This window comes from Ursus arctos, unplaced genomic scaffold (assembly GCF_023065955.2).
Source record: "Ursus arctos isolate Adak ecotype North America unplaced genomic scaffold, UrsArc2.0 scaffold_6, whole genome shotgun sequence".
In the NCBI taxonomy this organism is placed as follows: domain Eukaryota; kingdom Metazoa; phylum Chordata; class Mammalia; order Carnivora; family Ursidae; genus Ursus; species Ursus arctos.
This window is the reverse complement of record NW_026623078.1, coordinates 6,786,015-6,858,103: the sequence shown is the minus strand read 5'-3', so window position 1 is coordinate 6,858,103 and position 72,089 is coordinate 6,786,015. Positions and strand designations below refer to the sequence as shown.

The 72,089-nt window shown below is 36.7% G+C and overlaps 3 protein-coding genes and 1 pseudogene across 3 annotated transcripts; all 4 read left to right on the top strand.

The window, feature by feature from the left end:
• Nucleotides 1-9,919: 9,919 nt before the first annotated feature.
• LOC113249210 (olfactory receptor 4K15-like) lies at nt 9,920-10,844 on the top strand (annotated as a pseudogene).
• A 15,324-nt stretch (nt 10,845-26,168) lies between these two features.
• Nucleotides 26,169-27,128, top strand: LOC113249993 (olfactory receptor 4K5-like). The gene has a single exon (XM_026491418.3). It carries the CDS (start codon nt 26,169-26,171, stop codon nt 27,126-27,128), a length of 960 nt encoding a protein of 319 aa, XP_026347203.2.
• A 13,213-nt stretch (nt 27,129-40,341) lies between these two features.
• On the top strand, nt 40,342-41,277 carry LOC113249207 (olfactory receptor 4K1). The gene has a single exon (XM_026490723.3). It carries the CDS (start codon nt 40,342-40,344, stop codon nt 41,275-41,277), a length of 936 nt encoding a protein of 311 aa, XP_026346508.2.
• A 19,233-nt stretch (nt 41,278-60,510) lies between these two features.
• On the top strand, nt 60,511-61,540 carry LOC113249204 (olfactory receptor 4K15). The gene has a single exon (XM_026490721.3). It carries the CDS (start codon nt 60,566-60,568, stop codon nt 61,538-61,540), a length of 975 nt encoding a protein of 324 aa, XP_026346506.2. The 5' UTR covers nt 60,511-60,565.
• The last annotated feature ends 10,549 nt before the right edge of the window (nt 61,541-72,089 follow it).

The window sequence follows — 72,089 nt, the reverse complement described above, 5'->3', positions numbered from 1 at the left end:
GAAGCTGACTACTTCTTGCAACCTCTAACCTCTGCTGCTACCACCTGATCCAAGTCATGATCATTTGCTTGGATTATTACAAGCACTCATTCCTAGTAAGTTTCTATGCTTCCACACTTTTCAGTCTATTCTAATATGGCAGTTAAAGTAATCCTAATACAGTCTGTCATATCATGTCACTTCTCTGCTCAGGACCTTCCAAAGGCTTCATTTCACGCACACTGAAACTGAAGTTGTTACAATGACCTGTAAGCCCCAATATTTCTGGTCCTTCTTATCTCTCTGATCTTAAACATTTCTCATCTTTGTTCACCCTGCTTTAGTCAACATGGACTTGTTGATGTTTCTAGAAAATTCCAGGCACCTATATCAGGCTTCTTTGTATTTGATATCCCCCCCTCCTGGAAGACACTCTGTTCCTTTTGATATCTGTATGCCTTACTTCTTCACTTCCTTCAGGTCTTTATTCTTAAACTAATGTCCGTGAAGGCTTCTCTGACAACTACATCTATAGCCACAACACCTTCAATGATATTTATCACTCTTCCCTGCTTTATATTTTGCTCCATAGCACCTATTACTATCTAACATGTTATACTGTGGACTTATTTTGTTCACCGTCTGCTTCTCCCAACCACCTGATAAAAGTTTCACTGGGAGCAGGGGTTTTGTTTCATTCACTGTATCCATTAAGATTGGAAAATTTCCTGGTACATGGTAGGCATGCAATAAATACTGTTGAATAAATAGGTTTTACTCTGTTTAAGGCCCCAAAATACTCTCTGCATAAACATAGTGGAGGTAAAAGTCACTCACATTCCACATCTGCTATTTATTCTTTTATTTCTCAAATCCACCGAAATGTTCTAAGCAAAAATGCTCACCTATATAGTAATATATGAGCAGCTCCTAATGAGTGTCAACAAAGTCTACCAAATATACCTACTGTAATGGGCATGTTTTTTCCTGATACTGATGCTGGCTGAACAAATTTGTCCACTGTGCTTGAAAGGGTTGGACTTTCAGTTGCGAGACATAGTTTTTAGCATCGGTTTATTCCAAAGTTCAACCTGCTTGAATTCCATTTCCACATGTGCAGAAGGCACCTACTTAAATCAATTTAGATTAAGATTTGGAGCCTCCACTCCCCTTTAGGAATATGTGGGGGCAATTGCACAATACTGCCAGGGTTCCATGGATCAAAGTTTGAAATGCCCTGGACTAGAAATCCCTCTGGCTGTTCCAGGTTTTTTATACTCTCATTTCTCTCCCTCTTAGTAACTTGCATGTAGACAATGAAGTCTGAATATCCAATCCCGGAAATTTTTATTCCCTTTATCCTTCTTTGTTGATACCCATTCTTGACTTCAGTAGCCATACAAGAAACTCGTGCAGTAGCTTCCAACTGCAACTACTCCCCTCCAGTGTTTTCTACACTCTACTTAGTTCCCCAACCACTGCCAGATACATATTGCTAAAACATATTCCCCTGGCACTGAAATGGTGAGTAGCATTGCATTTTCCAACAAATTAATTACAGAATCCTAAGACCTGTATTTAAGGTCCTCTAATATATGGTCCAACAAAACTCTGACATATGCTATAGTCTAGCCTAGTTAGAGCACTTGTTCTTTGATTACTTCTAATTTTCTTTATTCATGCCTTTGTTTATGTTAGTCTGTACCGTGTAATCTTCCATCACTCTCTCTGCTTTTCACAACATTATTTCTCACTTAAGGTCCTTTACAAACACATATTTTTGTTTTCTTCTGTCTCATTTTTATTTTCCTCATACTTCTCTTCCACCCTCCTTCTTCCTTTTCACTTCTTCCTTTCCTGATCTTTCCAACAAAATATAATCTCTCCCAATGTTCCACACATCATAATTTTTATATATGCATTATATGGATAGATTGATAATACATATATGTATATACATATATTTATAATATATACGGTCTTCTATTTGAATTTCATGTTCATTGTTTATTTTCTTCAATTGCCCTTAAAATTGCAAACAATTTACTGATAAGCAGTTTGTCTTACGCATTTTTGAATTATTTGTGTTTCTGCACATAGTAGATACTCAATTTTTAAAAAGATTTGTTAATTCAAGAGAGAGAAACTGAGCAAGCATGCATGATTGCATGAGTTGGAAGAGGGGCAGAGAGAGAGGGAATCCTCAAGCAGACTCCCCACAGAGCAAGGAGCCCAAAGTGGGGCTGATCCCATGATCCATGACATCATAACCTGAGCCGAGGAGTCAGATGCCCAACTGACTGAGCCACCCAGGAGTCCCACAGATACTCATTTTCTTTCTTTCTTTTTTTTTCTTTTTTTCTTTTCTTTCTTTCTTCCTTTCTTTTCCTTCCTTCCTTCCTTCCTTCCTTTCTTTCTTCTTTCTTTCTTTCTTTCCTTCTTTCTTTCTTTCTTTCTTTCTTTCTTTCTTTCTTTTCAAATTCTGAATTAAATTTAATTGGAGAATACAGACAAAAACAAGACATATTTGTTTGGCCTAAATGATTTATAGTTCTGCAATATCACAGTCTTTTGCTATACCTATCTTTACAGTAATTAGAATGTGGCTTATGGATGCCTGGGTGGCTCAGACAGTTAAATGCCTGCCTTCAGCTCAGGTCATGATCCCGGGGTCCTGGGATCGAGCCCCACATTGGGCTCCCTGCTCAACAGGAAGCCTGCTTCTCCCTCTCCCACTCCCCCTGCTTGTGTTCCCTCTCTTGCTGTCTCTCTCTGTGTCAAATAAATAAATAAAATCTTAAAAAAAAGAACGTGGCTGAAAACAATAGGTGTTTCACAAAAATATTAATAGTAGTGATTGGAACAGAACTGAACTTGCAGAGAGAATTAGTTACTTTATAAAAATAGTCCAATTAAAACACTCAGAAATCCTGCCTGTGGATAAATTTTCATAGAAAATGAATTCTACACCAGTTATACTAAGGTCTTAAAGTAACTAATGTATAGATATATTGGGAACATGATTTTCAGTAATGTGAATCCCTAGACAGACATATTTACTAGTCTCTAATATGAAAAGGCTTGTTAGCAATGGCCCCAGTGGGACAAAATTACACATCAAGGAGAAATACATTTTCACCTTTACTTCCTTTTAAATAAAATGTATAAAGCACAAGGAGTATTGCAAGCCATATGAAAAGAACCTATTTCATCATGATACCTCAGGTTATTCTTGTGGAACTTCTGAAATAAAAACAGTGGACAAATTCCAACCTCTCTTAGTGAGTCTGTAAGGTGACTAAGGAATGAGACATGTAAGTTTTAATACTTCTGCCACTTCAACTAGGTCTCTGCAAATGAACTATTTAATATAATTTTCTAGTTATACTGAAATGAGACTGACTTTGTGTCTCCATGTTTGAACTCCCTCTGAATGTTCTGAGTGAGTTCACTTTTCTGTATGGATTTCAACTTCAGACCCTCTTTAGCAGACTCAGCCACTGTCATCTCTAAGCTCACTTCCAGTTATATGGCACAGAACGTAGTGACACAGTTAATGGTCAATATGTTTGCTTAAATTCTATTGCTTCTTTATACACATAGGCACATATATAGTTTTTAGTTGTTGCACTGATTTCCATGCATATAGTTATGCCAACATACTATTATTAGAGTGCTTAGCATACAATTTTTACGGTGAAAATGTTGGCTTTGTCACTTGCTTGCTGCATTATTTGACTTGAGCTTTGGTAATGTAGGGATAGAGCTATACTTGAAGGGTTACTGTGTGCATTCTAGATTTTATATATACATAAAACATACATACTTTTTTGCTGAAGATTGTGTCCATGTATATAATCTGGTAGAATATATACTTAACATTTCTGTATCTATCTATCTATCTATATTTTTATCTACTTTCTTATAGACTTCTTAGCACATCATGAGTACACAAGAAATAGAAGCTAATTATCTCATCCAAAAATTACAGGAGTACATGTAACAATCCAATTATGCTCTGTATTTAATAGCTTCTAGATTTTTACGGACTTAGTGTTTGGGAAATGACTGAATCAAGCATATACATACATGCACACACATATGTGTAAACACACACAGAGAGAAAACATTTTAAGTAACTGGATGAAATCAAAAAAGTTTTCCAAGTAGAAAAATAGTGAAATTTTAAAAATGATTATATTTTGTTATTTCAGTTATTTTAATGGCATCTTTGGTTATTCTAATTAAAAATTTTTGATGAACAACTTATAAACACTGTGTGTGCACTGTGCAATTCTTAGTTTAGAGTCAACTAACTACAGAGATTATTCTGGGCTCTATTCTTTCAGAGATCCTATGGAACTTATAAAAAGGCTTCAGTGACTAGGCTGGTGGAGTAAAGTATCCATGATTTAGTGCTCAAAAAGAATCACCTACACACATAGAAATCTCAATCCAACTCATTTGCATTAAGAAAAGTTTGAAAGCCCATCTTCTCTATTGCATTTGCCTTTTAGCTTGCCTCTTACGAAACTTTTTTCCCTTCAAGGATTTTTAATAGTTTCTTTTACCTTTAATTTACCTAATAAACTTTGGGGCAGAAGGGTACACACATAATGTTTTTCCATAAGATTCCTATTAAGTTTATAGGGTACAGAGTTTACAGAATTCCTCAAAATTAAATAGTCAAGGCAGATATTTGAAATTAAGATTTGGTCTGGTTGGGGCGCCTGGGTGGCTCAGTCATTAAGCGTCTGCCTTTGGCTCAGGGTGTGATCCCAGAGTCCTAGGATCGAGCCCCACATAGGACTCCCTGCTCCACTGGGAGCCTGCTTCTTCCTCTCCCACTCCCCCTGCTTGTGCTCCTTCTCTCGCTGGCTGTCTCTCTCTCTCTGTCAAATAAATAAATAAAATATTAAAAAAAAAGATTTGGTCTGGTTGTTAGTTCTACAGCCTAAGCACTGTGGGTCTTTCTTACAAATTATAGGACTGAGGGATCCAGGAAGTCTATTTATATGAAAATGTTCTTGTGTTCCTTATCATTTATGAAACTCACCAAAATTAATAACTTACGATAATTTTTTGGTGTTGAAAGCTCTCCATTTAAAATGGATTCTTAAGTAAACAGTTCTAGCCCCAGCTCCAGAGATTTTCAATATCTCTATTTTTGCACTTATTTTCATACTATTTAACTACAAAATAGGAAGAATATGCTCGTGATATTAAGACAATGAATCAAATGGAGAGTTTTATCTTAGATCTTGGAGGCCCCATCAATGGTCAGCAAATTAGCAGAAATTGAGAATGAAAGAGAAGCAGTCTGAAAATGTTCTCCGTCCTTTTGTTTCCTTTTCCACTTTCCCTTCTTCCTTTTCTCTCTCATTCTGCCTCTTCTTTCATCCAAGTCATGGTTTCAAGATGACAGAAAGTAGGTTAGACTTTTAAAAGGATTTTTCATGTCTTGATGTCCACAATATCCAATCAATTGCTTATACTCAAATACTGCTGTGGCTTAGTTTGTCTATAACCAAGGACAGAATGTTAATGTAACAATTTATATTTAATCAGCCATTATTCTTCCAGCTAAAACTGTAATGTGTTCATTCACTCATGCATATAATTATTCACATAATCGTTTTTTAATGTTTACTAATTTGGGAACAATTTTTGTTGCCTTTTATAAACAGGCCCGTTGTGAAACACAGACAGGTTTAACTGTGATGAGGAAAAAAGGCTTGATTCATTTTCTTGTGGCGTTTACAATCAAATTCAATCACTTGAGAGGTTGAAATTCCAGCTTCCTTATCTTAAAATAAATACCAGCTAAATGAGGAGTAAAACAACTTTTTATTAAGATAATTTTTATTTTCAGTTGGTTGGTATTTGGTCCTCCCTGCGTAATAAATAAAGATGTCTGAGAGTGTCCTGTGATCAGCAGACTCTCAGGGATTTTAATTATTCTGTGGAAAGTCTTGTAGTAAGGCTTGGCTTATTTTAAGAGATTAAAGTTAGGGGTAATGTATTTCCAATTACAAGGAACTTGCAAAAGAGGTTAGCTTATTGAAAGGCTCCTTAGCCTGGTACGAAGGCCAGCTAGATGAGACAGAAATTTCAAGGAATTCAGAGGCATGCTGAGAACCCCACCCTTACTTTCCTTTAACCCTTCAGTGATAGTTGTAACTTCTATGATAAAATTTAATCTTCTTTAGTATAAGGCTCTGATTTCCACAGAAATGCCATCCTTCACAGCCACCCTACCCAACACTGGCACTCCCCTCTGTCCAATAATAGGCGGCATCTGAAGATGAGACCTTTCAAATTTTAACTCCTAATTACTCACTTAATATACTTCTGCCATAGCCATTAATGTTTAAATTTTTTGTTTAAATACTGAATTAAATAATTAATATGCCTTTTGATAAATTTTAAAAAACAATATAATTCATTATATGAAAACTTTTTAAGCAAGACACAAGGGCAAAACCATTTGGGAAAAAATTATAGATCTTAGTATGTTCATAAATTTAACTAATTTTATTGAAAATATAACAAATAAAAATAAAAAGAGTGAACTAAAATATTTGTGGAATATTTGTAAAAAATGGCAATACCTTAACACATAAAGTATATTTATATGTACATATTAAGAAGATGAAGAGTTCAATAGTAAAATGGGCAAAACCTTGGGTAGGGAATTGAGGAGTAAAAAAGTAGAAATGACCAACTCATGAATAAGTGTCAATTTCACTAATAATCATTAAATGCATTGAAATATAAGTAAGATACATTTTCCTGTGGCAAATAAATAAAAATAAAAGGTGTAATACACCATCTTGTCAATAAAGGGTGAAGTGAAGAACAGGCATTCTCATAGCACATTTTAGTGATATTAAGTTTTGGTATAGTAAGTCAAAATTTCTGAGTTCCAAAATTATAATGATGTCCTGAACAGTTATGCATAATCACAAAGTTTTAGCTAAATAAAAAGCAAGGTTATTATATGTTAATAACAGGGAAAACTGAAAACTTCCTCAAAATAAAAATACAAGTACATTAAAAAACTGGTATAAAAGTACTGTATTGACATGGGAAGTATTTATTATTAGTGGTAGGTTATAAAATGATATGCACTGTATATATAGGGATTTATATTTATATTAACAGTATCTCTGTGTGTTCCCATTAAAGATATCTTATTTCATCTTGTTACTTATTTTTCTAAATTTAAAAATAGAAATTTGTCAATTAAAAAGAACTTTGCTGTTTTTACAGATTAAAAAGATTATACGTTTACTGCAGAAAAGAAAAACTCAGCAAATACATAAATGGATAAGGAATAAAATTACTATATTCTCTCATCCAGAGATAACCAATACTTTACAGTAGGTCTTTAAAAGCTTCTCTAGGTATATGACAGTAATAAGAGATCTCCATACAGTTGGTTTTGCAAATGTGTTTCAGACCTGATAGTATTCTTCCTTAATTCCAGATAAAGAAAGAGAAGTTTGGACACTTAAGAATATTATTTTGTCTACTACAGGTTTCACTAGGTGTCTGCACAAAGGAACATGACGACCTTGTATTCTTAAGATGGAGTTAAAAAAAAAAAAAGGAGTAGTCAAAAGGAGAGAGACCACTGAGTTGGTAAACAAAAGTGTAGAGACAGAGGAACTACAGACAGATTTCACCATCTTGAACATTTTGCCCAAGGTGAGAAAGCCTCTTCCTGCCCTGCAAAGGCCTCTCAGCTTCTCTTCCAGAGATGGGAGTGCCACATGTAATAAGTTAACTGTGTACCTTTCACAAGACAGGCTTTTAAGAAATTTCACTCCAATCATGGAACATGGCATCAAAAACTGGGGATGTACTGTATGGTGACTAATATAACAAAATAAAAATTATTAAAAAAAAAAAAAAAGAACCGGGAATGACTCTACCTAGATTTGCTGAAGGTCAAATGAATTTGCATTAAAATGGAAAAAAAAAGAAATTTTATTCCAGAGAAACAGTCACCTACTTTTCTTAATTACTAGAATCTAAAGTAGGGTGTATGTACCCAAGTAAGTAAGCTGCTTGAGTTTGAGAAAAAATATTTAGAGTTCTCTACATTTATGAAATATCATTCTTTCTTAAATTTGTTATATTTTATAATGTACATAATATATTAGTGTAGTGATGTGTGCATATAATTTACAGGTAAATAAATACACGTGGTCATAACTATTGCTTTTAGAGGAGTAGAGTGAAAAACACAGGGACATCAACCTTTCTAAGGTAAGAGTTCTTATGTTGTGGTATTCAGATATTCTTTATTATGCATCCTACTTAATTTCTTCAGAATTTTCTTTAATAAATTAATTTTCATCATTTCAACTGCATAAACTACCATGGTAGAGCTATTTCTCAAAGAAAAGAATCAGAGACTTTTTTTAAAGACTTTTTTGGGAGAGAAAGAGAGAGGGAGAGGGAGAGGGTGAGAGTGGGTGCATGTGACTATGAGTGGAGATAGAGGCAGAGGGCAACAGAGATCTCAAGCAGACTCACCTGAGCTCCTGCTGAGGGCAGAACCTGACTCAGGGCTTGATCCCCACAAATCCTGAGATTGATCTGAGCTGAAATCAAAAGCCAGTTGCTTAACCGACTGAGCCACCCAGGTGCCCCAAGAATCAGAGCCTCTTAAAAAGAACTTTTTTTGAGTTTCCTACAACTACACAGGCATAATTAGTTTATAGAAGAAAATAAAAGCAGTTCTACTCTAGCTGATGTGAAACCAAAATTTTTGTATTTTGTATATTTGGATCAACAAGTATTATTGAACACCATCTATGAGTAATGTACTCTAGAAAAAAAGTCAAAGAGTGAATAAAATATAGTTTCCTTCAAAATCATAAAATGTGTTTATATAAACTGATAAAGAAGATATAGATTGATAGTATCAGCAAATATGGTATCCTTTTTCGAATTTGATGCTGACTGAGGATCACATTTTAAATTCACAGAAATTCAGAGTCAGTGGGTAGAAAAGAGCCATTATGCATTTACAAAGAATCTAAATTAGGAACTCTCTAATTAAAAAGATAAAAACATGATATTAATTATTAACTCACATAGTAACACACTTACATGTAAATAGACACCATTAACATGCTTGAAGTAACTGTTCTCTTAAGTAGGATGATTACATACTTTAATAATTTATGCAGTATATTAGTTTATACCTGCAAATATTTTCATCATTGAGGGAACAAAGACATAGTACCTAACATCTATTGAACATCTCTTATGGGCCAGGAACTATCCTAAGTAGTTCATCTATTTTAACTCTCTTCATTCTTACAATAATTTTTTGAGGCATATACTACTATTTCTCCTAATTCACAGAGGCAAAAACTGAAGCACAGAGAGTTTAATTAACTTCCCCAAGGTCACATCACTAGGAATCATAAGAAATAGCATTTGAAACCTGTCAGTACGACTAGACCTTAAGTTTCGTATTTACCGGGTATTTTACTTATTGATTTATTTATTTAGTATGTACATATTTGTTTTTTCAAAAACACAAACAAGAGGAAGAAACCAGAAGTAAGTGAAATTGATTACCTATAGGGAGTGATTTAAAATGAGATGGAAGCTATGGAAGGGAGATGACGCTATTATTGGCATGCCCTTAGTCATGGAAGTGATGTGTAAACTCGTGTTTTAAAACGTGACTATCATGCTGGGATTCAGAGATGAAAGCCAAGGGTATAGAGTCATTACAAAACAAATGATTGCGTAGAACATTTATCTGTTTGCTTACGAGGATCTAAATACATAAGTATGCTGAATGGAATTTGATACCCCAGGCTTAGCTCTGCTCATTCATGGTCACAAGAGGATAATGTTTTCTCCATTTCACTTGACAGGAACATTTCTGATCCCTTCTCACAAGTTTGAAATCATGGACCAAGGAAATAAATCAGAAGTGACTGAATTTATACTGCATGGTCTTTCAGGTTCTCGAGAGCTACAACTTTTCTATTTTGCATTTTTTACACTTTTCTATTTATCCGTTGTGCTGGGGAACCTCCTCATTGTGCTCACTGTTATCTCTGAACCTGCACTACACACACCCATGTACTTCCTACTCAGTAACCTCTCCTTCATTGATGTGTCTATCCACCTCTGCCACCCCCAAAATGATTCTTGATTTCCTTATGGAGCACAAGACCACCTCTTTTGATGGCTGTATGACCCAGATATTCTTTCTGCATGTCTTTGCTGGTGGTGAAATGATGCTTCTTGTGGCTATGGCTTACGACAGATATGTCGCCATATGTCGACCCCTGTACTATGCATCCATCATGAGTCTGTGCAAGTGCACAAGCCTTGTGGTGGGCTCCTGGCTCATCAGGGTTTTGCACTCACTAAGTCAGTTGGTCTTCACAGTAAACCTTCCATTCTGTGGTCCCAATAAAGTGGACAGTTACTACTGCGACCTTCCCCTGGTTATCAAACTTGCCTGCACCAATACCTTTACTCTTGAGGTACTGATGCTTTCAGACAGCAGTCTAATGGCCACGAGCTCCTTTGTGCTCTTGCTGGTCTCCTACACGCTCATCCTGGTTACCGGGTGACGGCGTTCTTCCGCAGGCATGGCCAAGGCAAGGGCCACCCTGAGTGCCCATATCACTGTGGTGACCCTCTTCTTTGGGTCCTGCATCTTCATTTATGCCTGGCCTTTTAGCAGTCTCCCAGTGGATATGGTTCTCTCCATATTTTATACTGTTTTCACCCCTCTTTTAAACCCCATGATCTACGCCTTAAGAAATAAGGAGGTAATATCAGCAATGCAAAAGCTAAGGAGTCGACAAGTGCGTTTCTGAAAGTCTCCCAGCTATTCCTTGTGATAAGTAACACCTATAATAAAAGCCAGGTTAGTGTACCTTACTCTGTCAACTACTGGTCTGTCTGAAATATCATAGCACCCATTTTCTTCCTCTTTCTAGCATTCTCTAACAGTAAGCAAACTATCTTAGATAACAGAATTGGACTTCCTATTTTTTGCTTATGAAACAATTCTTATTTTAGACTAAAATTATTTATATTAAGCTTTCTCTTTTACTATAAAATGTGTCTATCAAATCCATGCTTCTTTCAATCAACTTAATATGAAAATGTACAAAATACTAAAGTAATGTAAAATATTTAAATCATATTTTAATGTTTCAGGATAGTGATTGATTTGCAGTTATTCTCTGGTCACCATCTTATCTGGTATCACAAATTAGAGGTAGGGATTATCATAAATTTTACCATTTCTGGTTATATACCTTATTCTGTCTCTGTCTCTCTCTCTCTGTAAATGTATACAAACACCCACACTTATATTCTTTGCTATTCAAACTATTTCTATTTGAACTAAGAAACTAAATAGATTGGGATTTTTTTTTTTGCATATAGGGATAGTATTTTTTGCAATCTGAGCTCTCACAACAAATTATCCAAACATAGGCACCAAAGAGCAAACAGACTATATTGCGGAACTCATTATCCAAACTCAGAAACCAAGTACCATTCGTACATTTACATTAACCATGCTACAAATACTAAAACTTGAGCTGACAGTGTTTCTTTATATCAGTGTATTAAAGCTTAGAATTGACATTCAAAGTTCAATGACTACAATGCAAAAATGGATATTGCTCCCCGTATAAGTAGACCGTTTTCATCAATAGTGCTAAATATATGGTTTTGTTCTCTATATTCTCACCTATCTCTATGTAATTCATGCTCTCTAATCCATACCAACAAACAAAACATAATTCAGAATACATTTTTTCGAAGCTCTCTAAAAATGAGAATTCTTTTGACTTTTTAAAGGAAGACTACATTTTCACACTTACTTAATATTTAATTTTTACAGTCTAACCCCTCTGTCACCAATTAGAAGACCGAAAGTCATGCATCGTACAAGTTAAGTGAGTCGAGCACAATCATAATCAGCAAATCAGTCGAGCATAATCAAATCAGCATGTATCAGGAAATGATACAAAAACCCTTCAATTTCTAACTTCTAATACTTGAATGAAAAGCCATTCCCCAAAGGCAAAATATGGCTTTATGTGTAGAAGAAACGGTAGTGTGGAATAGGATTTAGTACCAAGTATGTTTTAAACAAGTTTTGACTCATTTTTCCCTTCATGACTTTACCACTCCACAAGTCTCTGTTGATTCCATTGAGAAACACAGAATTAAAAAAATAAACTAATATAGGACAGTGTCATATGATGGTGATGATGATGATAATGAGAAAGCCAAACATACTTAATGATCATAATGTAACATATAAATTGTACCATTATACCATCTCATTTGATTCTCACAAAATATCTGTACAGTAGAAAAATAAGATCATACCTCTAATACTGGCAATATTGAAATTTAGATAATTCTGAAACTCCTACAAAAATACTTATGAATTCTACTTTTTTAAATATTTTTATTATATTATGTTAGTCACCATACAGTACATCCCTGGTTTTTGACATAAAGATCGATGATTCATTAGCTGCATATAACACCCAGTGGACCATGCAATATGTGCCCTCCTTACTACCTACCCATCGCCAGCCTATCCCATTCCCCCACCTCTCTCCCCTCCAAAGCCCTCGTTTGTTTCTCAGAGTCCATAATCTCTCATGCTTCACTCCCCCTTCTGATTACCCCCTCTTTCTTTATCCCTTTCTTCTCCTACCTATCTTCCTACTTCTTATGTTCCATAGATGACAGAAACCATATGATAATTGTGTTTCACTGCTTGACTTATTTCACTTAGCATTATCTCCTCCAGTGCCATCCATGTTGCAGCAAATGTTGAGAAATCGTTTTTTGATGGCTGAATAATATTCCATTGTATATATGGACCAGTCATCTGTTGAAGGGCATCTCAGCTCCTTCCATGATTTAGCTATTGTGGACAGAGCTGCCATGAACATTGGGGGTGTATATGGCCCTTCTCTTCACTACGTATGTATCTAAATACCCAGTAGTGCAATGGCTGGGTCATAGGGTAGCTCAATTTTTAACTTTTTAAGGGACATCCACACTGTTTTCCAGAGTGGCTGTACCAACTTGCATTCCCACCAACAATGTAGGAGGGACCCCCTTTCTCCACATCCTCTCCAACAATTGTTGTTTCTTGCCTTCTCAATTTTTGCCATTCTACCTGGTGTAAGGTGGCATCTTAGTGTGGTTTTGATTTGAATTTCCCTGATGGCTGATGATTTTGAACATTTTTTCATGTGTCTGTTAGCCATTTGTATGTCTTCATTGGAAAAGTATCTGTTCATATCTTCTGCCCATTTTTTGATTTATTTGTTTCTCATATATTGAGTTTGAGAAGTTCTTTGTAGATCTTGGATACCAGTCTTTTATCTGTGGTATCATTTGCAAATATCTTCTCCCACTCCGTGGGCTGCCTCTTAGTTTTTCTGACTGTTTCCTTGGCTGTGCAGAAGCTTTTTATCTTGATGAAGTCCCACACATTCATTTTATCTTTTGCTTCTCTTGCCTTTGGAGATGTGTCATGGAAAATGTTGCTGTGGCTGAGGTCATAGAGGTTGCTGCCTATGCTCTCCTCTAGGCTTTTAATGGATTCCTGTCTCACATCAAGCTCTTTCATCCATTTAGAGTTTATCTTTGTGTATGGTGTGAGAGAGTGGTCAAGTTTCATTCTTTTGCATATAGCTGTCCAATTTTCCCAGCACCATTTATTGAAGAGACTGTCTTTTTTCCCACCGGATGTTTTTTCCTGCTTTGTCAAAAATTAGTAGCCCAAAGAGCCGAGGGTCCATTTCTGTGTTCTCTATTATGTTCCATTGGTCTATGTGTCTGTTTTTGTTCCAGTACCATGCTGTCTTTGTGATCACAGCTTTGTAGTACAGCTTGAAATCTGGCATTGTGATGCCCCCAGCTTTGTTTTTCCTTTTTAACAATTCCTTGGCGATTCAGGGCCTTTTCTGGTTCCACACAAATTTAAGGGCTATTTGTTCCAGTTCTTTGAAAAATGTTGGTATTTTGATTGGGATGGCATTGAAAGTGTAGATTGCTCTGGGTAGCATGGACATTTTAACTATGTTAATTCTTCCGATCCATGAGCATGGAATATTTTGCCATCTTTTTGTGTCTTCTTCAATGTCTTTCAAGAGTGATTTGTAGTTTCTAGAATATAGATCCTTTACATCTCTGGTTAAGTTAATTCCGAGATAACGCATGATTTTTGGTGCTATTGTAAATGGGATGGATTCCCTAATATCTCTTTCTTCTGTCTCATTATTCGTAGAAATGCAACTGATTTCTGAGCGTTGATTTTGTATCCCGCCACATTACTGAATTATGAACTGAACTCTATAACTTGGGAGTGGATTCTTTTGGGTTTTCCATATAGAGTATCATGTCATCTGTGCAGAGAGACAGTTTGACTTCTTCTTTGCCGATTTGGAAACCTTTTATCCCTTTTTGTTTTCTGATTGTTATTGCAAGGACTTCTAGTACTATGTTGAATAATGGAGAGAGTGGGCATCCTTGTCGTGTTCCTGATCTTAAGGGAAAGGCTTCCAGCTTTTCCCCATTGAGAATGATCTTTGCTGTAGGCTTTTCATAGATGGTTTTTATGAGATTGAGGAATGTGCCCTCTATCCCTACACTCTGAAGGGTTTTAATCAGGAAAGGATGCTGTATTTTGTCAAATGCTTTTTCTGCATCTATTGAGAGGATCATATGATTCTTGGCTTTTTTCTTGTTGATATGATCTATCACACTGATAGATTTGTGAATGTTGAACCACCTTTGCATCCCAGGGATGAATCCCACTTTGTCATGGTGGATAATCCTTTTAATGTACTGTTGGATTCTGTTAGCCAGGATCTTGCTTATGAATTCTAGACATATTCTTTAAAATAAATGAATGAACTCATGGCATCTAAAACAGATGCTCTGAGAGAGGGAAACTGATGGAAACTGACTGCAGTTCATGAAAATAATGGGCAGTACGCTTGGCCATTAGGGGAAACTTCTGTCTTGCAAGAGCATTAGGCAGAATTGAATTTTTTTTTGATCTGGACTCTCAAAATGTATACAGAAGAGGGTACTATGAAGTACAAGGAAAAGACCAAACTACCCTTGCTGGTCTAGCCTATGGATAGAAAAATTGCTTCCTCTTGGAAATTATAACCATGGGATTGCTCACATATGAGTTTGGAGTCTGTATTTATACTCTCTGCACAATCAGAAGAGTTTTAACCTGAAAAATCAACATTAGCTATTGGGAACCCAGAGGGTCATTGAAATTCGGGGGTCATTTGGAGAACCAAATTTCAGGTGACCTTGACTGAATTGAGTCAAATTCACCAACACAAGAGGACCTATGTACATTGAACAGCAGTCAGTTGAGCAAACAGCAGACTAACTTCCCACTCTCCTCTCAAATCAGTAATAAATCTATTGGATACACATTATAAAGCAAATATATTCAACATGACTAATGATACAAAACAAATATAAAAGGAGAAAATATTGCTATCATAAAAGAAAAGCCAGTGACTTCTGTTCCTCGGAAAAGGAGTAGAAACAATTTTCCATATTCCTCCTGCTAATATAATATCAATCACTGATTGGTATAAATTGATTTATATATAAAATATATATTGTGACACTCTGAAAGTTGGGGAGAAGAAGGTAGAATGCATAGGGACCCAAGAAATTATGTGACAGAAGATGCCAACAACTCAGGAACGCTAATGAGAATAGACCAAAAAAGTCCCCAACAAAATCCTGTTCATTCTACCCAAACAACCAGGAGAGGGGCTGCCTAGCAAGATAAAATATTTAAACAACAACTTCTCTACTTCAGCCAAACACCACAAAAGAATCTTTGGTCCCATCTCACCTATACCAGCAAAGGCCAAATGGGGAGCCTGGGCTCCTACTGCTGGCCAAGATGTAGCAAGCTACCCCAGCACCCCCACACACCTGAGGAGGTGTCAGAGAGGGCCAAGTATGGAACTTGAACTTTCATCTTTGTCAGACTGGAAACAGCAGCTCCTCCCATGGTGTAAGTGAGCAGCAGTGACAACACAAGAGGCAATCCTCTCCTTCCTAGAAATCAGTGGAGGCCTAGTAAGGGTCCAGAGCTCTCCTTCCCTCCCAGTGGTAACAAGAAGTGTCCTCACCTCCCTTTGTGTGCTGACAGAAGCAGAGTTGGGAAACAAGACTTCTACACCCACGTGGCAGGAACAAAGGGGTATTCCTCTGTCTTCACCTGTCAGAAAAATGTAAAAACAAGCCAACTAAGACAGAAAGTTGAAATAAGGTTCAGAGTCTTAAAATATAATACACATAATGTTGAGATTCCAATTAAAAATCATTAATCAGGGGGGTCTGGGTGGCGCAGTCGTTAAGCGTCTGCCTCAGCTCAGGGCGTGATCCCAGTGTTCTGGGATCGAGCCCCACATCAGGCTCTTCTGCTGGGAGCCTGCTTCTTCCTCTCCCACTCCCCCTGCTTGTGTTCCCTCTCTCACTGGCTGTCTCTTTCAAATAAATAAATAAAATCTTTTAAAAAATCATTAATCATACAAAGTAGAAAAATCTCAACTTCAAAGAAAACTGAAAATGAATAGATGCCAACAACAAGGGGATAGTCATGTTAGAATTATCCAGATTTTAAAGAAGCTATCCTAAAAATGCTTCAATGAGCAATTATGAATGCATTTTTAAAAATGATAAAAAATTCAACATCTCAGCAAATAACAGATTACAAAGTCTTACCAAATAAATAGAAGTACAAAAAGAACCAAATGTAAAACAAAAAATATAAATATAAATCAAATGTAATTGATTATTAATGATTACCAAAAGTAAATTTTTAAAAAACCACCCAAATTCAATGGATGGGCTCACCAGCAGAATGCAAGAGACAAAGGAATCAGTGAACTGAAATGCAGAATAGAAATTTCCCATTTTGAACAATAGAGAGAGTAGATTAAACAGATCACTCTACTCTGAAAGAGATAGAAAATACTTCTTCCTACCTTAATGAAAGGGGAAAGATATTAATATTGACTTCTTAGGCATGTTAAAATTGTGAGGGCAGCCACTGAAGGAAAAATAAAATATATGATTTTCAAACTAGTAAAGGAAACAAAAGTGAGACAAAACTTGACTCACTTAATAGAAGGCAAGAATGAAATAGAAAAGAAACACAGTAAAACAAAGCATAGTAGTGAAAATAAATGCAAGTAGGAGAGAGAATTGAGACTTAATTTACCTTAGAAATGTAACCTAGGTCACTTCCTATTGATGGGCATACTTCTGACTGAACCAAGTTCTTCTGGGTTCTGTAAATGAGAAAGACCACTATTGATACTTTTCACCACTGTTGAAAATAGGCATTTCACAGAAGAAAACTACATGTATAATTAATTTGTGAAGCAAATTTGAACTCATTAATAACCACAGAAAAGCCAATAATAACCACAATAATATATCTGTGAACATCTGCCTAATTGGAAAAAAAATCAATACATTTTATGTTATGGCCAAAGAAGGACAATCTCAAAAGGGCTCAAACTCAAGGAGAAAGCTTGGCTTCTCTCACAGCTTAGTAAAGAAGTTCAGTCACTGGTTGGGCCAGGTGAGACCTGATCTTGAACTGCTGCGCAACGTTAGGCCACCCATTGTGCAGGTGGGGAAACAGGTAATCAGCAACTGGTAAGGTGTGTGTGCACAAGGCCTCTGGGTTCTAACATGGGCAAAAGCCTTTCAGAGTGGGGAGCTCTGGTTTCTGTGTGGAGAGTGCTGTGGAAAGGTTATCACCAGAATGGAGTCTGCAAGGTCAGAGAGGGACTGCATTTTGGGTCAGTGTCTGGGATGTCCATTGGATGTCCTCACACACACCACTGACCTCAGCACATGCCTGAACTGGTAGGAGAGTCTCTTCATCTTGCAATGTGCCACTAGGTCCCTCCTCTGAGAAAGGTTGATATCATGGTCACTTTAAAGGAGATATACTTAAAGGAATTCTCATCACAGGACATATAATAACGGGTGAATTCAGAGCTGAGAAGCGATATACAGATAAATAAAACTAAGTGCAAATGTGTGAAACCATTTTGTAGCATAATTTCAAAACATCTAGTAATGCTGAAGATTTGTATCCTTTATGACTTAGCAATTATTCTGCTAGGAATACATTCTGGAGAACCTCCAGCACATACTTGTTCACACAAATGTTCATTTTAACATTGTTTATAATACCAAGAACTGGAAACAAGCTGCGTGTCTATTCACAAAAAATGACAGATAAGCAATGTAGTCATACAATAAGAAAACTATAGCATTAAAATGAACTAAAACTATATGCATGACTGTTGATAACTGTCCCAAATAAATTATTTAGTGGAAAACAGCAAGTTGCAAAAGACTTAAATAGACGTGCAAATCCAAGCTATGTATTATTTCTTGGTGGATACATCCCTATGAATAAAACTATAAAAAAAAAGTCATGGGAAGGTTAAATATCAAACTCAGGTTAACTCTGAAAAACTGTTTGTGGGGCTATATAAGATACTCCAACTAACAACTGTAGGAGAGTTAAAAAAATCATTTTCCTTCTACCCATCCTAGGTTTATTGGCTAGGACCCTGTACATTAAACTAGCAAAAGACAGATAAATAAGAGAAAAACATGCGAGAGTTATTAACATGTGCATTGCACATACACAGGGAGTAACTCAAAGGGGTGGTTAGAATTTGGTCTTAAATGACATTTTAAAAGATCTATACATTTTATTTTATTTTTTGTCAAATTTTTATTTAAATTCTCGTGCAATGTTGTTTTCAGGAATAGAATTCAGTGATTTGTCACTAACATACAACACCCATGCTCAACACGACAAATGCCCTCCTTAATGCCCATCGCCCAATTGGTCCATCTCCTGCCCACCTCTCTTTATCAACCCTCAGTTTAGAACTATAAATTTTAAAGAAGTGACAAGACAAAGGAAAGGTCTCTGAGTTTCCAGAGCAGTAAATTGTGGAAAGGCAAATATATGGAGGAACTAATAAAAGATAAAGTCACTAGCCTTTTAGTAAGTTTTGTTAGATTCCTTTGGTTCCCTCTCTGCACTGAAAAGGATCTTGTCTGTGGTGATTAACTTCTGTCCTTCCTGGTGGAGAGGGGACAGGGGACACCATTACAAATATATGTCCTACTCTTAGGCAAATAGGTAGAAGGCAGAGAGCTTCTCTTGTAACTGCTTCTTCTCAGTTGCCTTCAGCCCCAAATGATTCAGATGCCAAAGTGGCATATTTTGGGGTAGGATATTCTAATATCTTTCACAATGTTTCATTCCTAATAAAAATAAAGGAAGTATGGCAAATCATTAAAATTTCACAAAGCTGTTATATTAGTCACCATACAGTATATAACAAAATAACAATTATAAAAAAATAAAAGTAAATAATTGAGTGATACTATAGTGGCAGATACATGTCATTATACATTTGTCAAAATTCATAAATTAATGTACAATACCCAAGAGTGAACCCTAATGTAATACATGGACTTTGGGTCATTAGGATGTGTCAGTGAAGGTTCATTAGTGGTAGCAAATGTACCTCTCTGGTAGGGACACTGATAATGGCTGTGTGTGTTGTCGGGGGAGAGCAAGGGGTATAGGGGAACTCTTGTACCTTCTGCTCAATTTTGCTGTGAAACTAAAACTGCTCTAAGTAATAACATTATACATAAAAAAATTCACAAAGCTGAATACCGTAAACAAAGGCATTAAGTTAATAGTTCTCTTTATTTTCTATATACTTGAAATATTTACAATCATTTTAGACAAGAGTAAACTGAGACTCAGAGAGTTAAGTCTTTGTCCAATAACTTATTCTTAGTTTTTGACAGAACTGAGAACATGAATCCATGTCCTCTAAGTGCTAATTAGTTACCCTTTCCTCCATGTCCACCACACATTCACACCATGTCCTTCCATTAAAGCCAAAGCATTTCTCATTTAGGCAAGAAGAATTCTCCCTAGAGTAGCTAGTTCAGTTGTATAGAAGTCACAGAACATATTTTACTCTACACACTGTCCAAGGGTTAAATGACCCTGCCTTTTTCTCCTATGGTCCTTTTTGTAATTGTCAACAATGTGGGATGTTACTGACTTTGTTCCATTGGGAATATGTAGTGGAAGGTATTAATAATAATCCCCATTGGAAGATGAAACTAGGACATCTATTACTAGCTCTCCAAAGGTTCAATTGATCAATTAGATAAAACCACGGTACGACTCCAACTTGACAAAAAAAAAAAGCATCTATAAATATCACCACTTGAAAGAGATTAACCTCACAACAGAAAAACTGAAGAATTCAATTTACATCTCTGACATGCATTATATCAGGTAGGCTATATCCGAAAAACATACACATCAGAAATAAACTGTGTCCAGTTACATATTCAATTATTACACTGTGCCTTAGACAAGACCTATAAATGAGACAAAAACACATTAGAAGTCAAAGGAAGTGAATCAAGGTGAGGATGTCCATGCGTCTTAGCATGATTTAGAGAATTTGTGAGAAATCACATCCAGAGGTGGAGTTAGAGAATTTGTGAGAAATGATGTACAGAGGGGGAGTTATTACTCTTTGGAGATTATGACAAACTCTGTACTTAAAAAAATGCATTTGACACTGTAATCTATCACCTAAAGAAACTAAATAAAAATGCAAATCAAGGCTATATATCCCGTTGTAGATATATGCATATGCAGTAAAGCTATTTAAAAAAAAATCATGGGAATGATAAATACCAAACTCAGGTCATAGGCTTGTAGCTGTGTATCTTTGTATTAATGATTTATTTTACTTACTCTGCATTTCAAGTAGATCAGACAAAATTTACTTAATTTTATAGAATTAGAGGGAAAATTTCTTCTCTTTTAATTACTTTATTTCTATTATTTTTTAAAAAGTTGGTAAACAAAATATGGTTTACTTTTAATACAACAAATAACCCATTTTCTCTATGTTACGATTCAAAAGGATTATTTTACTCTCTTTGCTTTTGCTGGTTTTATGACTGGCATTGATTTTCATGACTTAAATACGAGCTTATATTAATAATGAGATAAAAATTCTTGTTCTATGTAGAAATGAAATTTATGTAAGTGGCTTATGATTTGCAGAGTTCAAGGTCTATTACAGAGTTCGAAGGTCTCTGTGCACAGTTAGATTATAAGGTGAAAAGATTGAATAAATGACAGATACAAAGTGAAATATATTTCAGTTAACACCAAAACACATTTGTGAAATATATTCCGTGCTCATCTGTATACCAATCCTGTGAAAGATCCGTAACAGGCATGAGAATACAAGGAGCACTGACTCTGGCAGGGGAAGAAGATCTACACAAAAACTCTTACTTTGGGAGAACTCATCATCTACATACAAGCAAAGTGATACAGCAACATTAGGAAAAGGAGAAATTTCAACATAAGCCTCTAGGAAGGCTTTTCGAGGAAATAGCATTTGCACTGGAATATATTATCTGTGAAGGGCATCAGAAAATGAATAGAAAATATCTACCAGCTTAATAAATGTTGAAGAATCTGGTTTTGTCTAGAGAGTAGCAAGGGGTATAAGTAAAACCAGACCATACTATATGCTTGGCTGTCATGTTAAGGACTTTAAATTTTACTAGTTTACTTCAAGGACTGATGCGATGTTACAAGTGGGAGAATGAGATCCAGGAAAAAGTAAGTTTACAACCTGGAAGAATAGGGACAGTTACATAGTGAAGAAAAGTTTAAAGGGAAAAAGAGCTGACCTGAGGAGAGAAATTGTGAGCTGTGGTCTGTTTGGATTACTGGAGTGTAGTGAGAAGTGGTGCTGCAAAATTCAATGTCATCACACAGTGGTGAATGAAATGCCTAAGGAAGACAGGGAACAAAGAGAAGAAGGGAGACTAAGGAGAACATAAAGTAAGAGAGAAAGACTACAAGGTGTGCAGAAGGGGATGGGACAAATCTGGAAACCTAGACTACGTCCTCAGTGGAAATCTATTCATAAGGGTCAGTACATGGATGAAGGAAAAATAATATAAATAATTAAATAATAAATTAATAATGTTAATTAAATAGATAATATAAAAATTTCAAGAGGAAGACCAGGAGTTGTTTCACTTAAAACAAAATTAGCTATCATAACCAGGTCTTTGAAAACCTTTGGTAAAAATAGTTTTTCTTATCGGGGTAGCAAAAGGCATAATTGAGTATGGTAAGGTCTGAGCAGGTGGAAAACCAACTAAGGAAGGTAGAATTAGGAATTTTTTTTCTTTTGGCTTATTTCTGGAATGAGTCAGACTGAATCCTTTGTCAGTAGATGCAAATTAAACGACAGTGGGAGAGACTAAAAATGCAAGCTAAAGATGGCTTAACTCAGTGATTCTAAACTCAAGGTGACCCCTGCCCTCCCGGATACTTTGCAGTGTCTTAGATATATTTTGATTGTCACAACGGAGGTAAGTACTATTGGCATCTAGTGGGGAAGACCAGGGATGCTCCTAAACATTTTATAGTGCACAAGACTTCTTCCTAAGAGAATTATCCAACCCCAAACTTCCATAGTGCCCACGTTGAGAAACCTGGCTTAAATGAGGAACCAATACTTTATAATTGGTGGAAAGATGAGAACCAAGAGCATATACTGAGGAACTATTCCATTGTAAATGAATAGTGTAGATGGTATGGGTTCCACATCATTCAGATCTAAAACTACAGAATGTAGCCTCAGGGAGAGCTAGCCCTGAAGTCAAAGGTCTGGGTTCAAGTTCTAGTTCATTGACTTTCAGGTATGTAACTCTAGAGAAGTTACTTATGTTCTCTGTTACTCTGATTTCTTACTGCAAATGGGATTTTGTTTACCATGTAATATTACGGGGAAATTCAATTAATTTACATAAATTGCTTGGAGATTACTAAATTTATCTGATCCTTGGTTTTCTCCTCTGTAGCTCTGGAATAATGTCTTCCCCTCAGGTCTGTTGTACAGATTACGTGATATAACAGAAACACAAACATCTAACTCAACTGATGCTGCCTAGCAGGGTTTCAACAAATCCAAGCTTTCTTTTCCATTCTTTCTCATGGTTTAAAATTATTATCACTCACTAAAAAATCTACCTCATTTGTTAATTTATATATATCTGTACAATAAACATTTTCATTAGGTAGAGTTCATTTTACATAACAAATCCATAAACCTGAGGGAGAACAACTTTATTTTAGAAATGGGGAAACAAAAAGAATCACACACAGGATAAGGAAATAATATAAGCTACAGCATATTTCAGAAGCTTCTCCATTACTGCTCTCTTCTACACCATTATAGTAAGTACTGATTCATCATTGCTAATGAATTCACTTGATGAATCATCTTCATTTTTTACTCTGACTCCAGAGTCCACAAAAGGCGTATCTAAAATGTGGACTAAATGTGTTTTTCTGAACAGTCCAGTGAGAACATGAAATGGTTCTGTACTTGACGGCTTCCCTGTATGGAATGTAATTACATTGTTGGGGTGGACACTTTTTAGTTTTCCCTTCATCCCTTCTAGGTTCTTTAGAATATCTCATAATTAAATTGACATAGGACAGTTAACAGGAGAAAAGGGAATTTAATTTTGTTTGCACAGGAAATCCATAAGAAAATATGGCACTCAAAGAAGTGACCAAAGCGGAAGTTTTTATACCTTTTAGACAAAGACACAATAAGTTTGTGAAAAACTGACAAGATAAAGATGTTTGGGCTTGAGGTATTAAATTAGTGAAGAAATAATAATAGTTGTTTATATAGCCTTCTCAGCCCTAAACTTCCTACATCTGGTGATAAGAATGCCTTCTACCCTCTTGGTACAGGGAGGGTACCTTTCACCTGGCAGATTTATCTCCCGCTTTCAGGGGAACAAAGGAGACTCAGAGTGTTCTTCTTGCACTGCTGTTTCTCGAGTGGCTTTAATTGAAAATAATCAGTATGCCAAGGTGGTATATTTTGGGATGGTGCATTCTGCTCCCCTTCAACATCCACCTAAATGAATGGCTGTTGATCAAAGGATACAAAGTTTAGGATGCAAGATGAATAAGGTCTGCAGATCTAGTGTATAGCATGGTGACTTCAGCTAATAATACCATATTATACTCTTGAAATTTGCTAAGAGAGTGGATCTTAGTTGTTCTCACCAGAGGAAGGAAGGAAGGAAGGAAGGAAGGAAGGAAGGAAGGAAGGAAGGAAGGAAGGAAGGAAGGAAGGAAGGAAGGAAAGAAAGAAAGAAAGGAGGAAAGGAGGGAGGGAGGGAGGGGAAGAAGGAAGGAAACCATGTGAGGTAATGGATATGTTATTTAGCTTGATTGTTGTAAGCATTGCACAACGTATATGTATATCAAAACATCACATCAAAAACTAAGGATGTACTGTATGGTGACTAACATAATAAAAAATTATTAAAAACACAAAAAATCACATTGTTTTATTTGTCAATTATAACTCAATAAAGCTGGTGGGAAAAAATGAAAGACTAGGGGGTGTATCCTAGGGACTTAGGAAGACTGGCTTCATGTACAAAATAAACAGGCAATGAAAGATATTTGTGCCCTTACATGGGGTTAAGATTACATCACATCCAGATTCCTTACTAAAACTGTGGTCAAATTAATTGTCAGAACTAGTATGGTTTCCTAAAATAGAACTTCTTGAAAGCTTGTCTAGTTGGGCTGCATCCTTATAGGAAAATATAATGAGATGCAGGATTATTTTTTAGGATTATTAGGATTATTCTGATTCCCCCCAAAATGTATTTTTAGGAGCATGAGACATTTATAATTCAATCATTTTTATCTCTTTATCCCAAATCCCTACAACACCTATTCTTTCATCAGTTATAAAGATGTATTAATAAGGCCATTGATAATGATAAAGCAGGGAAGCATAAGTTGGCCTAAATCTAATTTTTCCAGTTTTATTGAGAAATAACTGACATACATCACTGTATATGTTTAAGGTATACAGCACGATGGTTTGATTTGCATATATTTTGAAATAATTATCACCATAGGTTTAGTTAATACCAACACCTGATAATACAATAAAAAGAAAAAGAAAAAAAAATTCTCCTTGTGAGAACTTTAGGGATCTATTCTCTTAACAATTTTCTGGCCTAAAACTAAATTTGATCTGCAAAGAAAACACATAAAGAAAATTTAGGTACTGTTCCTAAATAAACAAGCAGAAATGAGTTTTAGATAATTAAGGTAAAGTTATAATACGTATTTCAAGAAATTATACACATGAATCACTGACCGACTGGGTTGTTTAGCTACAGACCCGGTTAATATCTAACAGTTTCTCTTTAGTAGGAATTGTCTAAATTGTGTATGATTCCTGCAATAGCAGTAAGGTAAAGTTTTGTTAATATGGGGGTATTTAACATATTAAGAACATCTATTGTGTTAGAATTACTCTGATAGAAGAATGTCATAAACTAACATTTTAAAACTTCAAAGCCTTCTGCAAAGTAGGCATTTTTACCACCTCTCATCTTTTTTGAAATGTGTAATTAAAGCTCAGAAAAAGTAGTCTAAAGTCAAACAATCAGTGTGACTTTACATCACACAATAAATGTTAAGCCATGCATATCTCTTGGAGAGTTAAAGAAATGTTATACTTCAAGATTTAGGACAATTAATGATGGAAAATGACTACAAGAACAACAGATGTAAATTATTTTTGCCAATCTACAAAGCCTATGGAGCTGGTTTTAAGTTACTCCTCTTGCCTTGTGATCATGAGTAAGCTCATGGATGAGCTTGTTTCCTACTGTGTAACAGATTACTAAAACTATCCAAAACTCAAGGGGTTCTAAGGAGAAGACAAAATTATTTAGTGTTATTTAGACGTTGTCCTAAGCTCCTTCCTACTCTCCAGATATATTATCATGATCTCTTCAACATTTCTTATTCAGCAAATACACATTATATCTGGGATCTCAGAACCCTTTGCATTAAAAGTCTGTGGTTCAGAAATCTGATCCCTTCTTATGTTCCCCTCCCTTAGGATTGTTACAGAGACCGACTGCAACCTGGATCCATGGATAAGGTCAATTCTTCAGTGGTGTCTGAATTTGTATTGCTGGGACTCTCTAGTTCCCAGGAACTCCAGCTTTTCTTTTTTGTTTTCTTCTCTGTGTTATATGTGGTCATTGTGCTGGGAAACCTTCTTATTATTGTCACAGTAACTTCTGACAACAGCCTACACTCCCCCATGTACTTCCTCCTGGGAAATCTCTCCTTTGTGGACATCTGTCAGTCTTCTTTTGCTACCCCTAAGATGATTGCAGATTTTCTGACTGAACATAAGACCATCTCCTTCAGTGGCTGCATTGCCCAGATATTCTTCATTCACCTTTTTACTGGAGGAGAGATGGTACTATTCGTCTCCATGGCCTACGACAGATACGTAGCCATATGTAAACCCCTACACTATGTAGTCATCATGAGTCGAAGGACGTGCACTGTCCTTGTAATGGTCTCTTGGGCTGTGGGCTTGGTGCACACATTAAGCCAGTTATCATTTATCATGAACCTGCCTTTTTGTGGACCCAATGTAGTATACAGCTTTTTTTGTGACCTTCCTCGAGTGACCAAACTTGCCTGCCTGGACTCTTACATCATTAAAATACTAATTGTAGCCAATAGTGGAATCCTTTCCCTAAGTACGTTCTCTCTCTTGGTTGGCTCTTACATCATTATTCTTGTCACTGTCTGGCTTAAGTCTTCTGCTGCAATGGCCAAGGCATTTTCTACATTGGCTGCCCATATCACCGTAGTAATATTGTTCTTTGGACCTTACATCTTTATCTATGTGCGGTCCTTTACCACTTACCCTGTGGATAAACTTCTTGCCGTATTTTACACTGTTTTCACCCCCATTCTAAACCCCATTATTTATGCACTAAGGAACAAGAGATATGAAGGCTGCCATGAGGAAGATTATCTGAGGCCCAAGAAAATTTCTGAAATTCCACTAGTGAGGAATTCCCTTTATTAAGGCACAATTCCTTCAAATTCTTCAAATTGATACTCTGTCTATAAATATTTCAATGTGTTCTTGTGCCATACCTCAACTATGGTGGAAGTGATGAAGATGATGATATAGAGAATATCTAATGGATATTAACTAGTCCCTTCCCAGGTATCACCTAAGCAAAAGCTAAATATCAAAAATATGGAAAAATATATGATTACTGGTTCTGGAAATAAAATAACAGAATGACTATATGTGGACAGTATCAATACTTTCACTGCTTTAGTTGCAGGTAAATATGAAAATGATAGGGAAAAAAAAGGAGCACCTGATTCTTTGGTGAGCATACATTTAGACATTTTTTCCTGATCTTGGGAGTTTCCTAATCTATATTACTGAAAAAGCTATATAGATGAATAATATTTAAGAATGTGAAACTGAATTTTCCCAACCAGAAGATAGCCATTCCACCAATTTAAGTGTGTAGACTTAAGTGGAGATTCTTAAATTATGAAATCCCTTCCCTAACATCAATTATGCCTATCCTATGTTGTTTTCCAATAACTAATAATGTTTTACAATGAATTATACATCATTGGAGCTTGCATTTCAAATATTTCACTTAATGGTCTTTCTATGATCAGTTAAGATCATTTCAGTTTCCTCTGCAAACACTAAGTTTTTAGTCTATGCTATAAGTAGCTACGCAATAGTCTGCATTTGGACCAAACATGGAGTTCTTTGGATATATGATAATGTTCTATAAATCAATGATAAACATACAATCCAACAGCAACCTGGGCCCAGAAGGACCTCTGGATCTCTACCCTGAACTCTAGGGACTGTTAGGGGATTTATTAATGTTGATGAAGATTTTTAAGTGGGGTTTTTTTTTTCTGGATGCTTCTCAAATTTTATTTTATGTATATATTTTTTAATTTAAGTTCAATTAGCCAACATATAGTACATCATTAGTTTTTGGTGTAGTGTTCAATGATTCATTAGTAGTTTTTATTTCCCAAACTCCTCAATTCATAAAAGGTGATTAGACAAACATAAATATTACCCTCTCCTTTATGCTGAGGATAAAAACATTAATTTTGCTTTTTGTTGTTTGCCTTCTTATCTTCCCAATTACATCTCATCTTTTCTGAATCCAACCGTAATAAAGCATCATTAAGTAAAATATTGAAAAAACCTTGGGAATTTCCTCTTCTCCCCCCACCCTCCCACTCAATTTTTACCCTCTCCCTAGCTTTCTAGTTCTTCTGACAGCTGATATTCTTTGCTCTTTTCTACTCTCAAAGCTTACCTTTCAGTAAGTGTAGCATAACAGTAATTTATACTTCAGTGTAAATTTAAATCCATCAGTTAATTTTTCCAGGAATACATACACGTTCATTTCTTTCTATTTTTAGGATATAACTCTATCAGTAGTGAGAGGGGAGAGTTAGCAGCTTAGATCTGAAACAGGGTCAGAAAGAAGAGATCTTACCAATGTTTCCTGACTCTATACCATGCAGGCTGCCTTGTATTCTGTTCAGGGAATGAGGTCCAGCCTTATGATTCCCCTTCTTCTTGAATAAAGGACTGTATGATTTTCTCTTAATCAGCCTATAGTACCAAAGTATTAGGGAGGCAGAATTCATTAAAAAGCTTATTAATTTCATTCTTTTCTCAATGCTAGGTGATTTGATTACCCTAATATGAAACTAAGCCTTCTTGTTAGGTCTTTTATTAAAATGTTATGTTAAATATAGTAAACAATGTGAATGAATGTGTTAAGAAATTCAAAAAGTATGTAATCTGGTTAACTGGACCAGTTATTAGCTACTCAAGACTCATAACATTCTTTGGCTATGAAATTCTTTTGAAAATATGATAAACATCATAGCTCTCCTTCCCAAACAACAGCATAAACAATTAAACATAAGATTGAATATGCATTAATATTTTACTTCAGAAACTGATCTGGTTTTCAGTTTAAAAAAAATGACAGTAGAGTGAACTTTAGCAAGGAAAAGTATATGCTGTCTATGATATTGAATTAATCTTAAACTTTTATCTTACTGGAATCCTTGAAATATAATGAGTATTAAGAAATGGAGTCTGGGGGCACCTGGGTGGCTCAGTCGGTTAAGCATCACACTCTTGCTTTTGGCTCAGGTCATGATCTCAGAGTCCTGGGAGCCAGCTCAGCCTGGAGTCTGCTTCTCTCCCTCTCCTGCTGCCCTTTCCCCACTCACATGTGCTCTCTCTCTCCCTCTCTCTCTCTAATAAATAAGTCTTAAAAAAAAAAAAAGAAATGGAGTCTGAACTTCCATAGCTAATATTTACAGAAGAGGAAATGTTTGAATCAGAGAACTCTAAATTTTCCCAAATTCTTCGGATTTTTTCACATGGCATCACTTATGTTCCTTACAAACAAACAAATTATTTTGCAAGATCTCCTTCAAGAACAGATGAAGTGCTATTTATATTTCAGTGAAGTTCTTCCAAAGAATGCCTGGAAAGCCAGCAAGTTTTCTTGTAATAGAAAACAACACATTTTATTCTTAATTCTTGGTATAATATCTTGACAAGCTGGATATTCAAAGTCCTACATTTTACATGTTGACAAAATTGACTACTTTCCTGGATACAATTTCAGAGCTATTAGAAGAATTTCGAGCTAATGCACACCAGGAAAAAGAGCAATGATCACAATAATGTGTGGAGTTTCCTCTCATCAAAAGGGTAACAAGAACAGGTAGGTAGGTTGCTGAAAATAAAGTACTCCACTTAATAAAGAAGAATCATATTTTTTCCTTTGTATATTTCTTGACAAAGAAGCTCTATAGATTATCAATCTGTTGTTTCTTGACATCAAGTCCACCTTTCATTGGAGTGCTTTGTGATACCAGACCTGGACTCAAACCTTTCACCTTTGTCATGAGAGGATGCTGGAAGAACACTACAGAAAAAAGAGGCTTTTCTTTCCACTTCCAGTGTCCTTAATCTCTTTCTCCTACAGTGCAGCTGCCATGGGACACCAGTGGCACTCACCCTCCAGCAAGCTGTGGTGCCAGTCTCAGCCTTAAATTTCCTGCTCCTCATTCCCTCCATCTTGGACCAGCTTCGTTCTTATCCAGAGGCCTATTCATAAGCTCTCCAGAGAGTTCTGAAACGCACCCTCGAGAATGGGATCCCCCTTCCAAGTTCATTCCTTCCTGGGGTTCTCTCCTTCAGCCCGACTGCATTATTTGGAGTTCTCTTTCATCCTTTTTTTGTACTCTCTACTACCAGTTGCTAAGTCTTCATAATCAACACTTCTTGTTCAAAATACCAGTATAGTTTCTGTCTCCTGACTGCACTCTGACAGATACAGAAACATTTAAGTATTTAGAAGATATTGAAAAATCAGAAGCATCTAAAAGTGGTTGATAAAATATGACACATAATGAGGAAACTCAGGAGCTGTGTGAACCAAAAAATGTTAGCTGTTTCATCTGTTTATATACTGAAGCGAAATTTATCCACAGCATATTTCAAAATATGCAAAATCCTAGCATCTATGAAGTGTATGATATCATTTGCAAACTAGATTTTTTCTCTTGTAATACAACAAATGAGTATTTACTAACTTAAAAAAATAAAAATAAAATAAAATTCCATTCTCTGCTCCAAGCCAGTGTGACTATTTCCATAGCAAAGGCTTGTTTTTGTTTTTGCTCATTGGCTTTTCCCCAATCATTCATGGACTTTTTTTTTCCTTTTTAATGTGATAGGAAACCTTGTAGAGTACTCTAGAAATAGGAAAAATGGAGAATTCAAGTGTATGTAACACTGAATCCTTAAAGTTTGTACTAAAGTTTTAATCATCAGTCTGCTTTTCATGAAAAGATCCTGCTGATCAGACAACAAAAAAGAATAAAAGGTATTCAAATTGGCAAAGAAGAAGTCAAACTCTCTCTCTTCACAGATGACATAATACTTTATATGGAAAACCCAAAAGACTCCACCCCCTACATTACTAGAACTCAGACAACAAAATCAATGCTCAGAAATCAGCTGCATTTTGGGGCACCTGGGTGGCACAGCGGTTAAGCGTCTGCCTTTGGCTCAGGGCGTGATCCTGGCGTTATGGGATCGAGCCCCACATCAGGCTCCTCCGCTATGAGCCTGCTTCTTCCTCTCCCACTCCCCCTGCCTGTGTTCCCTCTCTCACTGGCTGTCTCTATCTCTGTCAAATAAATAAATAAAATATTTTAAAAAATAAATAAATAAATCAGCTGCATTTCTACACATGAACAATGAGACTGAAGAAAGAGAAATTAGGGAATTGATTCCATTTACAATAGCACCAAAAACCATACGATATCTTGGAATAAACTTAACCGGAAAGGTAAAGGATCTATACTCTAGAAACTACAGAATACTAATGAAAGACATTGAAGAAGACACAAAAAGATGGAAAAACATTCCATGCTCATGGATCAGAAGAATAAACATAGTTAAAATGTCTATGCTACCCAGAGCAATCAATACTTTCAACGCCATCCCGATCAAAATACCAATGACATTTTTCAAAGAACTGGGACAAACAATCGTAAAATTTACGTGGAACCAGAAAAGACCCCGAATCGCTATGGAAATGTTGAAAAAGAAAAACAAAGCTGGGGGCATCACGTTGCCTGATTTCAAGCTATACTACAAAGCTGTGATCACCAAGACAGTATGGTACTGGCACAAAAACAGACACAGATAAATGGAACAGAATAGAGAGCCCAGATATGGACCCTCTACTTTATGGTCAACTAATCTTTGACAAAGCAGGAAAAAACATCCAGTGGAAAAAAGACAGTCTCTTCAAACTGAGGTTTCAGAGGGGAGGGGGGTGGGAGATTGGGCTAGCCCGGTGATGGGTATTAAGGAGGGGACGTATTGCATATAACACTGGGTGTTATATGCAAACAATGAATCATGGAACACTACATCAAAAACTAATGATGTACTGTATGGTGAATAACATAACATAATAAAAATTTAAAAAAAGAAAAATAAAAGATCCTGCTGAAGAACTTCCCATTTGAAAAGAGAAATCTGCTTGTTATCTTTACCCTGCAGGTCTTAAGACCACTGATAAGGCAGAAGCAGCACCACTCTGTGTTTTCGCACTGGTGTGTCATACAGTCAATGATAAAAACAAACAAAATATAAAGGCAAGAGTTCATAGACTTTACAAACTTTTTTTCATAAAATATTTCAAATTACTCTAGTTCCAATAAAACAGAGAAAAACCAATGCATTTTTAATGTACTTTCTATCAACTATTCAAGGTAACTAGCAATATATTTCAGCTGGAATTGAGACATTAAGCACAGTAGAATCCCACGTTATATTTTGTTTAAAACAAATCTTAATATAATTTGGTAATAATTTTTTTCATACAGGCATTTCAAAATGATAATTTGAAATTTTTCTTTTCCAAAGTTTCAAAAAAAATCTTTTTTTTTCCTGTCTTGTCACAGATCTCTGTGGACTTTTCCTATTCCACTGAGAAACTGACAGAGACATAAATTTAACTGCGTAAAAATGGGGAAATAAGAAAAGTACATTTTAGAAATGTGAAAATAACTTTTGCTCTGCTCGTCAAAAGACTTGTCAAATCCAAGTGCAGACTACATTATTATTAGGTGCTCCTGAGGAGATTACTTGCTTTTGATCAGGTCCCCTCCTTAAAATCGTTCAATTCCTATCCATTAACACTTAGGACAAAAGGAAAAAGAATCTTCATTTACCCAATTAATAAGGCTCTTGGCTCTCTACTCATATCACCACGCTAACCCACATCCTCATTTAATTAATATAGTTCCCCTGACGGAAGTAAACGCCACACTATGTCTATGGCAAATGAACATATTCCTAAAGTGTTTTTTCACAATGTGATTATTTTAAAAAGTAGAAGATGTGGTACCAAAAGCCAGAGCAGACTTGTCTGTTCCCTCAGCTCTCAGAATGTAAATTACTTCTGCTGTGTGTATAAGCTACGTGGATGAGTAACACTTCAGACAAGGAAAGGAAACCAAATGCATAGCTCAGAGAGTAAAGGAGCTGAAGCGATGGAACAGACTCGAGAGAGAGAAGACAATATGGCCAGTGGAAAGTGTACCTGAAGATGCTAGCTTAGGATAAAAAGCGAAGAAGCTTTAGTTCTATTAAAATCAAAATAACTGGAAATAATTTGATTCAAATTCGCCAAAGGGTAAAAGCAAAGCATTAGCAGTATAATTTCCAAAAATAAATAACAGAAGCCCCTGGGAGAAACACATTAAGTGACTACAAGGCACATTATGATGGTCTTCAGAAGACTGAAAAGGGAGAGAAGAATCCGACAGCAGAGTCAAGATCCAGTAGTTCACCATAGGTATTTTTACTTTTTTTTTTGACAAAACTATATTTCATCATAAATACTTTCCTTTGGAGAAGAACCTTGCCATATAATATGCTGTAACGGTATCTTGAAATTCCAAACTATATCGAGACCAAATACATGAAGGATGTCACAAAGCAACGGAAATGCCAACGAAGAAAACCTCTCAACTATTATCTTGTGATAGAGTTTTCAAAATTAAGGAAAATAAAAACCACATCAGTCACTCCCTCACCCTCAAAACATCTGCAGTTGACTCACTTCTATCCTGGCTCTCCTACTCTGTCACAGTGTAGTCCTCAGGAAACTTAATGGTCCTGGTAATCTATATACATCATCATACTAGTCCACTACATTGAAAGCACATAGTGATTGGACCTTTGAGCAGCAATGACATAAAAGAGGATAAGAGATAATCCCTAACATTTCAGGGATCTGCCAAATCATTCAGGTTTTAAGGGTCTGAATACTCTGGGGCATGATACCTAATCCCCTCATAACATACAAGACATGTAATTCTGTTTTGTACTCCTTACCATTAAGAAAGAGACACAGTGCTTACAGGCTCACTGAATTCCCATACATGTCTTTGATGCAATTTTAGGTTGAGTCACACAGGATGTCCTTGCTACTCAGGCTATACAAACCAGGAAAACCAGTGACATAGAGGTAGGGATGATAAATAAGAACACTGTGTAGATTCTTTGGCCAAATCACAGAAGAAGGACAATGCTAACTCCTAGGATCCTAGAAAAGAAGCCCTGCATCCTGCAGCAGAGAACAACACACTGGTTGAAAAGTGAATCCTAGGAAGCTGCAGGGCCCTACCAGAGACTGACTTTTCTAGTGACTATGTGCCTAGCACCACTCATCATGAACCAAGTACCAACAAGTCACAATTTCTAACTGTCACAGCACTAAGCCCTCACGTACTGCAACTGGTGCCTCTGGGGTCAGGCTGAAGCTCGTATAAAAGCACAAGTAATCAGCACCCTTAAGTAGTCCAGAACTCTGTACTTCCTACTTCTGTTGCATTAATACCTTTACTTCAGATCAATTTTATGGGCTCAAAGAAGGGTTTCTGTAAATGATTTGATTCTGTCTTGACACAAGCCAAAAAATGGACAGCTGCTGCATTCTTGCCCACTCAGATGACTCTAACGGAAACTGCTGAGGGAAAATTCTGTTACTGGGAAGAGCTGTAAATATTTCACTCAATTACCAAATTGGGGATGTAAAATTGGTCCTATGTAAAAATAAATATGAATTCCTGGACCGTGGAAAATAGTTTTGCTGGTTTGGTAGGGGCCTTGAAAGATCAAAATTAGAATATGTGGCAGAGAAAAATGAGGATAGATTTATGAGAGTGGGCACAAAGTGTGTACATTTTTATATCTCACATCAGTGTCCAACTGAGACCAAAGCCATGGAATTCCTTTTATTAAGGTTAGTCTAAGCGCTGCTACTGCTCCTGAACAGGTGATCAGCAGAAGGGACTAAACCAGAAAACCTGATATGACGACATTCCCCAGTGAGACCACATCCATTCAATGGCAAGTGAATTGTATCACGCCCCTTCTTCCATGTGCGGGTAGTGATTTGTCCTTATTGGGATCAACTCCTACTCCAGATATGGGTTTTCCTTCTCTACCTGCAGTCTCTCTCCATTATCCTAGGACAGTATTTTTGTCAGCTTCTTATCTTAAAAATAAGTATTTTCTATTTTCTCTTTTTTTAAAGATTTTATTTATTTATTGGTCAGAGAGACAGAGAGGGAGAAAGAGCACAAGCATGGGGAGTGGCAGGCAGAGAGAGAAGCAGGCTCCCTGCTGAGCAAGGAGCCCAATGCGAGACTTGATCCCAGCACCCTGAGATCATGACCTGAGCTCAAGGCAGACACGTAACTGACTGAGCCACCCAGGTCCAAAAATAAATATTTTCTGAAAGAATTTACATTATATTTAAATTATATTTAGATTTAGAGACATTAAATTTTTGGCAAAACTGAGTCTTTCTAATCAATAAAAGAAACGTACCTCCCTATATTTATTATTCCTTTCATATTTCACTGTTTTAAAATTTATGATTAACTTTTTCCAGATACTTTATATTTTATCTTTTGCTTCTATTGTGAATGGAAACCATCCTTCATTGTATTTTCTTTGTAATTTTATAAAGTGTTGCTCATTAGGGGCATCTGGTTTGCTCGGTCAGTACAGCATCTAACTCTTGATCTCGAGGTCATGAGTTCAAGCCCCATTTTGGGCATGGAGCCCACTAATAAATAAATAAAAATAAATAAAGTTTTGCTCATTAAATGTATTTTTCCAACTTTATTGAAGATCACACTTTTGCTAATTATTCAAGATGTAAAAACACAGGAAGTAAAATTTTAAAATAATATTTCCTAAACTTACTATTATGTCTACAGTATATTTGGCCGTAGCTTAAACCTTTAAAAATATTTACAGATTCATTTTAAGTCCCTTTTATACAGATCTTCACCCTGTTCCTTTTGTGTTCATTTCAGTTTAGAATTTGTATTACTCACCAGGATATTCTAAAACTTTTTTTCATAAGTTTGTCCATATTTTTTTGTTTCTAAAAATATGCACATAATAATTTTATCAATCTCCAATTACTTTCTCCTGACATGTTTTATAATTTGACACATAAATTCATATACAAAAATAATTTTAATCATTGAATATATTCCATGTTAAAAAATTATATTGCTTCACTCTCAAATTCATAGATATGTAGGTGTTTTTCCAGTATTAGCTATCTCTTTCAATCAATGCTGCAATATCACTGTTCATGCATCGCTAAGTATGTGAACATTTTACTAGAGTATACACACACACTCACACACATACACACACACACACAGAGCATATATAGGGAAACTTATTTTCAATTTCCTTCTTTAAAGATGACCATTTGAAACTCACATCTACATCACCGCCTTTGGAAATATAGAAACTTCCTATGTAAAACGCAGTTGGAAGGACTGTTGACATACATTTCAAGAGAAAAGATTTTTCATGGAAAAGAAATGAGAGCACCTTCAAGTATTTGAAAACCCATCAAGCTGAAGCGAGAATACACTTGTTCTACTAAACTACTGATGGTAGAATCAGTTGTGCAATTTAACAATAGATGGAACTATCTTGGGAGGTACTGAGCTCCTTGTGATTGGAGGAAACCACCCTGAAGCTAGGTGATCATTTGTAAAATGGATTATTTTAAAACAAAGTTAGTGGTTGAAAAGTATTTGCTGAGTGGAAGTCAGTGAAAATCTAATAATATTTTGCTTTCCTATGTACCAGCTAGTTGGGGTAAAAAAAAATTTTTTCTTTTCCATTCCTGGAAGGAAAATTTTGTAAAACATAATTACTCCCACTGCAGGGTGACATCAGATCTCCAATGAGTGATTTCTCACTTCCCCAATGAAATCTGTTTCCTAGAATAAGGATGAAGGCTTTATATTGCCTTACCTTAGGATACTGTACTTGTGTAGTCAGGAGCAGAAGAGGAACCTCACTACCTGAGGGGCTTGCTTCTGCACAGCTTAGTGCAGACCTAGTTAAAATGCATCAAGTCAAGAACATATCACAAATATTTTTATGTATGAAGACTCATAGCAAAAGTGGGGAGCTTAGAAACTAAATGTGGGACACCATATTTGGAGAAAATAAGGAAGAATGGAAGGACTGGAATAAATGATTAAACATGTAAATATTATACATGCATTGACCATCGTGTTTGGACTAGATAATTTGCAAACTGTTTTGTAGACGTAAAATCAGCAACTAGAAGATCGAAAAGGAAAAGTTACTGTTGTTGTCTCAGTCCAACTGGAAACTCCACCTAAAAGAGGCAATTCCTGCTCTCCACCTCTGTTGATTTCCCATTACACTGGCTTCCGGCAGCTCTGATATAATAGGATCACCACCTGATAAAGGGAAGTATGCTATAACCATTATCTGTCCCTTCTTTACTTCTTTCATGCTTTCTATTCAGAGAATATTTAGCCATCTGTTAAGCAAGTATCTGTTGACCATCAAAATTTCCCTGGAATGAAGAAGGAGTAGCTACACAAAGTAGGACAACAAGGGTATCCTTGATTGTTTTATATTGCTAGACTTACAGGTAATCAACTATTACAAGACAAAATAATGGAAAGAAAAAATATGCATGTTTATGGTTTTGGAGTTCTATTGTGATATTTTAGATGGATACTGATATAACATTAACTTCTATATATCAGACCTGGTCTTACATTGGGAAGAGGAAATTATCTTACAGTACATTTTCTGATCTGAAAACATTTGTATCTCTGAAGTATTCTAGTGATGAAAACATGAATGACTCACTAATGGAGAAGCTTCTGGGTGTTCTGTGCATAATCCAAGGAATTCTGAGTGACTTGTATAAACTTCACGTTTCCATAATATAACTGCCCCTGCATTTAGAATTTTAGAGGTGAAAACAGCCTTGGAAATTATCTTCTAAGGTCAGTCACATAACTACTAAGCGGCATATATTATTTATCTCTTCTAATGGGTACCTGTCTTAATTATTAAAAAGAAAATGAGATCTAACACTGAACCTGGTTTACTCTACTTGGATTAAGAAAATCGTAGGAAATTCAGTGTGGAAAGGATTTTCTAGTTATTTCATATATTTTGAAAAATGAAAGCTGACAAACCTTAACATTCATTAGGTATTAAACAGAATTTGTAGAAAATTTTATTTTCAGAGTATCTTTTTTTCAAAGATAAAATAATCTTTAAAAATTGAATTAATACCACTAACTTTAGGGGCGCCTGGGTGGCACAGTGGTTAAGCGTCTGCCTTCGGCTCAGGGCGTGATCCCAGCGTTACGGATCGAGCCCCACATCAGGCTCCTCCGCTATGAGCCTGCTTCTTCCTCTCCCACTCCCCCTGCTTGTGTTCCCTCTCTCCCTGACTGTCTCTATCTCTGTAGAATGAATAAATAAAATCTTTAAAAAAAAGAAAAGAAAAAAAATACCACTAACTTTATCTAACATGTTTTAACCATTATGCTTTCCCCTTCTCTTCCTCCTCTTCCTTTATCCTCTCACTCTTTAATGTTATCTCACTAAGTTACCATATTTGGCAGGCTTTACACAATAAATTGAACACTGTAAGAAATCCCTCATGGCAGCTTCTTAATTTTGAAATTTTAATCTCATCATTTTAAAACTTAATAACTGTAGTCCTTTAGGATTTTACATCTTAGAAATAGGAATCTTTTTCCTATTTGCCTCCTTCTCTCCCCCTTTGCATTGTAAATATGTGATCAGACGTGCCAGCATTGGCTCAACTCTTCCACTTGGAGACAAGCATCCCACAAAAGAAATTCATATGGAGGTCAGTTCATGCCTTATCCATCTGTTTATATTCTTCAGTCACTTAAGTCTAGGCATTCTTCTTAAAATTAGATATTATAATTCAAATGCAAAGATAGAAACCCTTGAAAGAGTAGGACTTAGGTTACTTCAACAGCCATTATGAAAGCTTATAACAGTTTAAACATTTTTAATTGATTTATATTTACCTGTACAATTTTGCTTTTAAAGTTTTAAATATTGATCATATTAGCTATATATATCATGGCCAAATACAGAGTACAAAATCAATCAGTATAACGACAAATAAATACCTACTGTGTATTGTTGGGTACACAGGACTAAAGGTAAAAATGATTCCTGAACAACCAGAGGTTACGTAGGATTTTCTTCTGAGATCAAATGGCCATATGGTGTGAAATGGCAAAAAACACTCAGGAGGGAATTCAAACACTAAACTTTACTCTTCTGAAAATCTGTTACGCATTCAAAATGCACCATGTATAGTTAATGGAATATTTCCAAAAGGATGATTTCTGAAAGGTGTCACAGATTTTGATAAATCCTGGTGTGTCAGATGTGTTTAGGAAGAGACAAAAGATAGAGTCAGAATACACTGAAAACACATTGGTGGTTCATTCAAAATTGATCATTATGTGACAGAAGGTGGACTCATAAATTACTGTTAAATGGATGAAGAAACATTCTTGATGTTTAAAGAAACCTCAGAGTATCAACATTGCCTCTTCTTTTCATAATATGGCAAATTGCTTCCATTAAGCTTCTTAACACATTGTCAAGCACTTTATTGTTTTCAGTTTAAAGAATATTGATCTAGTCTACTTAGCCTTCCTTTCAAGGCATTAATAACTTCATCCACACTTTGCTCTTGACCTGCTAGTCCCATCTTCATTTTTATTGTTCCTTAGCATACCCTCCTCCAGCCAGGCCTTTCAATTCATGGCTTTATGAAAATGTCTTTCATACTTCTACCTTTATATCTTTCTTCCTGTTATTCCCTGTGCTTGAAACAGACTTTTCCTTCAGTTTTGGCTGGCAAATTCCAAACTTAAGATGTTTTATCTTAAATAATACCTATCCCATGACACCTTACCTCACCATTTTGGCGTTAATTTCTTTCATCTTACCAATATTTGTGGTATTAATGTATCACTTATATTTGCTTCTTTGGGATTTAATATTTTTTTATTTTTTAATGCATGTGTCTACCAAATTATGAAAGCATCCATATCATATCCTATTTTTCCATACTTCTATTTTTCACAGCAGTCACAGATGTTAGTCAATTGATTACTTACACAATTTCATTAAACTAAATTAACTTCTGATTGAAATCTTATCATATTTCTTTTGCATATATACTAGATACATTACCACCATTGTGATCTTTCCTGATTTTCTTTTACTTAGGTAACAAGAGAGTGGCTCCATGGCTCATACAAATGAATCAGTGGTGTCTGAGTTTGTGCTTCTGGGACTTTCTAAGTCTTGGGAACTTCAGCTGTTCTTTTTTGCCATCTTCTCTTTAGTGTATGTGACATCAGTGCTGGGCAACATCATGATTATTGTTACAATTTCCTCTGACTCCCATTTGAACTCTCCTATGTACTTCCTTCTCAGTAACCTTTCCTTCATTGATATCTGCCAATCTAATTTTGCCACCCCCAAGATGCTTGTGGACTTCTTTGTTGAACACAAGACTATCTCCTTTGAGGGCTGCATGGCCCAAATATTCTTTCTTCATAGCTTTGTTGGGAGTGAGATGATGTTGCTTGTAGCTATGGCGTATGACAGATTTATAGCCATCTGCAAGCCCCTACACTATAGCACAATTATGAATCGGAGACTATGTATAATTTTTGTGTTTATTTCCTGGTCTGTGGGTATTCTTCATTCTGTGAGTCACTTGGCTTTTACAGTGGATCTGCCATTCTGTGGCCCCAATGAGGTAGACAGCTTCTTTTGTGACCTTCCCCTGGTGATAGAGCTGGCTTGTATGGATACTTATGAAATGGAAATTATGACTCTAACTAACAGTGGCCTGATATCATTGGGCTGTTTTCTGGCTTTAATTATTTCATACACCATCATTCTGATCACTGTTCATCACCGGTCGTCCAGCAGGTCATCCAAGGCACTTTCTACGTTAACTGCTCATGTCACAGTAGTGATTCTTTTCTTTGGGCCTTGCATTTACTTCTATATATGGCCTTTTAGCAGACTTTCTGTGGATAAGTTCCTTTCTGTGTTCTACACTGTTTGTACGCCCCTGTTGAATCCCATCATCTACTCTCTAAGAAATGAAGATGTTAAGTCAGCCATGCGAAAGCTGAGAAACCGTCATGTGAACTCCTGGAAAAACTAGGGATCACCATGAGGGAACATAATCCTGAAGGGGAAGGAAGAGCCTCCACTGGATCACAACACCATGCCAATTACTTTTGCTAATGATATGGGTTATTGAGTTATGGAACTGGATTTCTGTCTGAAGTGCAAGGGAATTGCGTAAAATCAGTTCATGATTTAGGTATAATTTTAACCCATTTGTCATTGGTTATAATTCTAAAATATAAATTCTCTTGAAAATATTTAATAATCCTTTTAAATATCTTATAAACAACTTAGAGATTCTAATCTACATAAAATGCTATTCGTGTTACTAAACTTGTGATTCTTTTCAACTGAACACATGACATTTTTTTATTTATTTGACAGAGAGAGACAGCCAGCAAGAGAGGGAACACAAGCAGAGGGAGTGAGAGAGGAAGAAGCAGGCTCCCAGCAGATCAGGGAGCCCGATGTGGGGCTCGATCCCAGAACCCTGGGATCACGCCCTGAGCCGAAGGCAGACACTTAACAACTGAGCCACCCAGGCGCCCCAACACATGACATTTTTATACCCTGCAATCAAAATGTATAAGCAAATTGAGTTTCTGATACCTTCAACTTCTTAATATCATTTTTCCATGTATTGACATAGTAAAAAGCAATGTGTCTTGCAACATAGCTTTCACCTCATTAATGTACATTTGTTAGCATATCTTTTCTTTCTGTATTGAATATTTTGGTAATTTATAATTTGGTTATTTATACAGTTGATGCCTAAACAACAGAGGTTTGAACTGTATAGGTCTACTTATATGTGTATTTTTTTTATAAATACAGTATAATACTGTAAATGTATTTTTCTCTTCCTAGTGATTTTCTTAATAATATTTTCTTTTCTTGATCTTACTTTAAGAATACAGTATATAATATATATAACATATACAATATGTGCTTAATTTACTGGTTATGTCATCAGTAAGGCTTCCAATCAATAGTAGGCTGTTAGTAGTTAAATTTGGTAAGAGTCAAAAATTATACCTGGATTTTCTACTGTGTAGGGGGTTGGTGTCTCTATCACCTGCATTGTTCAATGATAAATTGTATTTGGTTATCTATCATCTTCCCTATCTCTATTTTCCTGTTGTCCTTTAGATGATTTAATATGCATTTATACTCATTATAAAATGTTTTTTAGATATTTATTGCTATCAGGACCATATGCAGACCTTCCCTGAAGTACAATGGGGTTACTTCCTGACAAACCCATTGTAAGTTGAAATATCATAAGTTGAAAATGCATTTAATACATCTAACCTACTGAACACCATAGATTAACCTAGACTACCTTAAATGTGCTTAGAACACTTAAATTAGCTCACAACTGGACAAAATCATCTAACACAAAGCTTATTTTATAATAAAGTATTCAAATCTCATGTAATTCACTGAATACTCTACTGAAAGTGAGTAGCAATGCCTGGGTGGGTACAAAATGGTGATAAGTATATTGGTTGTTTATCTTCATGATTATTTGGCTGACTGGGAACTGCGGGTGCCCAGCATCATATGACAGTACTGTACCACATATCATTAGCCCAGGACATGATCAAAATTCAAAGTACAGTTTCTACTGAATGCTTATGACTTTTATAACCTCATAAAGTCAAAAAAATGTAAGTCAAACCATCATAAGCCAGGGACTGTCTGTATATCTGTTTTCCAAGTTTACTTGTTTTTAAGTAGAAATAATTGGTTATAATGAATTGTTTATTATTCACAGAAAAAGTTTAAAAGTTTCATGTGTACCTAAAATATACCAATACACAAAGTGACAAAAATCATTTGATGACCAAATCTGAAATCTATCCTTTTGTATTTCTTGGAAATCAGAAGAGGGAAAGTAAAATTTGTGTACACCCAATAATAAATATTACAAAATCTATTATTAGTATTTCATTTGCTAGCCCAAAGTTTTTTTATGTACATCTCCCTGTGATTTGCTTCATGAAAAAGGCCTTGTAACAGGAAGACTAAATGTATTCTAACAATAAAGAAAATAATTGCTTAACAGAAAACAGAAGGCTTGCAACTCTCCTCATTCTGGGTTCAGTATTTCAATTTTAAGACATAAGTTAGTGGCTATATGCATAGAAATTAACTCTGCATGCTAAATCCTAGTGTAAACGGAGTTTCAGATATAGATACACAGTCTTTTTGAATGATGATAATGCTTACTATCTTCAGGTTACTTAGAAATTCAGACTTTTTGGTTCATTTGTACAATGTCAAATGATCTTTTATACTTGACTACTTGTTATATATTTTTCTACCGTGTCAAAAACTTTAAAAATACACAATAAACATTAATGCAGTCATGACATTTTTGATAGCATTTTTTTCCTTTTAACTCTGCCTTGCTGGTGAAAATGAGGGTGGGGAGTTACTGACAGCATTCCTGAAAAATCAAGTCATTTTGCTGCTCTGGTCCTCAAGTGGGGGAAGGGGGCTACAGCACAAGAGGAAACTGGAGAGGAGGGGGAATGAGAACAGCAGCAGCAGGAGGAAGGAAATTAGAATTTTGGAGTGGCTGTTTGACTTGCTCTGTTCTTTGTACTACCAGAGATACATTTTTCCACTTTCAAATTCTTCACCATTGGATTTACTTGGATTTTGAGTGATCAGGCACAACCTATCACATTAAATTTGACGAAAAAATCCTAAAGTCATAAAGTTAAAAAAAAAAAAGACTGCTAAATCTGACTACATAATTTTCCACAGAGGTTTTGTTTTGTTGTTGTTGTTTTAAAGGCCTCTTACAAAGTTAAAGATAAAACTAGGTGAAAAGCAGTACTATTTGTAGGGGTGATATCATTAATTTGCAAAGAACTCTTTGAAGCCAGTAAGTAAGTGCCCAACAAGGCAGCAGAAAAATTAGCAAAGTATATGAATAGGGAATTAATTATTAATGTAATGAAAGTGACTTTTGAACATATTAATAAATAGTAAAACTATCCTATAAGAAAATACAAGTGTAAGTATAGCAAAATTCTTTTGTTTACCTATGTGATTGGCAAAGATCCAAAAGTCTGATAGTATGCCATGTTGGCAAGACCAATAAAACATGAAACCTCAACCCCCCCAAGAAAAAAGAAACCTCAAATATTGTTATTAAATCTCTAATGACAGATGTCTAGATATGGATGCTTAAGTATTCATGTAATAGTTGTTTAAAGACTATTTCCCCCTGTAACACAACAGATCGTGTTTTGATTTTATAGTCTAAGAAAATACACTCTCATAAGCTAATAGCTCTGATCCAGGTGGTTTTCCTTCCTTAAATAGTCTTGGCGGGAGAATAAAAGTAAACCAACACCAGTCATGATTAGTTTCATTCCACTTAGCATGTATTCAGTCACATCCTCCATACCGACCAAAACAATGCTCTATTTTTGATAAGAAATGTAGAATGGATCTAAACTAACAGTGGCCACTTTTTGCATGTCTAGTTAAGTGCCAACAACTTTCAGTGTCACATTTGATCACAGTAGCATTGTATGGTGGGCAGTGTTATATTTTATCTATATTTTATAGATGATATAACTGAGGCTAAGTGGGAGGCAATATTTTAATGCCTGTGTATCTAACAGTCACTTCTTATGCATTACAACACCACAAGTGAAAGACTTGGAAGTTGAGACCTTGTCCTCTTCCCTTAATTTTCTACAGAGTAGCTCTGAGATCAACAAAATTGTAGCAGCAATTAGAAATTTATAAATCAGAAAGGGGCTCTGAAAGCTAAAATAAATATCATAAAGTCTAATTGCTAAAGCCCATATTCTTTACTAGAAGAGGATATCTTAAGCTGTCAGTATGTTACCAAGTTTAAATGTTTAGATTGTTAAAGACATTTTGTTAAAAATTCAAATAAGACAAAAAATTATAAAGCAAAGGTGCTTCATCCACTCCCCACTATTTTCAGAAGTAACTGCCAAAATTTTTACATTACCCTTCAAGAGGTCGGCCATGGATTTTTGTATCCATTCATTTATACGCAACATATAAAATCAGTTTTAATGTGCTTTTTCCTTCTTATATAAATGGAAGTGTATTTGCTTTCTCTTTGTTGCTTAACAATGTGCCTTAGAAATCTTTCTATGGTCAATCATAGATTTGCCACATCTTTTTAACTCCTCCATAGTATTCTACAATTTATTTACTCCCTTATTTAGATATTTTTTTCCTTTTCTTTTTGTTATTGCAAACACTGCTGCAGTGGACATAGAATATATGCAAAGATTTTAAATCTTATTAGCCACTATCAAATCATCCCCTAAATGAAGTATACCAATTTACACACCCAGCAATAGCACATAAAGGCACCCATTACCTCCCATTCCTGCCAAAATTAAATATGGCAATTGTGGTAGCCAAGCTTCAACGATCTTAACCTCCTGGCTTTCATGCTTTTCTTTTGTCCCTTCCACACCAAGTTAGAGATGACTTGCGTGTCCAACAGAATACGGTAAAAGTGACCACATGGGGGTATTTCTGAGATCTGATCACAGAAAACTTCGCTCTCTTCAGACTGCTTGCTCTGGAGGGAGTCACTTACTATATCATGGGGACACTCAGGTAAGTCTATGGAGAGGAATGGAGGCCTCTTTCCAACCTCCAGCACCAACTGCCAGCCACAGAAGTGTATCGTCCAGTCCCAGCCAAGCCTTTCACTGTAGCTTTATGAGAATAGGACACCCCAAGCTGGAACTGCCCAGTCAAACCATTACTGAATTCTTAGCATACAGAAACCATGAAAGATAATAAGTATTTTTTAAATTGAAATATAGTTGACACAAAATATTACATTAGCTTCAGGTGTATGACATGGTGAACAACTCTGTACGTTATGCTATGCTCACTAGTAAGTGTAGCTACCCCTGTAACCATACAGTGCTATTACAATACCATTTACTATAGTCCCTATGCTGTACCTTTTATTCCCATTACTTATTCATTCCATAACCGGAATCCTGTATTTCCTACACCCCATTCACTCATTATGCCCATCCCCTCACCTCACCTGCCTCTGGCAACCATCAGTTTGTTCTTTGTGTTGAGGAATCTGTTTCTGCTTTTTGTTTATTCATTTCTTTAGTTTTTAGATGCCACATGTAAGTGAAATCACATGGTATTTGTCTTTCTCTTATTACACTTAGCACAAGACCCTCTAAATGCATCCATGTTGTTGCGAATGGCAATCATTTTTTTCAGACAAAAAAAGTATTATGGCATTACGTATATACAAATAGGAAGTATCTCCACAAAGTATTCATATATCAGAAAAATCAGCGTGTAGAGTCATATGCAAACATGTTACCATTTGTGTTTAATGATATAAATGTAAAAAATATATTATATATTTGTATTTATTTATAAATTTTATCTATCTATAAATTATCTTTGGAAGTATCAAAGAAACTCGTAAAGGATGCTGCCTTTTAAGAGAGAAAAATGGATTCCCCACAATGTGAGATGAGGGTTGGACAGATAGAACTGAACAGATTCAGAGGTATTTAAAAAGAAGTCCCATTGATTGGCTGCATTTGAAGGTAAGGGACAATCAGCATTGACTCTCAGATTTCTTGCTTAGCTAACTAGCAAGAAGATACATACTCCAAGAGGAGCTCATTTTCTAATTTTTTAAACATTCATTATGTGTCAAATATGGGGAAAATGATGATTAAGTATTGTACATAATGGACTTGAAGTGGAGATATTCAGTATGTAACTGGATATGTAGTACAGAGAAAACATGCTATTTATTTATTTTATTTTATAAAAATTTTGTATTATGTTATTTAATACTGTAACTACTTCTAGCACCTTCTTCTCACAAGGGGATGATATAATTTCTCCTAAGACCAAAGGCCTTTTTTTAGTGAAGTACCTTGGCAGGCCACTTTTTTTTCAAGTTTTTGTAAGTTTTGAGCAGGCAGCTAAAAGATAAATGGGAATGGTTTTAATGGAATGATGAAATCTAAGATCATTTTAGAATACGTCAAGAAGTATGCAAAGTAAGGTCACAAAAGCAACATTTGGCAGAGATTTTTAATATAACATATAATGCATAGAAGCCCTGGCAGAATTAAATGAGGTATCCAGAGACTAGCAGCAAGAAGCTTTGCCACCCTTTGCCTGAAGGAAAAAAGAAGGGAATGGAAATTAGTAAGAACTGGAGCCATAAAGGGGACCATAGGATATTGAGCAGTCAAGGATTTAACTACTGCAGAATTTTAGTGATGTGGCAGGGAGAAATAGAAGAAAATGGTATCAAATCATCCCAAAATTTATTGGTTTAAAGCAACAAGCATTTTAAAAATAAACAAAACAACAAGCATTTTATATTTACTCACAAACCCAGTGGGTTCTCTCTCTGGTCTGGGCTAGCATATATAATCTCTGCTATATTGTCTGCTGAGTCTAGAAAATGGAAAATCAACAATGACATCACTCACATATTTGGTGGTTGGTAAGTTGGCAGTGGGAGCTAGCTAACTTATCAGCCAAGCCACCTCAGTTTTCTCCACCTGGCCTCTCGTTTGTGAGATGCAAAACACTTTTGTGCTATTATCCTATTGGACAGAACAAGACACATGGCCAAGTCCAGAGTTGGTGTGGAATAGTACTCAGAATAAAAAGGAAGCAACTACTGATTTATGAATGAATTGCAAAGGCAATATGTTGGGTAAAAAAAAGGGGGGAGAAAAGATGGCAGAGGAGTAGGGGACCCCTTTTTCAGCTGGTCACCTGAGTCGAGCTGGATATCTACCGGACCATCCTGAAAACCCACAGAATCAGCCTGAGACACAGGAAGATACATCTGGATCTCTACAAATGAACATCTCCAGCACTGAGTATTGAGGTACAAAGAGGGGAGCTGTAAATCCACGCACAGATATCGGAAGATAAATGAAAGGGGGAGGGACTGCTGCACTCCAGCGCCCAGAAGCAGTAGCCACCTGCACTGGGGAGGTGGCCAGACTCCTGGACCTGCACCCGCAAGAAAGCAGACTGAGACTGCGTGCCCGGGAATGCGCATGTGACCAGACTGAAAAACGGAGCTCTGGAGCACTCACTCGATCTAGACTGAAACCAGGAGCTCGGGAGTGCTCATTCGACCAAACGGAAAACCGGAGCTCTGGAGCGCTCACTGGAACCGACTAAAACCAGGACCTCAGGAGCGGGAGCGCACACAGACTGAAAACTGGAGCTCCGGAGCGCTCACTGGAACCGGGCTGATACCAGGCGCTTGGGAGCATGGGCAAAACCAGACTAAAAAACCAGCACTCTGGAGCACGAGCGAACCACACTGAAATAGAGAGGTCGGGAGTGCGCGCAGGAACCAGGGGTGGCTGGTGGTATTAGAAGCACAAAGGACAGAGACTTGCAGGCCCTGGAAGTGAGGGCTGGGACAGTGGCTGAGGGGTGCACAATCAGGTCACTGCATGGTTTTTGGCAGCACAGACAGAAACAGAGTTAAAGTGGCCAAGAGAGCTCAGTGGAGAGCGGACTGCGATCTGTCTGTTCTGAGACAGAGGCTAGGATATGGCCACTGGTGCTCTGACTCTCAGAAGAGTCACAGAAAACCGCCAGGGAAAGCAGCCGGAGAACAAAAGTCCGGAAATACCAGCTCACATTGTGCCCATCCCCATCCCCCTCTCAGGGGACAGGGTGACTCTACCCAAATAGGTTTGCCTGACTATCAGCGCGGCAGGCCCCTCCCCCAGAAGGTAGGCTGAAAAATCAGGAAGCCCACATCCCTATGGTCCCTATAAAACAAGTGCACACTGCCTGGGTCCTGGTCAATAATTTGGGCTCTGGGCATCCCTGCAAACTCTCCTCATCAGAATGACGAGGAGGAGAAATCCCCCCCCCCAGCAAAGAAAAGATAATGAGTCTGTGGCCTCTGCCACAGAATTGATGGATACGGATATAATCAAATTGTCAGAAATGGAGTTCAGAGTAACGATGGTCAAGATGATGTGTAGACTTGAAAAAAATATTAATGAAAATATTAATGAGAATATAGAATCTCTAAGGGCGGACATGAGAGCAAATCTGGCAGAAATTAAAAATGCTATGAATCAAATACAGTATAAAACTAGACGATCTGACGGCCAGGGTAAATGAAGCAGAAGAACAAATTACTAAATTGAAGGATGGGATGGTAGAAGAGAAAGTTAAAATAGAAACTTGGCTCAAAAAAATCCATTCTCAAGAATATAGATTATGGGAGATTACTGACTCAATGAAACATTTCAATGTCAGAATCATCGGCATCCCCAAGGGGGTGGAGAAAGAGAGAGGTCTAGAAGAGATATTTGAACAAATTATAGCTGACAACTTCCCTAATCTGGCAGAGGAAACAAGCATTCGTGTCCAAGAGGCAGAGAGGACCCCTCCCAAGGTCAATGAGAACAGACCTACAACAAGTCATGCCATAGTGCAATTCGCAAATATTAGATTCAAGGATACAGTATTGAAAGTGGCCAGGGTGAAGAAATTCCTTACGTACAGAGGTAAAAATATCAGAATAACATCAGACCTGTCTACACAGACCTGGCAAGATAGGAAGGGTTGGCAGCGTATTTTAAAAGCTCTATCCGAGAAGAACATGCAGCCAAGGATCCTTTACCCAGCAAGGCTGTCATTCAGAATTGAGGGAGAGATAAGAGATAAGGACCTTCCTTCCAGGATCAGCAGAAACCGACTGAATTCGTAACCACCAAAACAGCACAACAGGAAATATTAAGGGGGGTTCTATAAAATAAAAAGGCCCCAAGAGAGATACAGAACAGAAATTTACAATCTATAGAAACAAAGACTTCACAGGCAACACATAATTAAAATCTTATCTTTCAATAATCACTCTCAATGTGAATGGCCTACATGCTCATATAAAATGCCACAGATTGCAGATTGGATAGTAAGACATGACCCATCCATTTGCTGTCTACAAGAGACTCATCTTGAACCTAAATATAAATCCAGACTGAAAGTGAAGGGATGGAGAAACATTTTTATGCCAATGGACCTCAAAAGAAAGCTGGGGAAGCAATTCTCATATCAGACAGATTAGATTTTAAACTAAAGACTGTATTCAGAGATACAGAAGGATACTATATTATTCTTAAAGGACGTATCCAACAAGTGGATGTGACTATTATAAATATCTATGTCCCCAACAGGGGAGCAGCTAGATACACAAGCCAACTCTTAACCAGAAAAAAGAGACATATTGATAATAATACGTTAATAGTAGGGGACCTCAACACTCTGTTCTCAGCAAAAGACAGATCACCTAAGCAGAAAATGAACAAAGAAACAAGAGCTTTGAATTTCATTCTAGACCAGATGGACCTCATAGATATATACAGAACACTACACCCCAGAACAACAGAATACTCATTCTTTTTGAATGCACATGGAACTTTCTCCAGAATAGACCATATACTTGGTCACAAAACAGGTCTCAACCAATACCAAAAGACTGAAATTATTCCCTGAATATTCTCAAACCACACTGCTTTGAAATTGGAACTCAATCACAAGGAAAAATTTGGAAGAAACTCAAACACATGGAAACGAAGAACCATCCTGCTCAAGAATGATTGGGTAAATCAGGAAATTAAAAATCATTTAAACAATTTATGGAGACCAACGAGAATGAAAACACATCAGTCCAAAACCTATGGGACACTGCAAAGGCAGTCCTAGGGGAAAATACATAGCCATCCAAGCCTGAATCAAAAGAAGAAAAAAATCTAAAATGCAGTTTTTATATTCTCACCTCAAGAAGCTGGAGCTGGAAAAGAAGAACAGGCCTAACCCACGCACGAGAAGCAGTTGATCAAGATTAGAGCCGAGATCAATGAATTAGAAACCAGGAGCACAGTAGAGCAGATCAACAGAACTAGAAGCTGGTTCTTTGAAAGAATAAATAAGATCAATAAACCACTGGCCAGACTTACTCAAAAGAATAGAGAAAAGGCCCAAATTAATAAAATTATGAATGAAAGGGGAAGGATCACAACGAACACCAATAAAATAGGAAGGATCATTAGAAACTTTTATCAACAGCTTTATGCCAATAAACTAAACAACCTGGAAGAAATGGATGCCTTCCTGGAAACCTATTAACTATCAAGTCTGAAACAGGAAGAAATTTATTATTTAAACAGACTGATTAATCATGAAGAGATTGAAGCAGTGATCAAAAACCTCCCCCAAAACACGAGTTCAGGGCCTGACAGACTCCCCGGGAATTCTACCAAACATTCGAAGAAGAAATAATACTTACTTTCCTGAAGCTGTTTCAAAAAAAAGAAACAGAAAGAAAACTACCAAACTCATTCTATGAGGCCAGTATTACCATGATCCCCAAACCAGGCAAAGACCCCATCAAAAATGAAAATTACAGATCGATATCCCTGATGAATATGGACACCAAAATTCTCAACAAGATCCTAGCTAATAAGATCCAACAGTACATTAAAAGGATTATCCATCATGACCAAGTGGGATTCATCCCTGGGATGCAAGGGTGGTTCAACAATCACTAATTGATCAGTGTGATAGAACACATTACTAAGAGAAGAGACAAGAACCATATGAGCCTCTCAACTGATGCAAAAAAAGCATTTGACAAAATACAGCATCCTTTCCTGATTAAAACGCTTCAGAGTGTAGGGATAGAGGGTACATTCCTCAATTTCATAAAAACCATCTACAAAAAGCCTATGGCAAATACCTGTCTCAATGTGGAAAAGCTGAGAGCCTTTCCCTTAAGATCAGGAACACCACAAGGATGCCCATTCTTGCCATTATTATTCAACATAGTATTAGAAGCCCTTGTAACAGCAATCAGAAAACAGAAAGGGATAAAAGGTATTCAAATCGACAAAGAAGAATTCAAACTGTCTCTCTTCGCAGATGACATGATCCTGTATATGGAAAACCCAAAAGACTCCACCCCGAAATTACTAGAACTTATAGAGCAATTCAGCAATGTGGCAGGATACAAAATCAATGCTCAGAAATCAGTTGCATTTCTATGCACGAACAATGAGACTGAAGAAAGAGAAATTAGGGAATTGATTCCATTTAGAATAGCATCAAAAATCATACGATATCTCAGAATTAACTTAACCAGAGAGAAAAAGGATTTATACTCTGGAAACTACAGATCACTCTTGGAAGCCATTGAAGAAGACACAAAAAGATGGAAAAAGATTCCATGCTCATGGATCGGAATAATAAACATAATTAAAATGTCTACGCTACCCAGAGCAATCTACAGTTTCAATCCCGTCCCGATCAAAATACCAATGACATTTTTCAAAGAACTGGAACAAACAGCCCTTAAATTTGTGTGGAACCAGAAAAGGCCCCGAATCGCCAAGGAATTGTTGAAAAGGAAAAACAAAGCTGGGGGCGTCACGCTGCCAGATTTCAAGCTTTACTACAAAGCTGTGATCACAAAGACAGCATGGTACTGGCACAAAAACAGACACATAGAGCAATGGAACAAAATAGAGAACCTGGAAATGGACCTTCTGCTCTATGGGCAAGTAATCTTTGACAAAGCAGGAAAAAACATCCAGTGGAAAAAAGACAGTCTCTTCAATAAATGGTGCTGGGAAAATTGGACAGCTATATGCAAAAGAATGAAACTTGACCACTTTCTCACACCATACACAAAGATAAACTCCAAATGGATGAAGGACCTTGATGTGAGACAGGAATCCATCAAAATCATAGAGGAGAACATAGGCTGTGACCTCTTTGACATCATCCACAGCAACTTTTTTCATGACACATTTCCAAAGGCAAGAGAAACAAAAGAAAAATGAACTTGTAGGACTTCATCAAGATAAAAAGCTTCTGCACAGCCAAGGAAATAGTTCAAAAAGCTAAGAGGCAGCCCACGGAATGGGAGAAGATATTTGCAAATGATACTACAGATAAAAGACTGGTATCCAAGATCTACAAAGAACTTCTCAAACTCAATACACAAGAAACAAATCAAAAAATGGGCAGAAGGTATGAACAGACAGTTTTCCAATGAAGACATACAAATGGCTAACAGACACATGAAAAAATGTTCAAAATCATTAGCCATCAGGGAAATTCAAATCAAAACCACACTGAGATACTACCTTATGCTAGTTAGAATGGCAAAAATTGACAAGGCAGGAAACAACAAATGTTGGAAAGGATGTGGAGAAAGGGGATCCCTCCTACATTGTTGGTGGGAATGCAAGTTGGTACAGCCACTTTAGAAAACAGTGTGGATGTCCCTTAAAAAGTTAAAAATTGAGCTACTGTATGATACAGCCATTGCATTACTGGGGATTTATGCCAAAGATACAGATGTAGTGAAGAGAAGGGCCATATGCACCGCAATGTTCATATCAGCATTGTCCACAATAGCTAAATTGTGGAAGGCACCATCAACAGATGACTGGATTAAGATTTGGTTCATATACACAACGGAATATTACTCAGCCATCAAAAAGAACAATTTCTCAATATTTGCTGCAACATGGATGGGACTGGAGGAGATAATGCTAAGTGAAATAAGTCAAGGAGAGAAAGACAATTACCATAAGGTTTCACTCATTTATGGAACATAAGAAGTAGGAAGATCAGTAGAAGAAAGGGAAGAAGGGGGGCTAAACAGAAGGGGGAATGAACCATGAGAGACTATGGACTCTGGGAAACAAACTGAGGGCTTCAGAGGGGAGGGGGGTGGGGGAATGGGATAGGCTGGTGATGGGTATTAAGGAGGGCACGTATTGTATGGTGCACTGTTGTTATACGCAAGTAACGAACCATGGAACTTTACATCAAAAACTAGGGATGTACTGTATGGTGACTAACATAATAAAAAAATATTATTATTAAAAAAATTAAAAAGATAGAGCTAGCATATGTTCCAGGACCCCCACTTCTGAGTATATACCCAAAGGAACAGAAATCAGAATCTTGAAGAGATATATGTATTCCAACGTTCACTGCAGCGTTATTCACAATAACCAAGAGATGGGCCTAAATATCCATTGAATAGATAATGTGGTGTATACATACAATGAACTATTACTCGGACTTAAAGAAAAAAAAATCATGCTCTTCACATTAACACTCATGAACCTGAAAGATATTATGTTAAGTGAAGTAAGCCAGAGACAGAAGGCCAAGTATGACATGATACCACTTATATGAGGAATCTAAACTAATCAAAATCACAGAAGCAGAGAGTAAAATGATGGTTGCCAGGTACTGGTGGGTGGGGGAACAAGGAAGTATTGGTCTAGTCAAAGGTTACAAAGTTTCAGTTTTAAGATGAATTATTTTTGGAGTTCAAATTAACATCATAATGACTACCATTAACAATAAAGTGTTGTACCTTGAAATCTGCTTAGAGAGTAAATCTTTTTTTTTATTTTTTTTATTTTTATTTTTATTTTTTTTAAGATTTTATTTATTTATTTGACAGAAATAGAGACAGCCAGCGAGAGAGGGAACACAAGCAGGGGGAGTGGGAGAGGAAGAAGCAGGCTCATAGTGGAGGAGCCTGATGTGGGGCTCGATCCCATAACGCCGGGATCACGCCCTGAGCCGAAGGCAGACGCCTAACCGCTGTGCCACCCAGGTGCCCCTAGAGAGTAAATCTTAAATGTTCTCACCACACATCCACAAAATGGTAACTTTGTGAGGTGATAGAAATTAACTAACTTTATTGTGTTGATTGTTTTATACATTAAAATCATTACAATGTATGCTTTAAATTCAAAAAATTATAAATTATATTTTAATTATATTTTAATTTTAATGTGTACCATGCAAAGGCACAAATATCTTCTCCTCAATTTTTGACTCTTTTGGGACCTAAACTGTGCTAAAGCTCTCCTGAAGCAGAAAGGAATAACCAACAAAATTATTCTTTGCTTTTCTTTCCACCATGTTATATTTTCTCCAACAGGACAAAGCATTTCCATTAGTCCTGCTCCTTTCTCCATTTGTAAAATCGTCAAGGTTATGGGCTGTAACTCTTGTACACAAACAAATTCTCTCACATAATTACCCCTAATGAAGGTGATTTCTACTATCACAACTCTCCTCTGGGTCTCTTGGTCACTGCAATCCAATGACATCAAGTCACTAATTAGCTTCAAACTACTTTAATGGCTTTCTTCAATCTATGTGCTGAAGATACTTCAAGGTATAAACAGTGGAGATTAAAGTCTGGAAAGGCATGGGTTCCCCTACACTTGCACCCCACCCAATGGATCCTGAAGAAGGTTGTTTCTCCCAGACTATGCAATATAAGGCTAGGGACAAGACAGGCACTGTTGTTCTGCAGCCTCCTAATTTGGTCACAACAGGAACAGAGAGAGACAATTAGCCCTCACCCTTTCAATTAATTTTTGAATATTCTATGACCATGTTGCCTAATAGCTGCCCAAATATCTAAGTCTAAGAAGCAACTGAAGGCCATGTTTCTTCGCTAATACCAGAATGGGTTTATCCTTTTAATTGGATATAATTTTATTTCAATACAACCTTTTATAATTTTATCATTGAATTAATTTTTGGGGATGGGTCACGCTTTCAAAAGCCAGAGAATTAGAGAATATTAGAATTAGGAGGGAGATTTCTTCCCTCTTTTTTTGAAGAGACACAGAGCACCATGAAGGGTATGTGATTTGCCTAAAATTGTGATGATATTTATTGAGAGGCAGAATTTGAATAGATACTTTGTGTAACTCAGGCTACTACTTCTCTTATAGTCCACAATGTCTTTGAACATCATTTGTTGATTTGGATTTCAGGCTATTTTAAACCTTATAATTAGAATGCTCCTTGTTAATTCATGACTAGAAAATACAAGTAACATGAAAATCCAAATATCTTGCCTGATATATAACCTTCTTGTGAGAAAAAAAAAAAGAGGATAGTCCATATATGATCACTATCTTTTACAATCTTATTAATACTATGTTAAATTATTTATATTGCTATTACACAAAATGTTTGATCCAATTATCTGATGATCATATATAATACATCTTTGAGAAGCAGGGAACAAAGTTATCTAAAATTTGAATCAAGGGGTATTGAGATGAAGGGAAGAAAAAGCCTAAATATTTCCTAACATGGTTTTGATAAAATGATACAATATTCTCATACTCTCTTTATAGACCTCAATCATATAACAATTACTATCCTAAGTGATACTTCCTAAAAAATATTCTTGCTGATCCTTAAAAGAAAACTTATATGAAATTGTTGCTAATTGTTGCCGAAACTCCCCCTTATGAACAATATTTAAATCTCTAAAGAACTTCATCCATACTTCTGGACTTGTCAGATAAGGTTAAGTTGAAAAAAAAGCATTTTCCTAATATATGTGGGTAAATATCCTGTACTTGAAGCTGCAGTGGAGACTAAGAAATAATCCTCTTCGTGTGATCCTTAGTTGCATATGATTGGTATCGATTTCTAGAGGTCTCTGAAAGTTATTTGTAATCATCTAGTTTACTGCTATTGAAGACAGAAGTGAGATAGCGACAGGTAGACTGAATTCTTTGCAAAACTGTGAAACAGGAAATTTTGCTTTAGCAAGTCTTCCTTTTTGTCTACTCCTTTGTCTCTTAGATTCCTGAGGGCTCCAAGTACTCCATCAGCTACTCTGGACCTGAATTCAAATACTGCATTCAGCCTTCTCTCACCTCTATGAAGACAGTACATCCTGGCTACGGACATCCTCTATTTCCTTCTTATTTAAAAGCAAACTTTATGATTCATCTCTGCAGAGCCAGGTCTATTTCCTTAGGAGATGTGGAAGTAACAACTAAATACTTACTAAGCATTAATGACTACAAATTATAGGACATATCCACACACCCCATTTCATCTTAGGTAAGTGAAAGGACTTTGCCAGTATCCTTACAAAGACCATGCACCAGCATTTACCTCCTGTGAGCGTTACATTTCTGATCCAGATCTGGGGGGGAGTCGAGGGAGTGGCAATGCTGAAAAACTTGTGAAAGATGGATCTTTGATCTGAGAGAGTGTTTGCTGGCCTCTTATAAACAATACTCCCACTTACTTCATTTAATCCACCAGTCATAGTATCCAAAATAGAAGTAGTAGGAAAAGATTTGACAGAATTTCAAAAAGGAGGGACCTCAGGGTCATCCAGTACAACCCTGTATGCATGCATTAATTTAATTTCAAATAGTACAAGAAATGAAAGATTGGTCTTTGCAAGAACACATCTACTAATAAGAAACTCATTCTTGGATGAATCAGGTCATACTATCTTTGAGCATGTAAAATTATCAGAAAATACTCTGATTTGAAACAATACATTTTATTTTATTTTAAATATTTTATTTTTTTGTGAGAGTGAGAGAGCACAAGCAGGGGGAGCAGCAGAGGGAGAGGAAGAAGCAGGCTTCCCGCTGAGCAGGGCGCCTGACTTGGGGCTTGATCCCAGGACCCTGGGATAGATGCTTAACCAACTGAGCCACCCAGGTGCCCCTATTTTTTAAAATTTTATTTATTTATTGAGAGACCATGTATGAGTGAGGAGAGGGGGAGAAGGAGAGGGAGAGAGAGAGAATCCTCAAGCAGATTCTGCACTGCACATGGAGCCCCACGAGAGGCTTGATCCCACAACCCTAAGATCACGGCCTGAGCCAAAACCACTAACAGATTTTTTTAGAATTTAAAAACCATTAACATAGTTTTTAAAAATTTTAATAGCTTTACATTTTCACTATATTACAGCAGTTTTATTTGGTTTAAAAAGATACCTATTTCACTTAAAAGTAATGTGCTCACCAGTGAAGAAAATGAGGACTCATCAATGTCACTAAATAAAAAAGGGATGATTATTAGTAAGTGATCTCTCAGGAGACAAGTTACAAACCTAACTGCTCTATCGCCAGTGCACAGCACAGTGCCCTGAGAAAGGAGGCATTTACTTACTTACAGAGCAAATCACCTAAGGAAGAATGCATTTATATCAGAACTAAAGGATTTCTATTTAGAGTACACTATTTAGAGCTTCTGTAGCTCATCATGTTGGTTTTCTATATTGAGAAACCCAACTCTTGATTGAATCAATTTGCCTACTATTTTCCCCCATGGAAAACAGGGTCTTTTCTTTCTTCTCGCTCCCCCCCCCCCCAAGGAACCACTGACGTGGAAGCATAGAGCTTTGAAGAAGATTTATTGGGAGGATGATTCCTGTGGTGATTTTCTCACATAAGTGGATTATGTGTTTTATTTCTAAGGATACCAGAAAGTCTTCTCTGCCACCTCTTTCTGCTGTATCTATAGAAGGTCTCCCTGGGAGATTCATTCCCTGCGCTTAATTTAAGGCTTTGCTGTTTCTGACAGGACACATATGAACCCCTACTAGTTGGTCTTGTTGGGTATCATTTCCTTGCCTGCTTCTAGGCATTCATTACAGTATTTGTGTCTAGGAGTCTAAGGGTCAGGGTGTTTCCCAGGGAGGATAGGCCATGCTGTACCTGGAGTTCACTTAAAAACAGGCTACCAAGAAGTAATGAGGAAGGGAAAAATGCACTGAGGAGAATGTGGTGGCTCCTCAAAGACAAACTTAGTCCATTATATTATCTTACCTCCAGCCTGTTCTGACTTCAGATGCTGTTGTTAGTCTCTTTTGAAAATCCTAGAGCCATAACTTTGATATAATTGGTGATGATATGTGAATTAATTCTTTGGGGGAATTTTCCAGAGAACTGGAGATTTTAAATATAGGGGTGAGTCACTGAATTTGGTTCCAGGAAGTTAAAATTATTCATCACATGCCCTGTCTTTATGTGTAAATCCTCCAGCGAAACTCAAGGAAACACTAGGCGATTTGCAGTTAAGAAGACATTGCAATTTAAGAAGACATTAATATCAAAAACTGCAGATAATTAGAAACCACTAAAATAAGACACTCTTCCAAAGACCTGATTTAGAGGTATATAGTGAGAGATTTCTTTACATTTCACATTTTATTTTTCTTATTCACTATACAATGTTTCCAAGTTCCAGATAGCTTATAAAAGTATAAATAACATAAAAGGGAGAAAGTGTTGATAAAACAGAATGTAGAATAACTGAGTAAAAAAGAAGAAATATTGTTTTTCCATGCTCTGAATTTCTTACTATGAATACTACTGTATAATACAACTATAATTTTTAAAAGCCCCACCAAATCAAATAAAATGTCAGTCATAACTCAGTAATACATCTGTGGCTATTAGCAACAATGGCTGAGCTTAATGAAGCTTAACATGAGGGAATAATTGAAAAGAACAAATGCACTAGATTCCTTCTTATAATAGAACTCCAGGAAGAGTTGAGTCACAACTCTAGGAAGAGTTCCAATAACCTCTAGATTTTTGGGTTTTGCAAGGTTTTGTATTTTAGTTCATACAATTTGAATAGAGAAGGGAATAAGATCTAATCACTCAAGGCAATGATTCTGCCTATGAGCTCTCACACAATCTAATGGTATCTCTTTATCTCCTGGATTTTTTATTAATAAATAAAATATGCACAAAAGTACACATGGCAGATCTTGCACACCTTGTAAGTTTTCCACAAAGTAAACACTTCCATGTACCTATCAACCACATCAGGAAACAGAACATTACCAGCACATCAGATGCCCATCCTGTCACCTAACAGTTCTTATTCCCCTTTCAGGATAACCACTCCAGGAGCCTTTTTAATATCATAGATTAGTATAGCCTATTTTTGAACTTTACTTAAACAGGTTCCTATACTATACACAATTTTGTGTCTAACTTTTGGGGTCAACATTGTGAAATTGTCTTCCTCTGTGTTAGCCATTCAAAAAATTGTTATGCAGTTTGTAAAAAAAAAAACTGATTCAGATTTTGGCTCTGTAATTTCTTAGACTGGATTTCTATAATGTCAAGAAAACATTTCAGATTTTCAATTTCATTTGTAAAGTAAGTAGATCACATTTCTCAAATTCATATAACTGGATATACCAATGTCAAACATCTCAACAACTCTCCCATCCATCCCTCTTCATTATTGTTATTATGCTGGCTATATAATTTTTAATGATGCATGAAAATTCAGATACATAAATGTAAGTAGAAATTAGAACATCTAAGGAGGGAAGTGGGAAATGAAATGAAAGCCATGCTCACTGATTGATCTTTGTCTCTCTCCTATTCAGGTAACAAGATAAATTCCTTCCAAAGTCAATGAATGAGATAAATCATTCCTGGGTGACCGAGTTTGTGTTGCTGGGCCTCTCTAATTCCAAGGAGCTCCAACCTTTCTTGTTTCTCATATTTTCACTACTTTACCTAGCAATACTGCTGGGAAACTTTCTTATCATCCTCACGGTAACCTCAGATTCCCGCCTTCACACCCCCATGTACTTTCTGCTCGCAAACCTCTCTTTTATAGATATATGTGTTGCCTCTTTTGCTACCCCCAAAATGATTGCAGACTTTCTGGTTGAGCACAAGACTATTTCTTTTGATGCCTGCCTGGCCCAGATTTTCTTTGTTCACCTTTTCACTGGCAGCGAAATGGTGCTCCTTGTATCCATGGCTTATGACCGTTATGTTGCTATATGCAAACCTCTCCACTACATGACGATAATGAGCCGCCGTGTGTGTATTATTCTCGTTCTCATCTCCTGGCTTGTGGGTTTCATCCACACTACTAGCCAGTTGGCATTTACTGTTAACTTGCCTTTTTGTGGCCCGAATCAGGTAGACAGTTTTTTCTGTGACCTCCCTCTAGTGACCAAGCTGGCCTGCATAGACACTTACGTTGTCAGCCTGCTTATAGTTGCAGACAGTGGCTTTCTTTCTATGAGTTCTTTTCTTCTCTTGGTTGTCTCCTACACTGTGATACTTATCACAGTCAGGAACCGTTCCTCTGCTAGCATGGCAAAGGCACGCTCCACACTGACTGCTCATATCACTGTTGTCATACTGTTCTTTGGACCATGCATCTTCATCTATGTGTGGCCCTTCAGCAGTTACTCTGTTGACAAAGTCCTTGCTGTGTTTTACACCATCTTTACTCCCATTTTAAACCCAGTTATCTACACTCTGAGGAACAAAGAAGTGAAGGCAGCTATGTCAAAACTGAAGAGTCGGTACCTGAAGCCTGGACAGGTTTCTACAGTCGTAAGAAATGTTCTTTTTTGGGAAACAAAGTAAACATACACAACTGTAACTACTGTAGCCTTGTCTCTACACAATTACAAATGGAATCACTATGATCATTTTTATCCATGGGGAGGGTGGATTAACTTGACTGTAAGATTAATTATAATAATAAAAGCCAAAGAATGGACCTTATTGATATTTAGATTCTCTTTCTTCATTCTGTGCTTTTTGTTTCTATTTCCTACTTTTTATTTAGAATTTTCATATGGCTTCTCTCATCTATGGAACATGAGAACTAGGAAGATCGGTAGAAGAAAGGGATAAAGAAAGGGAAGTAATCAGAAGGGGGAATGAAGCATGAGAGACTATGGACTCTGAGAAACAAACTGAGGGCTTCAGAGGGGAGGGGGGTGGGGGAATGAGATAGGCTGGTGATGGGTAGAAAGGAGGGCATTTATTGCATGGTGCACTGGGTGTTATACGCAACTAATGAATCATGGAACTTTACATCAAAAACCGGGGATGTACTGTATGGTGACAAACATAATATAATAAAAATATTATTATAAAAAATAGAATTTTTTAATATATAGGCTTTGCATACATTGAGAAATGGCATTTACTCATATATGATAAATAAATGGTACCTTTTTCTCTCAAAACAGTACTGCTCAGATGCCAATTACAGAGTAATAATAGGTACAGATATTTTTACAATAGCAAAAATAGATCTATTTACATATACATGATACACCTAGATAAGACTGCATTTCACACAGTACTAGGTAACTAACAACACATGAAGATGATTGGTGTTAATGGTATAGTAACATGTAAAACAGCAAGGCTATCCAGCAAAGGCTTTTATACTTAACACTTTCCCAAATCCTTCTTCAAAGTTGCTGCTTAATACATATTATTTATGGAAAACAACTTGCTGAATAAATTTATTCACCAGTGTTTTGTATTTATTTATGTTAATTTCTGGGTTTTTTAAATTTATTTATTTGAGAGAAAGAGAGAGCAAGCACAAGCAGAGGGAGAGGCAGAAGAATAGAGAAAGGGAGAAGCAGACTCTGCTAGCAGGGACCCCAATGTGGGGCTCTGTCTCAGGTCCCTGGGATCATGACCTAAACCAAAGGGAGACCCTTAACCTACTGAGCCACCCAGGTGCCCCTTAATTCTGTTTAATACTGATAAAATAATCTGGGGAATTTCAGAGATAAGTTATAATTCTTTACTACTTGTCAACATGATTATGGGAGCCTGAAACCTCATACAAAATAATCCCTCTCCCTATAGGTCTTCATAATTCCTCACTTCCCAGATAAGGTAGTTTTTTACATATTAATAGTTGGTAGAAATAATCATTTTTCTATGTGGATATATTTAGCTAAAATTTTATTTTTATATTGCATAATGCAGGTCCAGAAAATGACAGAACATTATTTTCAGAACTTTGGGGTGGCCATGAAATTCCTCCTCCATGATCACTCATGAAAATAAGATTTTCTAGGAATCCTCATTATAGGTTATTTTAGGCTTTTACTCTTATTGTATTCACGTTTTTCCTATATTTTTCTACTGTATTCTAGTTTCATAATCTGTTATAGTGTTACCTGTTTCTGGACTCCAATCCTTAGAATCTCCTAAAAGAGTTCTACAACTATTATTACTGAAAGAAAAAATAACTTCTCAATTTTGAGCCAGAGGGTTCCAATTTATTATGGACCTAAAGGAAAAGTAATTCTAAGAGGGACATTTATACTGGTACAGGGCTACATATAGAAAGTAGAAAAATGTCTCTGCGCTCTCCCTTATGTTCCACATATGAGTGAAATCATATAATTGTCTTTCTCCGCTTGACTTATTTCACTTAGCATAATCCCCTCGGGGGGGTGGGGGAATGGGATAACTGGGTAATGGGTATTATGGAGGGCACGTGTTGTAATGAACACTGGGTGTTGGGGAGGAAAAAAGATGGCGGAGGATTAGGGGACCTTTTTTCAGCTGGTCCCCTGAATCGACCTGGATATCTACCAGACCATCCTGAACACCCACGAAATCAGCCTGAGATGTAGGAAGATACATCTGGATCTCTACAAACACATATCTCCAGTGCTGAGTATTGAGGTACAAACCGGGGAGCCATGAATCTGTGCACAGATATCAGAGGATAAACTGAAGGGGGAGGGAGCCATCCCGATCAGGCGCCGGGAAGCAGTAGCCACCTGCACTGGGGAGCAGGCCAGACTCGCAGACCAGTAGCCCCTGAGAAACCAGACTGAACCTGGGAACTTGGGAGCACTTGAACCAGACTGAAACCGGGAGCTCAGGAGCCCACGAGTGACCAGACTGAAAACTGGAGCTCCGGAGCATGCAGGAACCACACTGAAACACGGAGCTCCGGAGTGTGCACAGGAACCTGGGATGGCTGGTGGTGTTAGAAGCACAAAGGGCAAGGGGACCTGGGTGGCTCAGTCGATAAGTGTCTGCCTTTGCCTCGGGGGTGATCCCAGGGTACTGGGATTGAGCCCTGTCATCGGTCTCCCTGCTCCACTGGGAGCCTGCTTCTTCCTCTCCCACTCCCCCTGATTGTGTTAACTCTCTTGCTGGCTATTTGTCTCTGTCAAATAAACAAATAAATAAATAAATAAATAAATAAATAAATAAATAATCTTAAAAAAAAGGTATAAAGGGCAGAGACTACGTGTAGGCCCTGGGAGCGAGGACTGGGAGAGCGGCTGTGGGGTACACAACCTGGGATGCTGCAGGGTTTTTAGCAGCAGGTACAGAAACAGAGTTAAAGTGTCCAGGAGAGCTCAGTGAAGAGCAGACTGCAATCTCTCTGTTCTGAGACAGAGGCTTGAATACGGCCACTGCTGCTTTGACTGTCAGAAGAGTCACAGAAAGGGGGGTAATCAGAAGGGGGAGTGAAGCATGAGAGACTATGGGCTCTGAGAAACAAACTGAGGGCTTCAGCGGGGGGGGGGGATGGGATAGGCTGGTGATGGGTAGAAAGGAGGACACTTATTGCATGGTGCACTGGGTGTTATACGCAACTAAAGAATCATGGAACTTTACATCAAAAACCAGGGATGTACTCTATGGTGACTAACATAATATAATAAAAATATATTATTATAAAAAAAAAAAAAAGAAGAGTCACAGAAAACCGCCAGGGAAAGCCGCCAGGGAACAAAAGCCAGGAAAAACCGGTTTGCACTGTGCCCATCCCCCTCCCCCCAACAGGGGGCAGAGCAACTCTACCCAAACAGGGTTACCTAGGTATCAGCATGGCAGGCCCCTCCACCAAAAGGCAGGCTGAAAAAATAAGAACCCCACATCCGTAAGGTCCCTATAAAACAAGTGCACCTTGCTTGGGTCCTGGTCGATAATTTGGGCTCTGTACATCCCCGCAATCGCTCCTCAGAATGACAAGAAGGAGGAACCCCCAACAGAGGAAATAAACAGAGTCTGTGGCCTCTGCCACAGAACTAACAGATATGGATGCAAGCAAACTGTCAGAAATGGAATTCAGAGTAACAATGGTCAAGATGATGTGTAGGCTTGAAAAAAATATTAACAAAAATATTAACTAGAATATAGAATCACTAAAGGTGGAAAACAAGCATTTGTGTCCAAGAGGTAGAGAGGACCCCTCCCAAGATCAATGAGAACAGACCAACACCATGTCACATAATAGTACAATTCACAATTCTTAGAACGAAGGATAAAATCTTGAAAGCGGCCAGGGGAAGAGAATCCTCACCTACAGAGAGAGGAACATCAGAATAATGTTAGACCTCTCTACAGAGACTTGGCAAGGCAAAAAAAGCTGGCAGGACATATTCAGAGCACTAAGTGAGAAGAACATGCAGCCAAGGGTCCTTTTTCAAGCAAAGCCATCATTCAGAATTGATGGAGAGACAAGGACCTTCCAAGACTGGCAGAAACTAAAAGAATATGTGACCACCAAGGCAGCCCTACAAGAAATATTAAGGGGGGGTTCTATAAAAGTAAAAAACCCCAAGAGTGATACAGAAAAGAAATTTACAATCCATAGAAACAAAGACTTCACAGGCAGCATGACATCATTAAAATCTTATCTCTCAATAATCACTCTCAATGTGAATAGCCTAAATACTCCCATAAAAGGCCACAGGGTGGCAGATTGGATACAAAGAAATGACCCATCATATGCTGTCTACAAGAGACTCATTTTGAACCTAAAGATACATCCAGACTGAAAGTGAAGGGATGGAGAACCATTTTTCATGCCAATGGACCTCAAAAGAAAGCTGGGGTAGCAATTCTCATATCAGACAGATTAGATTTTAAACTAAAGACTGTAGTTAGAGATACAGAAGGATACTATATTATTCTCGAAGGGTGTATCCAACAGGAGGATCTAACAATTAAAAATATGCCCCCAACAGGGGAGCAGCTAGATACACAAGCCAACTCTTAACCAGAATAAAGAGACATATAGATAATAATACGTTAATAGCAGGGGACCTCAACACTCCGTTCTCAGCAATAGACAGATCATCTATGCATAAAATCAACAAAGAAACAAGAGCTTTGAATGACATACTGGACCACATGGACCTCATAGATATATACAGAACACTACCCCCTAGAACAACAGAATACTCATTCTTTTTGAATGCACGTGCAACTTTCTCCAGAACAGACCATACACTGGGTCACAAAACAGGTCTCAACCGAAACCAAAAGACTGAGGTTATTCCCTGCGTATTCTCAGACCACAATGCTTTGAAATTGGAACTCAATCACAAGGAAAAATTTGGAAGAAACTCAAACACTTGGAAATGAAGAACGCTCCTGCTTAAGAACGATTGGGTAAACCAGGGAATTAAAGAACTTAAGCAATTCATGGAAACCAATGAGAATGAAAACACATTGGTCCAAAACCTATGTGACACTGCAAACGTGGTCATAAGGGGAAAATACATAGCCATCCCAGCCTCACTCAAAGGAATAGAAAAATCTAAAATGCAGTCTTTATATTCTCACCTTAAGAAGCTGGAGCTGGAACAGAACAGGCCTAACCCACATATGAGAAGGCAGTTGATCAAGATTGGAGGAGAGATCAATGAATTAGAAACCAGGAGCACAGTAGAGCAGATCAATGAAACTAGAAGCTGGTTCTTTGAAAGAATAAATAAGATCAATAAGCCACTGGCCGGACTTATTCCAAAGAATAGAGAAAGGACCCAAATTAATAAAATTATGAATGAAAGGGGAGAGATCACGACCAACACCAAGGAAATAGAAACAATCATTAGAAACTATTATTGACAATATATGCCAATAAATTAAGCAACCTGGAAGAAATGGATGCCTTCCTGGAAACCTATAAACTACCAAGACTGAAACAGGAAGAATTTGATCATTTATACAGACTGATTAATCATGAAGAGATTAATACTTATTATCAATTAAGTATTACTGATACTTATTATCTTATTATCTTTTGGGTTTTTGGGGGGGGTTGTTTTGTTTTTGTTTTTTGATAATAGCCATCCTAATAGGTGTGCAGTGATATCTCATTGTGGCTATGATGTTCATTTCCCAGATAATCATTTCAGCACACACTCACTCACCATTTGTATATCTTTGGGAGAAATATCTATTCAATACTTTGCTCATTTTTAAATAGATTACTTTCTGTTATTTTTAAATGGTGTTATTGAGTTATAAGAGTTCCTTATATATTTTGGACAATAACCCTTATCATATACATGGTTTGTAAATATTTTCTCCTATTCCGCAGGTTGATTTTTCATTTTGTTGATTGTTTCCTTTGCTGTGTAGAAGCTTTTTAGTTTGATACAGTCCACCTTGTCTGTTTTTTTCTTTTGTTGCCTGTGCTTTTGGTATCATACTCAGGAAATTACTGCCAATAATAATGTCAGGAAGCTTTTCTCCTACATTTTCTTCCAGGAGCCCTACAGTTTCAGTTTCAGGTCTTATATTTAAGTCATTAGTCCATTTTGAGTTGATTCTTCTCTGTGATGGCAGATAACAATCCAGTTCTGTTCTTTTGTTTGTGGATATCGAACGTACCAACACCATTTATTGAAGACACTAACTTTTCCTATTGTGTACTCTGGGCACCTTTGTCAAACGTTAGTTGAATCTCTGCATGCATTTATTTCTAGTCTCTCTATTCTGTTCTACTGATCTATAAGTCTGTGTTTCAGGAAATAAGGGAAGGGTATTGAAATCTCTGATTAAAACTGTAAGTTGATATTCTTCTCCTTACAATTCTCTAAATTTTGCTTTATGAATTTGAAACTCTGCTTTTAAGGATGTGAATGTTCAGGGTTTTTATTCTCCCCCAATTGAATTTAGATTTTACTCTAAATCCTTAAGTATATTGATAATAGATTTTTTAAGACTACATCTTCCATTCCATAATTCCTATCATATCTGTTTTATTGACTGATATTAGGTCTTCTGTTTGAGTCTTATTTTCCTGCCTGTACACACACCTAGTAATTTGTATTGGATGCTTCACATCTTGGTATTATCTGTAGATTATTTCTATTTTGTTATCTTCTTCTGATTAATGTTGAAGATGTTTTTCAATGCTAAGATATTATAAGCTTTCTTGTTCAAATGTCTAAAATGCAATAAAATTATTTCAGGAAAGTCTGCAGAATATTTGGATACTTTCTTAAATGCTTCACAATATTTCCTATTTTATCTCTATTCTAATGTCACTCACGCTTTGTCTTTCATAATGAGCTAACATATAGGATTATATTGTCAAATCATACTTACATGAATTTGTGATATTACTCATTATAAGCTTTTATTAAATAATTATGGGTTATAGGTAACTAAGGGGTTCAGAAAAAAAGACAAAACAGGTAAGTTTCTGGGACATCGAGGCCAGTTTCCCAGGTCTTTCCTTAGAGGAAAACTAATTCCTTTGGCTCAGCCTCAGACAACCTCCTCTAGATCAGTATGGATTAGATTTCTAAATGAATTTCACAGGGTTCTTCATACAACTAGACGCATTTAAACTGAAATGTTTCCATTCTACATTACCAAGATGTATATTTGTAAAACTTAAATGACATTTCTTAGAGAGCCGTGCCTCATTAATTCTGGATTCTATTTGCAATGGGTAATCCTTTATCAGCAACAAGGAATTTAATAAATAAAGTCTAGGGGCACTTGGGTGGCTCAGTCGTTAAGCGTCTGCCTTCGGCTCAGGGCGTGATCCCAGGGTCCTGGGATTGAGCCCCACATCAGGCTTCCTGCTCTGCTGGGAGCCTGCTTCTTCCTCTCCCACTCCCCCTGCTTGTGTTCCCTCTCTCGCTGGCTGTTTCTCTCTCTGTCAAACAAATAAATAAAATCTTTAAAAAAAAGAAATAAAGTCTATTTCTTCCAGAAAATATCTTTAGTTGATTTTCCTAGAGTCCAATCGATAAGCAATTCAATGTAGTTCCCCTGTCTTCTTTCCTTTACCCCAAGGGATTTCTTCACAGTGAAGAAAATGAATGGATAGCAGACAAGCTGCTTTAATTCATCCTCTCATACACTGATAAGCACATGACTTGCAACAACTTGGCCACCACCAAAGATCCCCTATTATAACATTTTAGTTGTGCTATTATATCACAAATTTAGCAAAATACCTAAAACTATTGTAATGTAAAAAAATAATGACCAATTAAACCAATTCATTAAAATGGTGTTCACATACCTGTACTCCACAATATAAAAGTTATCCATCATGTAGACACAGAAGGAAAGAAAAAAAAAAACAATAAAAATTTGAAGATACCAGAGCTTAAACATACTTAGCCTTTTTTCTACATACCTCTTGTTTTCTTTACAATGTATTTAAAGAAAAGAAGTTTGTTATATGCTGTTATAATTATTATAATAATTACATTAATTCCATACTTTTTACTCCATATTCCCAAATTTGCCTATTTCTTGTTTCCTGATATCAACATTTCCCACTCTTTACTCCTGCCCTAAATCAATGCTTTAAATGCCACAAGAGATATTATTTGATAATAAATTATGTCAAGAATTTATTTTAGAAAGATTAGATCAAGATTTGACAAAGACATACAGATTCCTCCTAAAAATGTGTGATATGAGACAATCTATTCAGGGATAGCAAAAGTATAAAACAAAAAAAATAAATAAATGAGTATGCTTTGACTCATATGACCCTATAAACTTTGTGACACATATGAATATGCCATTAAGTGTCTGAAGAGCTTTTATTTCAAAGGAGTGATTTGGAGCTTGCATTTGATTCCTCTCTTCACAAATTCCTTTAAAATAACCAAGTGAATACAAAAGTTGGAAAAATCATCTGCAAAAAAAAATAATCAAAATATAAATAAATGTAGTAGTAAGTTTTGTGAACATGGATTAGGCAATGACATAACATCATATTTATGTAACATCAATATCCCAAGTAACATCAATATCATGAGTAACAAAAGTAAAAAGTGGATAAATTGGAATACATCAAAAGCCAAAATTTGAAAGGACACAATTAACAGAGTAAGAAGGCAGTTCATAGATCAAAATAAATACTTGCAAATTACATATTTGATAAGGAACTTGTATCCAGAATATATATATAGATCTTCTACAACTGTAAAAAGATGAAAAAACTCAATCAAAATATGGTCGAGGATGAGAATATATATTTCTCCAAAGAAGATATACAAATAGCCAATAAGCACATGAAAATATACTCAACATCATTAGGACAATGCAAATGAAAACCACAATGGGATACTACTTCATATCTACAAGGATGGCTAAAGTTAAAAAAAGGGGGGGGGAGTAAAGAAAAAGAAAACAAGTTTTGATGGTGTTAATGAGGACAGAGAGAAAGTGAAATGTCCATATACTGTGCCCTGGGCTGGTATGATAGTAAGATGGTGCAGCCACTTTGGGAAACTGCCAGCTATTCCTCAAAATGTTAAATATAGAGTTCACATATGATCCAGCAATTCTAACTCCAGAGATATACCCTAGAAAAGTGAAAACATATGTTCACACAAAAACTTGTTAATGTGTAACTCATAATCGACCAAAAATGGAAAAACTCAAATGTCCACAAACTACTAAATAGATAAATACAAGGTGGTATATCCATATAAAGGAATGTTATTCAGCCATCAAAAGAAATGAATTACTGATACATGTTACTATATATATGATCCTTCTACACATTATGCTAAGTGAAAGAAGCCAGTGATAAAAGGCCACATATTCTGTGATTCCATTTATATGAAATGTCCAGAATAGGCCAGTCTACAGAAACAGAAAGTAGATTAATGGTTTCCAGGGTCTCAAGAGAGATGAGATTGGAAAATGATTGCCTATGGGTCCAGCATCTCTCTGTGGGATGAAGAAAATTTTGTTTGAGAGTATGAGATACTTAGTGTCCTTGACATAATTGGTAGAAGTAAATCTAACAGTTTCTATAATTCTAACAGTACCTGGGAGTACTGGTGATTGTCTCCTAAACTGTGTAGCCTTACACAGTTTTCTAATATGGCCTTAAATGGTGTATTAGAAAAAACACAATGCATGGTTTATTCAAAATAGAGCTCTTAAAAAATAATTCTTGAAAGTGTATATGTGATGGAAAAATTATCGGCAGTCATCTGGATCTACATACTAAGAGTATTTTAACTAAATCTTGGTGAGAAAGTGAGAAGAAACACAATTATGATAAATCAACATTCATAATAAAGTGAGTACATCTTATGTTTTTTAATATTGACATAGGAAATAAAAAGCAACAGATTGAAAAGCACCTAGTCCAAAAGCAAGGGAGATACACTTACTAATTTTAAAGCAGTTGCTGGAGACGCATGAACCGGAAGGGACTTTATCCAGGGATGGAAGCACTGGTTGACACCATTTTTGCAACCTCATTCTGACTTGCTAAGGAAGGAGCACCTGCAGGTGCCATTTTTAGTGCCTTTCCTCATGCCTGCTAGCACTGGAGGACATATTTTACCCACCCTGTACAGAGAGCTAGCTGCAACCAGGATGGGTAAGGATTTGGCATCTTGCCTCCCACCCCCACTTGTTCAGCATTTGATATGTAAACTGCAGGGCAGAGAGAGTGCCCTGAACCCTGCCCATGCCATGCAGCAGCCAAGGTGCAACTGGAAAAAGCAAATGACTTAAATTCTCTTTGCAGTAACCAAGTCTGAAATGCCCAGGCAGGTGCCCCCGGCCCTGACCTCCCCTGTGCAGTAGTGTGACCCTATCACAGCTGGCAGGCATGCACAGCCCACACAGAATGCTCTGGTGATCAGAGGATATTGCACTTCTGGCCCATGTAGAATAGCTCATACACAAGACAATTCCTTCAACAGTAAGAGAGGTCACTACTTCATCTAATACATAGGGACCAGCACAGGGTGACAAGCAAAATGAGACAGAGGAATATGTTCCAAACCAAAGAATAAGACAAAACCTGAAAAAGAACTTAATGAAATAGAGTTAAGTAATCTACTTGATAAAGACTTCAAAGTAATAGCCATAAAGATGCTCACTAATCTCAGGGGAA

Bases quoted from the DNA above. Each gene is read 5' to 3' on its own strand.
- LOC113249993 (XM_026491418.3), top strand. From the start codon at position 26,169: ATGGATAAGGTCAATTCTTCAGTGGTGTCTGAATTTGTATTGCTGGGA.
- LOC113249207 (XM_026490723.3), top strand. From the start codon at position 40,342: ATGGCTCATACAAATGAATCAGTGGTGTCTGAGTTTGTGCTTCTGGGA.
- LOC113249204 (XM_026490721.3), top strand. From the start codon at position 60,566: ATGAATGAGATAAATCATTCCTGGGTGACCGAGTTTGTGTTGCTGGGC.